Genomic DNA, 59020 nt, shown 5'->3' on the forward strand with positions numbered 1-59020 from the left:
TGACTTAAGATAATAGCCCATAACGAACAGCATATTTTTCTCAGGGGAGAGAAGTGTCTACCCAAGACTCTTCTTCTGATAAGAGGACAGTTTGCCCTGTCTTAAAACTACCATAAAAATCTACAAAACATAAGTTCTAAATAAATCTGGTAAACACACACCAAGATGAATAAATTTTCTTCGGGGTCCTTGTCATATTATTTAACCTTGTTTTAATTATAAATTTTCATACCTAGGGGTTTCATTTAGACATTTACAAGTAAAACATATGCAGTAAGGCTTTAAAAATCTGATACAATCCATCTGTCATCAAGAACTAGGAGATGTACTCTGTCAGACCCTCTGAGAAATACCCCTTAACACAAATAAAAGCTGGGACACAAATAAGTGAGTTGTCATTCCCCTCTTTGTCCCTTGAGGATGCTTCCTACCTTCTTTATTTTTCTAGTAAACTTTCTCTTTCTCTTTTAATAATCTTTGCTCTATTTTTACTACATAAAATTCTCACTCAATAACTTTGTTCTAATTTCTCCTGCCTGGGACAAGGGGTTAATAGTCCTAATGGCTTAACTGCTTTATTACTTCTATGTGCTTTGATCTACTTCTTAAAACCATCATGAGAACCTTGTGAAATAGGTATTATTCTCTCACCGTTTTAGAAAAGGAAAACTAAGGTTAACAGAGATTAATTTACCCTAACTAAATTGTAAATTCCCATCAAGCCTGGGACCCTGTCTGTAATGTTTCTTGGTAAGCCTTGGTGCCTAACAAAGAGACTGAAACACAGAAAATACTTCAAAACTAAATAAATATTTAATCATTTTCCGAGAACCTTGGCAGAGCTGGGATAGGAGCCTAGGAATATGTAGCTCCAAAGTCCACACTGTCCACTGTGATATGATATACACATTGAAACTTGATCGATTTTCTTTGCTATGCTTGAGTTTGAACCCCAGGCCTCACCCATGCTAGGCAAGTGCTCTTCCACTGAATTACAGAGGCTTCATTGTAGTTGTGTTGTAGGACAGAGCCCTATGTACAGGCAATATTTAAAAACCAATATGTTTCTTAAACATTACAAAAATACAAATGTCCTTAAGAAAAGAGTCTCCTGTAAACATCTAAACCTGGAGTGGAAATAGCCCTAGCATTGTGTCTGGGCTACAAATCTCTCCTTTTAGGAAGGACTTCACAGGAATGACAGGTATGTATTCAGACATAGCTATGGGCTACTCATTTCTCCATGTATTTTCAATACTCAGACTCTAAGGGGAATACAGTTTCTTTGGAATCGTTTACTAACTGACCTAGAGCTAATAAAGATTTCTTCATCTTTACACAAGTAAGCAACTATTGCATAAAGCCAATAGTGAAAGAAGTGTCCAGGCTGAAGTTCACCTCAATACACTCAGGTCTGACATCACCCTCCCACCCTGAAGAAGACTTTTTTTGTTTAGCACCAACTTTCATTTACATTCCACAGAATCTGGCATATATGAAGACCCCACCACCACTACCCCATAAAGAGCTCCTGAAAGTAGATTCTTAGACAGAAACTTACAATCAATGCTAAACCCAGTTTGAAAATCTGTCCTCAAACCACTTCCTTCCCTCCCACACTGTGGAAGCTCATCATCTGAGACTTTCACACAAGTTGAATCATTCAAGGGTTCTTTCTTCCACTGACGGGATATAGCTTTAAATTCTACCCACTGGCAGCAGTGGGCAGCAGACCTGCCTTCTGGTACCAGAAAGAGTAAATTAAGCCTCTTCCACATGGCCATCCTTGTGTGTTTGAAGACAGCTGTTCTGTCCTCCCTAAGTGCTCCCATCTCTGGCTTCTCTAAGGCTCCATATTCAACTTCTATTGCTAACCCCACCTCATGAGCACAAGGTCGCTGGCTCTTCTCATAACATCTGTGTACCAGCTCTGGTTCCTTGGTCAATGCTCCGATTGAAGGGAGCCTGTCAGAAGAGGATGCAGGATTCCAGTGGGATCGGTGCAGTGCAGAGCAGGGTGAGCTGACACCATCACATCCCTTGTCCTGAGGAGAGTAGGGTCTATGAAGACCCAGGCTATGGCAGGCCACTGCTGTGCCCCCAGTGCCCAGTACAGAGGCATCATTGTAGTTGTAATGTAGGACACATGAGGCTGGCACTGAGGAATTATCAGGAAGCAGGTTTATTGGCTGCAGCCAGGTCTACATGGGGTGTGGGGTGCCGAATAAGCATCTAGACTTATTCCAGTTGTTTCTTCAGACTCTAAGTATCTACAGACACAGCCTAGACTTGTCTCATCTTTGCTGAGTGCCACATCACAGCTGATTCATGGTGAGGTTTCTGTCAACTGAAAGTTGACAGAAAGTTTTCCTTATATGTGTGGTTGATTTCCCTTTTCATAATCTTGTCTTGTGCTATAGATTTTTCTGGATCAATGTAATATCTCAATTCAGTTTCCCTTAAAATTCACCTTGTGAATCATGTGACCCTTTTGCCATGTGACACCCTATACTACCTTTGGGCTCTGAGAGGGTCTCTCTCAGCAAGGAAGTCCCCAAGACCTGCCCCTCCTTGGAAGGACTCCCAGCCTCAGAAGCATGAGCTGCGCAGGCCTCAATTGCTTGTGAAACACTTGGCATTCTGCCTCGGCCACAGAAATGGACCATCCCAGACCCAGAGAACCCCAAGAAGGGCATGTGACCCTGTCAGCTCTTCAACGTAACCCAGAGAGATCCACGCCAGACTTCTGTCCTCCAGAACTGTAAGATAGGAAACCCTGTGTTGTTTTGGGACACCAGGTGGCTGGTGATTTTTCACAATAGCCATTGAAAAAACTCGTACAAGAACCTATATCCCTGGTTGAGAAGAAATGTGTAGAACTTGGGGTGTAGCTCAGTGGTAGAGCACTTTCTTAGAATGCTCCAGGCCTTGAGTTCCATCCGAACACAACCAAACAACAACAACAAAAAAAGAAAAACAGAAAATCCACCAACCACAGCCATAATTTTGAGTACTGATCTTCCATGCAGGTTTTATATGAATTCTATGTCAGTGCCACATTCTTTATACCTAAGAAAATCCAAACCCCAGGTGAGGTAGACCGTTTGAAAAATATTCATATATTTGAACTTCATATATTTGAAGCTAATCTTTGCCCCCTTCCTAAATATCATTCTATTTGGAAGTATGAGAAAAGAAAGTTCCCGTAGAAACCTGAAGAAACCTACATTTCCTGGGCTTGGAAAGATCAGCTAACAGAATAACATCACATCTGAAATATGAACTGAACTGAAAGGCTCTTAATTTCCTTTCTCTGAGGAAGAAGTGGCAAAATATTTTTATGTTTTATATTGTTCGCCTACATATTGATCAGTCTCTCGTTATCTGTTCAAAAATACATTTAAATTCTCACCCCAGTGTAAAGGATAGCATAATTCTACATATACCTTATCAGTAACAGGTTACTTTCACCCAACTACAAACTATTAAATACATAGATAAGTCTGAATTCAATTTTTTAAGAACAAATAAAGTGTTTTAAAAACAAAAAGACTGTATTTGTTTATTTATATATGTAGTCCCTGGGTAACCAATGCTCAATCCTCTTAATCATTAGAGAAGTGCAATTTGAAATACCAATGTTTGGACATATTTAATTATCTTTGCTCAAAGATGATATCATGATATAACTAGTAACCCACAAATAAAAAGCTGAAAAAGATGGCCTAACAGTTTTAGGCTCTTTGAGAACAGCTTGGTGAAGTCTTTCCCCAAGCTTGGCATTTTAGAAGTCTTACATACATGGGGAACATAAATATGTTCAACATACAAAGAAGACAGTAAAAATTAGCATCACAACTACCGAAGTCATATGTGTGTGTGTGTGTGTGTGTGTATATATATATATATATATATATATATATATATATATATATATATAAAATGCACATATATTTTCCTTTTGAGATGAAATTCAGAATCTATTGTTCTTTAGAATAACTATAATCTCATGGATCAGCATATAAGAGATTTACATTTTTTATGTTTTTAAAAATTGTTATATATGACAGCAGAATGTATTACAATTCATATTACACATATAGAGCACAAAGTAGAGTCATACCATTTGTGTCTTCATACATGTATTTAGGGTAATGATGTCCATCTCATTCCACTGTCTTTCCTACCCCTTTGTCCCCTCCCTTCCCCTGCCTCCCCTCTGCCCTATTTAGAGTTCATTTAATCCTTCCATGCTTCCCACCCCCAACCCCATTATGAATCAACCTCCTTAAATCAGAGAAAACATTCAGCATCCAGTTTCTTGGGATTGGCTAACTTCATTTAGCATTACATTATCCAACTCCATCCTTTCATCTGCAAATGCCATGATTTTGTTCTCTCTAATGCTGAATAATATTCCATTTGTGTATATGCCACATTTTCTTTATCCATTCATCTACCGAAGGGCCTCTAGATTGGTTCTACAGTTTAGCTACTGTGAATTGTGCTGCTATAACCATTGATGTGGCTGTGTCACTGTAGTATGCTGTTTTAAAATCCTTTGGGTATAGACCGAGGAGTGGGATAGCTGGGGGCACTGGTCATTTCTTATGGTAGTTACCCCTCTACTTCTGGGACCTGCAAATCCTGCACTGGCAGAGAAGCTAAACCCTGTCAGCCTCTCCTTGTTGGTGTGAGCAGGATTGCTTTCCTTTTATCTGTAAGATCATTAGTGCAAACTCTTACATTTATTATTATGCAGAGGATGCTTTACTATGTCCTATTTTGCCCTTAAGGCATTTATCTAACTTATGTTTTTAAATTTCATTTTTCTTATTGACATTATGTGTTGTATTTCAAGGTTAGAGTTCAGGTAAATTTGTTTTGATTCTTCTTTTGATGAACAGAAATAGAAAGCAACCGTTGATGCCCAATTGTTGATTCTTGGTGGGATTTGTAGAAAGGGCCGTGGTGTTTTCTCATATGTCACCTGCAATCATTGGCTTCCGGCTTCTATATGCTATTTACTATAGATGCTGAGCTTCTTCCTGATTCAAAGCTTAAACTACAATTTTCTAATGTGTGTAAAGCAGCAGCTAACCTTTGTGAGCCTACTGCAGAACAAACAAAACTGAACTTTCAAAGAAATTGCTCTATAGTTTTTGTTCCTTATAGCTTCTAGATTAATCTTGATTTCTGACAGAGTCCGTTCTAAAGTACAACTGTCTATATTCGAGTTGAAGCAACCCATCCATGTCTGGTGAAACCAGCCAGCTTTTTGTCTAAGATGTTGCCATATGACCAGTGCATGAGAGAAAATTTCAAAGAGCCACCCAGAAGTGAGTCTGTTTGCAATTCCTGTTCTAGAGTGTGTGTTAAATTGAGAGTAGCAAGGAGCATAGTGGATCTATGTCATGCTGTCCCTACTAATTTTTTAAGTGCTTTATTTAGAGAATGGCAATTTATTTATTTTTTTAAAATAATTTTTTATTTATATATGACAGAATGCATTACAATTTTTATTCCACTATAGAGCACAATTTTTCATATCTCTGGTTGTATGCAAAGTATATTCACACCAATTCATGTCTTTATAAAAGTACTTTGGATAATAATGTCCGTCACATTCCACCATCATTTCTAACCCCATACACCCTCCTTTTCCCTCCCACCTCTCCCTTTCTAAAGTATCTCAATTCCGCTCATGCTCTCCCTTCCTACCCCACCATGAATCAGCCAGCTTCCTTAATAAGACTCCTTGGCACAGGAATTAAAATCAAGATGAGATGGGCCCAAACTAAAAAGTTTCTTCTCAGGAAAAGAATCTGTGAGGTGAATAGAGAGCCTACATCTTGGGAGCAAATATTTACCATTCGCACATCAGATAGAGCACTACTCTCTATGATATATAAAGAACTCAAAAAGCTAAGCACCAAAAAACCAAATAACCCAATCAATAAATGGGCCAAGGACCTGAAAAGACACTTCTGAGAAGATGATATACAATCAATCAACAAATGTTCATCATTGCTAGCAATTAGAGAAATGCAAACCAAAACTATTCTAAGATTTCATCTCACTCCAGTCAGAATGGCAGCTATTATGAAGACAAACAACAATAAGTTTTGGCAAGGATGTGGGGGAAAAGGTACACTCATACTCTGCTGGTGGGGCTGCAAATTGGTGCAGATTAGGGCCTATTTTTTCTTCTATTAAACGCAAGGTCTCTGGTTTTATTCCTAGATCCTTGATCCATTTTGAGTTGAGTTTTGTGCATGGTGAGAGATAGGGGTTTAATTTAATTTTGTTTCATAAGGATTTCCAGTTTTCCCAGCACCATTTGTTGAATAGGATATCTTTTCTCCAATACTTTGTTTTTTGGAGAAAAAAAAAGCAACAAGAGTTGCTTTTTTTTAATCTAATATAAGATAATTGCAATTTTGTGGGTTAGTCTCTGTGTCCTCTAGTCTGTACCATTGTCTACTAATCTGTTTTGGTGCCAGTACTATGCTGTTTTTGTCACTGTTGCTCTGTAGTATAGTTTAAGGTCTGGTATAGTGATGTCACCTGCTTCACTCTTTCTGCTAAGGATTGTTTTAGCTAGAGAATGGCAATTTAGAAGGAAAAGATATACTTGTTTTGCCTTTTGACCCTGACCAACAGAAGTTCCCAGGAGTGGCAACTAAAGCCATTCTCCAGGAGTTTGGTAGGGTAAGTAGCAATTTATATTTATACAGCATTAACAGCATCACTGTGTCTGGCTTTGAAATAACCAGAAAGGATATTTTGAATTTATGGTGATCTTGGGGACATGGGATCTATGATCTGAGGTCAGGCCTATGAGTTGAGCTAATCATTGAGTTTTTTGTCTTTAGGTAATTAATACTTTTCACACTTTAACAATTACTAATTGTTCCCTATAAAACTAAAGGTAAAAATTCACTGCTATTTTTTTATGACATATATTAGTTTCCATTAAAAGTCACATAAAATGGGAGTACCATAGTTGAATTCTGGTTATTTTATTATGTTTCTATAATTACCTTCTAAAACTATACCATTGCTTCCTTGAGTTTTTTTTTCAAGTTAATTATATAAACAATAAGACTAGTAATTCCATCCATAGAGCAACCCAAAAGCACTTTTTTTTTTCTGATTTTATTTTACTAGATTGATGTTCAACAATGCTGAAAAATCACAGCACCCTTTGATTGTGGATAGCAACTTGGATGTGTTCAAGGAGCTAATTGAGCTTTACTACTTAGAAACAGTGTCCTTGACAAAGTGTGTTATACCTCACATGATTGTGAGGAAACAAGGAAAGATAGTTACTGTGAATAGCCTTTTGGATATTGTACCTTCATCAGCCTGCAGTGGATATTGTGCCAGCAAGCATGCTCTCTGGGTATCATTCCTTGAAATCAACTCCAATAGAACTAACTCAAATGTGTATGTGGGGAATGTGGCCATCATTAGAACTGGACAGTAACATGGGGAAATAGAAATAGAACTTTAGTATAGAATATCCCCAGTTGATGATATAAGACATACTTGTTTTGCCTTGATATAAAAGACTTGAGCCACACATATTTCAAACCTATCCAGCATATGTATATTGAGTACCTTCCTGTGCTTTCCAATGCAACCTATAAAGATAGGATTTGTGTTTTTTTTTTAATTTTTTATTTTTTAGTTGTTGGTGGACACAACATCTTTATTTGTATGTGGTGCTGAGGATCGAACCTGGGCCGCACGCATGCCAGGCGAGCGCGCTACCGCTGGAGCCACATCCCCAGCCCGTGATTTGTGTTTTTATGAAGTGTAAAAGTCTAGGGGCTGGGGTTGTGGCTCAGAGGTAGAGTACTCACCTAGCATGTGCGAGGCACTGGGTTCGATCCTCAGATCCACATAAAAATAAATAAATAAAATAAAGGTATTATGTCCAAGAAGTATAAAAGTCTACTCAGCATGTCACTCTTTACCTTATCCCCATTCCTGTCCATCCTCTAGAAAACTGGGGATCCTCCTCTCCTTTCTTCTATACAGACTTCAGGATGTGTTTTCTTCCTGCCTTTTCTGTGGCTTCTTTTCCTTCCCTTTTTTTACTTGCTGTCTATTTTACGTGGTCTCATTATATATCCCATCTGGATAATTAGTCCTGGGCCTGATATCCCTCTTTAAAAACCTTGATTCTGTTCGTTCTAGTTTGATTGGAAGAAGACCTAGTTAAGGCAGAGGCTGGGAGAAGAGCTTGATTTTGAGTTTCATGAATTATGAGGTATAAATATGGGAATTGATTTAAATTTTAATGATGACTTTAGAGTGCATAGAACTCATTAGATGAACTCATTAGGCCAGTAGGAGAATAAATAAACGAGATGAAAATTTATGCTTGATACTTCTAAAGGTCAGTTTGAGTCAATGTTTCACCTTTGGAATAGTGAGATGCAATAGTTGCACGGTTGTCTTACTCTCACGAGCTTTGGTTCTTTAGGATATCTTCTCTCTGCTCTGAAAAACAGACAGTTGAAGTGATGAAGATGAAGAATGAAGCACTGATTTCCTACTATTTAGAGATGGGTTGTCAGTCACTTCCTGTAGAGCAGCTGGGCAAACCTCAAGTGGGCAGATGTGGGAGGGTGGCCACCCGTCTGTTGGCACCAAGCGTCTCATAAGATTTGCGGGATGCTCTCCATAAAACATCTGGCCTGCCTCCAAGGCTCTCTGTTTATTTACTGGATTTGATCTTCTGATATGATGTGGTAGGTTATGATGCTAGTTAGTTATAAGGGTAGTTGAACATTGAGGAGAGGAAGCTCTTTGTGAAGAACACACTGTGTCTCAGATTCCCAGCAAGTCACAGAATGAACTTGTTTCACTGAAAGGTTTACATGTTGTAGTTGATGGTATTTCCAATAAGTTGTTTGAACCATCTTAAGAGAGAGGTCTCAGTGTTTGATGAGTGGCTCGCTTGATGTCTTTTCTGCTTTTGCTATTGAGAGGTAGAATTTAAAGGTTTGAGAGCTCTTCATTTGTTTACAAAGCATCCATTTCTCACAGGCACTCTGTCAGTCTCAGATGGCAGGAACCCTCCTAACCCTCATGAGGCCCAGGATTAATCATGCAGCTTATGGCACCTCATAATTTGTTAGGGGGTCAGCATTTGAGGGCTGGTAACTGAATTATGATGTTGGATCATATGTGAGTGTTTAGGTTTTTACTTTTGTTTTGGTACTGGGGGATTGAACTCAGGGGCACTTGGCCACTGAGCCACATGCCTATCCCTATTTTGTATTTTATTTAGAGACAGGGTCTAACTAAGTTGCTTAGCTCATCACTTTTGCTGAGTTTGGCTTTGAATTCATGATCCTCCTGCCTCAGCCTCTGGAGCTGCTAGGATTACAGGCATGCGCCACTGCACCTGGCAGGTGTTTAGGCTTTTTAATAGTTAACCTGGCTTCATAACAATGTTGTCTTGGAAAATTCCTAATTTAGGATCAGAAATGAAGAGAAGTAGATTTCTGTTGACTCCCTGTTGATCAGTATGCTTAAGTCTAGAAGGTCTAGCTTGTTTCTACAAATGTCATCCAGTAGGTGATCATATTAAAATTTTAAGTGGCCAGGTATATGTCTGCTGAAATGAAATCTTCCTGTTAATATAGTAATGTAATTTGAAAAGGTTGAATTCTTTCTCTGTGATGAATTTCTGTGCAGCATTCATCTCTCTGTATTTCCTATAGCCCCAAACACTGGCATTTTAGATGACTCTGAGGAATAAAGAGAAAGCTCACCCTAGTGATTTCTGGAGAACATGCACTTGTTTTGGAGCAGAGAGATGAGGATTGCTATGAGGAGGGTGTATCAGAACCTTCTGTGATAGTTTCTTGCTGGTTCACGGTTTGCCAACCATAAAATTCATTGATGGCAAGAGCCACTACAAACAAGGTGGCTAACTGCTTATATCTGGCAAGAGCTGAGAATGTCTTTCATGGATCACCCCTGGACTCATAGTGGAAAATGCCTAACAAGTTTGCATGACTATACTACCTGTCCTTTGCTCAGGTATTTCAAAGCATATTTTGATAAATCACAAGATATGAGTGTGTATTTTATTTTGTTTCTTTTTTTCCCTTTGTTTTTCTCATTTTTTTTCCTTTTGTATCTGTTAGGGATTTTTTTAATAGTCTTTGACCTGAACTTACCAAATATGCAAGCATAACAGTTTCTAACATTTGGCCAGGATCTGTCCAGACAAATATTATGAAGAATGCCCTAGCTGAAGAAGTCACAGAAGTAAAAATTTCTAGTTTGGAAATAATTGGAATGCTTTATTAGTTATATCTTAGTGCTGTATTACTTCGTTTCAGGGTTTTTAATATCAGAACTGCTTTTATGTCAGAAAATTTAACTCATAGAATTATGAAAATTGCTAAAGTTAGCTAAAAGTGCGGCTCACGGCACCTCATAATTTGTTTTGATTGGGATTGCATTCTATTCACCTCGCTGATTGTTTCCTGGCATCCAGTTTAAATTAAGGCTAATGAAATTAATCAAATACCACTAATAAGTAGTCTGCCATTATGTATCCACTATTGTGTAACAGGGTTTTTTCCCTGTTAATAAATGTGCTTTGTCTTTTATCCCCATGTTTCCATGATTCATTGAATTTCATTTGCCAAATATATGTCACAATAATGTTCTTTTAATTCTGATTTGTTAATGATGACAGATTGCAATTCATTTCATATTACACATATAGAGCACAATTTTTCAAGATACTGGTTGTACACAAAGTATTTTCACACAATTCGTGCCTTATACATGGACTTAGGGTAATGATGTCAAACTCATTACACTATCATTCCTAACCCCTTGCCCCCTTCCTTTCCCTCCCTCCCCTTTGCCCTATCTGAAGTTCCTCCATTCCTCCCATGTTCTCCACCAATAGCCATTATGCATCTGCATCCTCTTATCAAAGAAAACATTCAGCCTTTGTTTTTTTGGGGTTGGCTTGCTTCACTTAGCATTATAATCTCCAACTTCATCCATTTACCTGCAAATGCCATGATTTTATTCTCTTTTAATACTGAGTAATGTTCCATTGTGTATATATAGCACAGTTTCCCTATCTATTCATCTACTGAAAGACATCTAGGTTGGCTCCATAATTTAGCTATTGTGAATTGTGCTGCTATAAACATTGATGTGGCTGTGTCCCTGTGGTATGCTGTTTTCAAGTCCTTTGGGTATAAACCAAGGAGTGGGATAGCTGGGTCAAATGGTGGTTCCATTCCCAGTTTTCCAAGGAATCTCCATACTGCTTTCCAGCTTGGTTGTACCAATTTACAGTTCCACCAGCAATGCATGAGTGTTCCCTTTTCCTTATATCCTTGCCAACACTTATTGTTGTTTGATACTTGATAGCTGCCATTCTGACTGGAGTGAGATGAAATCTTAGAGTAATTTTCATTTGCATTTTTCTAATTGCTAGAGATGTGGAACATTTTTTCATATATTTCTTGATTGATTGTATATCTTATTGTGAGAAGTGTCTGTTTGGTTCCTTGGCCTATTTATTGATTGGGTTATTTGGTTTTTGGTGTCAAGTTTTTTGAGTTCTTTATATATCCTAGAGATTAGTGCTCTATCTTATGTGCTCTATTTGTTCCCAAAATGTAAGCTGTCTATTCACCTCACTGATTGTTTCTTTTGCTGATAAGAAGCTTTTTAGTTTGAATTAATTCCATTTATTGATTCATGATTTTAATTCTTGCCCTACAGGAGTTTTATTTAAGAAAGTTGGGGCCTAATCCGACATGATGGAGATTTGGACCTACTTTTTCTTCCATTAGGTGCAAGGCCTCTGATCTAATTCTTAGTCCTTGATCAACTTTGAGTTGAGTTTTGTGCACAGTGAGAGATAGAGGTTTAATTTCATTTTGTTACATGTGGATTTCCAGTTTTCCCAGTACCATTTGTTGAAGAGGCTATCTTTTCTCCAATATAAGTTTTTGGTGCCTTTGTCTAATATAAGATAACTGAAGTTATCTGGGTTAGACTTTGTGTCCTCTATTGTGTACCATTGGTCTACAGGTTTATTTTGGTGCCAATACCATGCTGTTTTACTTACTATTGCTCTGTAGTATAGTTTTAGATCTGGAATAGTAATTCCACCAGCTTCATTGTTCTTGCTAAGGATTGCTTTGGCTATTCTGGGTCTCTTATCTTTCCAGATGAATTTCTTTATTTTTTTTATAAGCATTTTATTTTTTATTTTATTTTATTTTTTTATTGGTTGTTCAAAACATTACAAAGCTCTTGACATATCATATTTCATACATTAGATTCAAGTGGGTTATGAACTCCCATTTTTACCCCCAATACAGATTGCAGAATCACATCAGTTACACATCCACATTTTTACATAATGCCATATTAGTAACTGTTGTATTCTGCTACCTTTCCTATCCTCTATTATCCCCCCTCCCCTCCCCTCCCATCTTCTCTCTCTACCCCATCTACTGTAATTCATTTTTCTCCTTGTTTTTTTTCCCATTCCCCTCATAACCTCTTATATGTAACTTTGTATAACAATGAGGGTCTCCTTCCATTTCCATGCAATTTCCCTTTTCTCTACCTTTCCCTCCCACCTCATGTCTCTGTTTAATGTTAATCTTTTCCTCCTGCTCTTCCTCCCTGCTCTGTTCTTAGTTGCTCTCGTTATATCAAAGAAGACATTTGGCATTTGTTTTTTAGGGATTGGCTAGCTTCACTTAGCATAATCTGCTCTAGTGCCATCCATTTCCCTGCAAATTCCATGATTTTGTCATTTTTGAGTGCTGCGTAATACTCCATTGTGTATAAATGCCACATTTTTTTTTATCCATTCGTCTATTGAAGGGCTTCTGGGTTGGTTCCACAGTCTAGCTATTGTGAATTGTGCTGCTATGAACATCGATGTGGCAGTATCCCTGTAGTATGCTCTTTTAAGGTCTTCAGGGAATAGTCCAAGAAGGGCAATATCTGGGTCAAATGGTGGTTCCATTCCCAGCTTTCCCAGGAATCTCCATACTGCTTTCCAAATTGGCCGCACCAATTTGCAGTCCCACCAGCAATGTACAAGAGTACCCTTTTCCCCACATCCTCGCCAGCACTTGTTGTTGTTTGACTTCATAATGGCTGCCAATCTTACTGGAGTGAGATGGTATCTTAGGGTGGTTTTGATTTGCATTTCTCTGACTGCTAGAGATGGTGAGCACTTTTTCATGTACTTGCTGATTGATTGTATGACCTCCTCTGAGAAGTGTCTATTCAGGTACTTGGCCCATTTGTTGATTGGGTTATTTGTTATCTTATTGTTTAATTTTTTGAGTTCTTTGTATACTCTGGATATTAGGGCTCTGTCTGAAGTGTGAGGAGTAAAAATTTGTTCCCATGATGTAGGCTCCCTATTTACCTCTCTTATTGTTTCTCTTGCTGAGAAAAAAACTTTTTAGTTTAAGTAAGTCCCATTTGTTGATTCTTGTTATTAACTCTTGTGCTATGGGTGTCCTATTAAGGAATTTGGAGCCCTACCCCACAATATGTAGATCGGAGCCAACTTTTTCTTCTATCAGATGCAGAGTCTCTGATTTGATATCAAGCCCCTTGATCCATTTTGAGTTAACTTTTGTGCATGGCGAGAGGAGGGGATTCAGTTTCATTTTGTTGCATATGGATTTCCAGTTTTCCCAGCACCATTTGTTGAAGATGCTATCCTTCCTCCATTGCATGCTTTTAGCCCCTTTATCAAATATAAGATAGTTGTAGCTTTGTGGATTAGTCTCTGTGTCCTCTATTCTGTACCATTGGTCCACCCGCCTGTTTTGGTACCAGTACCATGCTGTTTTTGTTACTATTGCTCTGTAATATAGTTTGAAATCTGGTATTGCTATACTGCCTGATTCACACTTCCTGCTTAGAGTTGCTTTTGCTATTCTGGGTCTTTTATTTTTCCATATGAATTTCATAATTGCTTTATCTATTTCTACAAGAAATGCCGTTGGGATTTTGATTGGCATTGCATTAAACCTATAGAGAACTTTTGGTAATATCGCCATTTTGATGATATTAGTTCTGCCTATCCATGAACAGGGTATATTTTTCCATCTTCTAAGATCTTCTTCTATTTCTCTTTAGGGTTCTGTAGTTTTCATTGTATAAATCTTTCACCTCTTTTGTTAGGTTGATTCCCAAGTATTTTATTTTTTTTTGAGGATGTTGTTAATGGGGTGTTTTTCCTCATTTCCGTTTCAGAAGTTTTGTCACTGATATACAGAAATGCCTTTGATTTATGCGTGTTGATTTTATATCCTGTCACTTTGCTGAATTCATTTATTAAACAGTTTCTTTGTAGACCCTTTTGGGTCTGTTAGATATATTATCATATCATCCGCAAATAGTGATAATTTAAGTTCTTCTTTTCCTATTTTTATGCCTTTAATTTCTTTTGTCTGTCTAATTGCTCTGGCCAGTGTTTTGAGAACTATATTGAATAGAAGTAGTGATAGAGGGCATCCCTGTCTTGTTCCAGATTTTAGAGGGAATGCCTTCAATTTTTCTCCATTCAGAATGATGCTAGCCTGAGGCTTAGCATAGATAGCTTTTACAATGTTGAGGTAAGTTCCTGTTATCCCTAGTTTTTCTAATGTTTTGAACATAAAGGGATGCTGTACTTTGTTGAAAGCTTTTTCTGCATCTATCGAGATGATCATATGGTTCTTATCTTTGAGTCTATTGATGTGGTGAATAACATTTATTGATTTCCTTATATTGAACCATCCTTGCATCCCAGGGATGAATCCTACTTGATCATGGTGCACAATTTTTTTGATGTGTTTTTGTATCTGATTCGCCAGAATTTTATTGAGGATTTTTGCATCTAAATTCATTAGAGATATTGGTCTGTAGTTTTCTTTCTTTGAGGTGTCTTTGTCTGGTTTCGGAATCAGGGTGATGTTCGCCTCATAGAATGAATTTGGCAGAGCTCCCTCTTTTTCTATTTCCTGAAATAACTTGAAAAGTATTGGTATTAATTCTTCTTTAAAGGTTTTGTAAAACTCTGCTGAATACCCATCCGGTCCTGGGCTTTTCTTGGTTGGTAGTCTTTTGATTGCTTCTTCTATTTCATCCATTGATATTGGTCTGTTCAAATTGTGTGTATCCTCCTGACTGAGTCTGGGCAAATCATATGACTTTAGAAATTTATCGATGTCTTCACTATCTTCTATTTTATTGGAATATAGGTTTTCAAAATAATTCCTAATTATCTTCTGTATTTCTGTAGTATCTGTTGTGATGTTGCCTTTTTCATCCCATATGTTAGTAATTTGAGTTCTCTCTCTTCTTCTCTTTGTTAGCATGGCTAAGGGTCTGTCAATCTTATTTATTTTTTCGAAGAACCAACCTTTAGTTTTGTCAATTTTTTCAATAGTTTCTTTTGTTTCCATTTCATTGATTTCCGCTCTGATTTTAATTATTTCTTGCCTTCTGCTACATTTGCTGTTGTTTTGCTCTTCCTTTTCTAGGGCTTTGAGATGAAGCGTGAGCTCATTTATTTGTTGGTTTTTTCTTTTTTTGAGGAATGAACTCCAGGTGATGAATTTCCCTCTTAAAACTGCTTTCATTGTGTCCCATAGATTCCGATATGTTGTGTCTGTATTTTCATTTATCTCTAAGAATTTTTTGATTTCCTCCTTTATGTCTTCTGTAACCCATTGATCATTCAGTAACATATTGTTCATTTTCCATGTGATGTAGGATTTTTCCTTCCTTCTTTTATCATTGGTTTCCAGTTTCATTCCATTATGATCAAATAAAATGCATGGTATTATCTCCACCCCTTTATATTTACTTAGGGTTGCCCTATGGCATAATATATGGTCTATTTTTGAGAAGGATCCATGTGCTGCTGAGAAAAAAGTATATCCACTTGATGATGGTTGATATATTCTATATATGTCAGTTAAGTCTAGGTTATTGATCGTAATATTGAGTTCTATAGTTTCTTTATTCAACTTTTGTTTGGAGGATCTGTCCAATGGTGAGAGAGATGTGTTGAAGTCACCCATAATTATTGTGTTGTGGTCTATTTGATTCTTGAACTTGAGGAGAATTTGTTTTATGAACGTCACAGCACCATTATTTGGTGCATAAATATTGATAATTGTTACGTCTTGTTGGTGAATGGTTCCTTTTAACAGTATATAATGTCCTTCCTTATCCCTTTTGATTAACTTAGTCTTGAAGTCGATTTTATTCGATGTGAGGATGGCCACCCCTGCTTGCTTACGAGGACCGTGTGCGTGGTATATTTTTTCCCAACCTTTCACCTTCAGCCTGTGTATGTCTTTTCCAATCAGATGTGTCTCCTGGAGGCAGCATATTGTTGGATTTGTTTTTTTAATCCATGTTACCAGCCTATGTCGCTTTATTGGAGAGTTTAGGCCATTAACATTTAGAGTTACTATTGATAGATGGTTTGTACTTCCAGCCATGTTTGATTATTTATGTTTTTTTTTTTAATTTAGTTTGTTTCTCCATGATTAGCTTTCCCCCCGCCCTCTGTCTTTACTGAGGTACTTCCCACTGATGGTTTTGGTTATTGTTTTTCATTTCTTCCTCGTGTAGTGTTTTGCTCAAGATGCTTTGCAATGCTGGTTTTCTGGCTGCAAATTCTTTTAACTTTTGTTTATCATGAAAGATTTTTATTTCGTTGTCGTACCTGAAGCTTAATTTTGCTGGATACAAAATTCTTTGTTGGCATCCATTGTCTTTCAGTGTTTGAAATACGTTGTTCCAGGATCTTCTCGCTTTCAGCGTCTGTGATGAAAAATCCGTTGTTAACCTTATTGGTTTACTCCTGAATGTAATCTGCCTCCTTTCTCTTGTAGCTTTTAATATTTTCTCTTTGTTCTGTATATTGGATATCTTCATAACAATGTGTCTTGGCGTTGGTCTACTGTGATTTTGTATGCTCGGTGTCCTGTATGCATCTACAATTTGTATATCCGTTTCCTTTTTTATTTCTGGAAAGTTTTCTATAATTATTTCATTCAGCAGTTTGCTCATTCCCTTGGTTTGAACCTCTATACCTTCCTCTATCCCGATGACTCTTAAGTTTGGTTTTTTTATGTTATCCCATATCTCTTGGATGTTTTTCTCGTGATTTTTTACCAGCCTTTCTGAGTTGGCTAGACTCTTTTCAAGATGATATATTTTGTCTTCATTATCTGATGTTCTGGCTTCTACTTGCTCCACTCTGTTAGTGATACTCTCATTTGAGTTTTTAATTTGGTTTATCATTTCCTTCATTTCTAGAATTATTGTTTGATTTTTTTTATAATCTCTGTCTCCTGATAAAGATGCTTAATTTCTTCTTTTACCTGTTTATGTAATTCATTTTTAATGTGTTCTTTCACTGTTTGAATTTGCTGTCTCATATCTTCTTTAAGGTTCCATTCCCTCTGTCTAAGGTATTTCTTGAGTTCTTTATTTGACCACTTGTCTGATGCCTCTAGGTCCTCCTGAATATTTAGGCTGTCCTGCATTGTTTGTACTCCTTTTCTTCCTTGCTGTTTCATGCTGCTCATGTTACATCTTGTTCTGATTGACTGCTGAGTTACTGTTTACTCCTATAAATTTATTTGATGCTTGGGAGGAAAGGTATTAGAAGGGAAGGGAAGAAGTCACTAAAGAGAATGAGAGTAAGCAGGTAGAATTCAAGGAAGGGGGAATAAGGAAATTGAAAAGAAATGAAAAGACAAAAGAAAAAAAATAGAAAAGAAAAAAAGAAAAAAAATTTAAAAAAAATTAAAATTAAAAAAATAATAAAAAATTTAAAAAACAACAAAAAAATGAAAATGAAAAAAAACCCGAAATTTAAAAAAAATTAATAAATGCAGTCTTAGAGTTTGATTAACTTCTCTTCCAGTAGGTATGCAGTCTTAGAGTTTGATTAACTTCTCTTCCAGTAGGTGGAGCTCTTCCCACCGGGCCAAGCTTCTCCTCTCAATATGAGGGAACCAATCACTGTGCAGCAGCTCCTTCTCCCAGACTGGGCGGGTCTCAAATCCTGAGTGCCTAGGGCCTTCTCTTGTGTCTAGTCACTTCCCCACTTTTCCTCAAGCCAGGCCCCGCTCACTGGTGATGCTCACCAGAATACTGGCTACATGCCAGGTCTGTTGCTCCCGGGAGCCCTATTTTCATGAACGACTGGGCACACTCTCCCTGTTTGCCATTCCCTCAGACCCAAAGTTTGTAGAGCTTGGGCGTGAGAACCCTCAGCGAATTTTGCTTGCCCTCCGGTAGCTACGCCCCCGGTAGCTGGTGCAAGAGACCTCAGTTGTCAGCACTGGTGGGAGCGGTAGCCGGGAGTTCCGCGCCGCGGGTCCCGCGCCACTCCTGATTCCCTTGGTCTGGCTATCGCGCTCACGGGAGAGCTGGGAGGGGCCCTTAAGGTTTCCCCGCTGTGTGGAGAGGGAAGGCTAGGGGGTTACACACCTGTTGCCGCCAGTTTCAATGGAGTTATCTCCTCCGCCACATTCTGGTGAAGTCAGTTCTCTGCCATGGTGGTATCCCATGCAAATGGCGACAGTTTGTTCCCTTTGCCGGGTGACCAATGCAACGGGTAGGTCCTGACTGGCTCTCCCAAGCCCTGTTTCAATCCTGTGGCCACTGCCTATGAAGGCTCGGTTGGCATTAACCTCCGTAGTTTCAGAAGGGCCGACCAGTTGTTTCAGTGGGATCATTTAGTGCTGAGTTACAGCAGTTTGTCTGCGAGAAGCAGGCGAACGGGAACTTGAATTCAGCTGATCCGGGCTCTGTGTGTGTTCTGAGAGGCCCAGACTGTTCGCTCCAGATCCACGTCAGCTCAGCATTGCCTAGTGATCCTGAGCAAACAGCATTTAGACGGTTTACGACTCCCTATGCCCGCACAGCTGAAGAGGTCAGAGACTTGATCTCTCTGCGCCCGCTGCCATGTTGGATCTCTTTCCAAATGAATTTCATGATTGCTTTTTCTATTTATATAAGGAATGCCATTGGGATTTTGATTGGGATTGCATTGAATCTGTATAGTGCTTTGATAGTATGGTCATTTTGACAATATTAATTCTACCTATCTAAGAATAAGGAAGATCTTTCCATCTTCTAAGATCTTCTTTCATTCTTTAGGGTGTTGTAGTTTTCATTGTAGAGGTCTTTCATCTCTTTCGTTAGGTTGATTCCCAAGTATTTTATTTTATTTTTGAGGTGGTTTTCCTAACTTTGAGTGGATTTGCACTGATGTACAGAAATGCCTTTGATTTATGGGTATTGATTTTATATCCAGCTACTTTGCTGAATTCATTTATTAGTTCTAGGAGATTTCTGGTGGAATGTTTTGGGTCTTCTAGGTGTAGAATCATATCTTCTGCAAATAGTGCTAATTTGAGTTCTTCTTTTCCTATCCATATCCTTTTAATTTCTTTCATCTGTCTGATTGCTCTGGCTAGAGTTTCAAGAACTATGTTAAATAGAAGTGGTGAGAGAGGGTATCCTTGTCTTGTTCCAGTTTTTAGAGGGAATGCTTTCAAATTTTCTCCATTTAGAATGATGTTGGCCTGGGGCTTAGCATAGATAGTCTTTACAATGTTGAGGTATGTTCCTGTTATTCCTAGTTTTTCAAGCATTTTGAACATGAAGGGATGCTGTATTTTATCAAATGCTTTCTAGATGATCATATGATTTTTATCTTTGAGTCTTTTGATGTGATGAATTACATTTATTGATTTCCATATGTTGAACCAACATGGCATTCCTGGGATGAATCCTACTTCATCAGATGCTATCTTTTTGATATGTTTTTGTATTTGATTTACCAGAATTTTATTGAGAGTTTTTGCATCTATATTCATTAGAGATATTGGTCTGAAGTTTTCTTTCTTTGATGTGTCTTTGTCTGGTTTTGGAATTAGGGTGATATTGGCCTCACAGAATAAGTTTGGTAATGTTCTCTCTTTTTTCATTTCATGAAATAGTTTGAGAAGTATTGTGCTATTTCTTCTTTAAATGTCTTGTAGAACTCAGTTGTGTATCCATCCAGTCCTGGGCTTTTCTTGGTTGGTAGAATTCTGATGGCGTCCTCTATTTCCTTTCTTGAAATTGATCTGTTTAAATTGTGTATTTCATTCTGATTTAGTTTAGGCATATCATATGCCTCTAGAAATTTGTTGATGTCTTTGATATTTTCTATTTCACTGGAGTAAAAATTTTCAAAATAATTTCAAATTGTTTCTATATTTCTTTAGTGTCCATTGTAATATTTCCTTTTTTATCACAGATGTTAGTAATTTGAGTTTTCTCTCCCCTTCTCTTCGCTAGCATGGCTAATGGTTTATCAATTTTATTTATTCTTTCAAAGAACCAACTTTTTTTTGTCAATTTTTTTCAATTGTTTCTTTTGTTCCAATTTCATTGATTTTAGCTCTAATTTTAATTATTTCCTGTATCCTACTGATTTTGGGGTTGATTTGTTTTTTTCTTTCTAGGGCTTTGAGATGTAATGTTAGGTCATTTATTTGTTGACCTTTTCTTCTTTTAAGGAATGAACTCCATGCAATAAACTTTCCTCCGAGTACTGCCTTCATAGTGTCCCAGAAATTTCTATATGTTTTATTGGTGTTCTCATTTACTTTTAAGAATTTCTTAATTTCCTCCTTGATATCTTTTGCAACCCATTGTTCATTCAATAGTGTATTATTCAGTCTCCATGTGTTGGAGTAGCTTTTATTTTTATTTTATCACTGATTTCTAAATTCATTCCATTGTGGTCTGATAGAATGCAAGGTAGTATCTCTACTTTTCTATATTTACTAAGATTTGCTTTGCAGCATATTATATGGTCTATTTTAGAGAAAGATCCATGTGCTGCTGAGAAGAAAGTGTATTTGCCCATTGATGGATAATATACTCTATATATGTCAGTTAAGTCTAAGTTATTGGTTGTATTATTGAGTTCTATAGTTTCTTTGTTTAGCTTTTGTTTGGTAGATCTATCTATTGATGAAAGAGGTGTGTTAAAGTCATCCAGAATTATTGTGTTTTGATCTATTTGACTCTTGAACTTGAGAAGACTGATGAACGTAGATGTTCCATTATTTGGGGCATATATATTTATAACTGTTATGTATTGTTGATGTATGGTTCTGTTAAGCAGTATGAAATGTCTACCTTTATCCCTTTTGACTAACTTTGGCTTGAAGTCTACTTTATTTGATATGAGGATGGAAACCTCTGCTTGCTTACATAGCCATGTGAATGGTATATTTTGTCCCAACCTTTTACCTTCAGTATGTGGACATCTTTTCCTATGGAGATGAGTCTCTTGGAGGCAGCATATTGTTGGATCTTTTTTATTTTTAATCCAATCTAACATCCTGTGTCTTTTGATTGGTGAGTTTAAGCCATTAATATTTAGGGTTATTATTGAGATATGATTTGTATTACCAGTCATTTTTATTTTTTTTTTTTGATATTTAGCTTGCCTTGGTTTCTCCTTTAGTTGACTCTTCTTTTATTGTAGGTCTTCCCTTTGTAGATTTTCATTTCCTCCTTGAGGAATATTTTGCTAAGGATGTTCTATAGTGCAAGCTTTCTTGCTATAAACTTTTTTAGCTTTTGTTTATCACGGAAAGTTTTTATTTAATTGTCAAATTTGAAGCCTAATTTTGCTGAATATAAGCTTCTTGGTTGGCATCCATTATCTTTTAGAGCTTGGTATATGTTGTTCCAGGATCACCTGGCTTTGAGAGTCAGGGTTGAAAAATCTGGTGAGATCCAAATTGGTCTTCCCTTATAAGTAACCTGATTTTTCTCTCTTGCAGCCTTTAAAATTCTATCCTTATTCGGTATGCTTGGCATTTTCATTATATTAAATTATATTTCAAAATATAATTTTCATTATATTACATTTCATTATAATGTGTCTTGGTAGATCTATTATAATTTTGTACATTTGGTGTTCTATAGGCTCTGGTATTTGGTTTTCCAATTCATCATGCTTGGGAAGTTTTCTGATATTATTTCATTGAAGAGATTGTGCATTCCTTTGGTTTGAATCTCTGAAACTTCCTCTATTCCAATAAATCTTAAATTTGGTCTTTTGATGGTATCCCACAATTCTTGGATGTTCTGTTCATGATTTCTTGCCATCTTCACTGTGAGGTCAACTATGATTGTATATTTTTGTCTTCATTGTCTGAGGTTCTGTCTTCCAAGTGGTCTAATCTGTTGGTGATGCTATCTATTGAATTTTTTAATTGGCTTATTGTTTCTTTCATTTAGAGGATTTCTGTTTGGTTTCTTTTCCGTGTCTCTATCTCTTTCTGGAAGTAATCTCTTGCAACCTGTATTTTCTCTCTTATTTCTTTGTTGTTGCAATTGATTTTTGCCTGTATCTGCTCATTTAGGTCATTCTTTAATTCCCAAATCTTTTTAATTATGTATATTCTGAACTCCTTCTCTGACATTTCACCTACTTCACTATCTCTGGATTCTATTGTTGTAGTGTGTTGGTTTGTTTGAGGCACTTTCCTCCCTTGTTTTTTCACAATGTCAATGTGTCTTCCTCTCTTGTAGTGTAGATCTGAGGTATTACAGCTTCTGCCCTTGTCTTATAAAGTGCCTACAGGTTACTAAGACCTCTCTTTTAAGGGAGAGATCAATATTATAGCACTCAATGTACCCAGTGTGCAGCCATGTATCAGTTAGCTTCCATTTCTACATTTACACTACATTTTTTTTTTTTACTATAAACAGAAATGATGAGTTCGGTTATCTTCAATCATATAATCAATAGGTTTGTGTAATGATTAACAGTTTCTGATGGTCAAAGGTGGACTGGGCTTTTGGCTGAGATGTTTATGAGGTAGAATATGAGAATATAGAAGTATTAGATTATATGACTAGTGAGAGGGATAATTATAGGAAGTTGGCTGTTAGTAGGAGAAACAAGAGATAGGCAACCCTATGCAAGACTCCCTGTTATCTCAGCAACAGGATAACCATTAGCACCTCTACTAGATAAACCTCTGGTAAAGCCAGAACACAGGGACCTTGGTGACGTCTTACTAGGTCCTTATTGTTGTCTCTTGATAGAAGCGGCAATATCCCAGTTTCATGGCAGTGGCGGCCTCAAGCCTGTATGTTTCCTGATGTTGGGCTGTGGAGCCATGCTTTGGTGAATAAGGAACTCCAGTGTGGGGTGGTTCTCAGTGTGGAACTCTGGGCCACAGTGGCATGGGATGGGCTGGTGGGCTGAGGGGATTTTTAAGGGGAATATGACCTTCCAAAAGGATGTGACTAGTTGGCCTTTGGGTTTTTCTAGCTTAAACATTGCATGGAAAAGCTTGGAAAATATCCAGCATTCATGTAATTTTAAACTTTTCTTAGATTGCAGACCACGATGGAATTTGGTGGCATGGCATGGCCACTAGTCATTGTGTATGGCTGATGTTAATTGCCATGGGCAATGATTTAAAAGAAGTTTGGATTGCAGAACATCTTATTTTGTTGGTGACATGTTTGTGGCAATATATACCAACATTGTTCTGGTAGATGACCAGCAAGTTATGGAAGGAAAAGATTGTGGTAAGAACAATTTAAATATTTCTTAATATCAGGTATCAAACTTATAGGAAAGTATGAAATCCTATAGTGAATAAAACATTCTTGCTACCTCTCCACTTATTTCATGATATTAAAATGAAAAGTATAACAAGTATTCCATCCTCGAACTTATCTGAATGTTCACTGTATATTTTGACTAGTCTTGGAGAAATGAGTTTTCTATAAGGTAAAATCAAACCAAAGGTTGCCATGTTTTTTCTACACTTACTGTTTGACCATTTTATGTGTACAAGTGCTCTTTTCAGACTGTCTCTCCACAGTAAGTCCTACCCTTCCTACGAGTCTCTTGGGTAAGGGGTCACCTCTTTGAAGTGATCCCTGGCTTTCCCTCCCACCTCTCCCCAGGACTAGGTACACAGGAGGGCCTGTGCTTCCTTCTGTCAAAGCACCCACTGCATTGCTATGACAGGTCCATGTACACTCTGCAGGACATGCTCCTGTTACCTCATTCCTGACTTACTCTGCATGTGTAACATGTGCCTGTGTACACATCTATGAAAAAAGCCGGTTGCTCCTTTTAGCCCTCATTGCTATAACGATTAGTGGAGTGACTCATTAACTGGTTATACAATTGTGACCATCAGAAGATTTTAATATACTGATTAAAATTTAATATACTGATTACACAGCAAATGTAATGAGTAACAGAGGACAATGCCCCAAAGTGATGACAAAACAGACAGGAAATCACATAACTCTTTCCTGACTCCACCTCTAACCTGTCCCCTATCTACTGTCCCCATATAAACACTAAAATGCCAAACCAAGGGGTGACTGTGTCTCCCTCTGAAGAGGGCCTGCATTCTTCCTGGAATGTACATGTCTTGCTTCACCCCAAAAGGTGTCTCATTTTTGAGACAGCCAGATTTCTCCCTGGAATTTGTATCTGCTTCCCTAAATAAATCCTAAATGAATCTGTGCCTCTACCCACAAGTTCTCAAACTAATTTCTTTGATGTTTGTCTTGAGTTCATGTGCCCCACCCTCAGGGAATTCCCTTGGACCCTTTCCAGTGTCACAGCCTCCAACAATCCTAAAACTAAGAATGCTATACTATCTATAGCCTATATAAGAGATTTTCCCAGTTGGGAAGAGGGTGCCTACATAATACTAATGTAATTTATAAATATATTGATTTATAACTTTCTTTCTCCTGTGACTATTAAAGTTCATGTAATCTTTTTCACAGTGAAGCATATCATTTGGGTAACTTAAATCTGTTCCTAGGCCATGGTCACTGGTATTTAGCTCAGAATAAACTATTTCTATGTCATTTAAAGCAGACTTGTAATTTTTCATCACAGGGTTTAGGCAGGTTCAAGTTAGAATGTTTGTCTCTTTCCAAGGCAGAATCAGAATCATTGGAATTGGAGGGCCTTGAAGAAAAGTACTTGCCCTCAAAACACCTGTTAAAAAACAGACTATTATTTTTCTCTCACATGTTTGTGATTATGTCAAGGTGTATCTTGATGTTGTATCATAACCAAAATAATTTTTTAATTTATTTTTTATTTGTATTTGGACACAATACCTTTATTTATTTATTTTTACTTTTTTATACCTTTATTTATTTATTTATTTTTACGTGGTGCTGAAGATTGAACCCAGGGCCTCTCACGTGCTAGGCAAGCGGTCTACTGCTGAGCCACAATCCCAGGCCCTAAATTTTTTTTTTTTTAAACTGTCTAAAAATACAATGAATCAAAGATGGTAATCCAAGATTTTTGGCACTACCATGAATAGAACGTAAGTTATGTAAGATTATCTTGATTGTAACAATAGAATGAATGATATTTCTGAAATAAAAGTCAAGAAAAAATGTGGAGAATTAAAATTAAAAAAAACAAAAACAAAACCCAAACTCTTTCTTATTATCCACAAATCCTGTTGACTACTATACCAGCAGTAATATCACTAATTAAGGCATTTGGGACTTTTGTCTTTATTGAACCTTCATCACAAGCAAGCCGAACAGCATCAATGGTAGTGGCCAGTTTGAGGGTAGCATCTAACACCTCAGCTCTCTGTGACCCTGGGGCAAGCCAGGGCCGCTCCTCTTTCCTGCCTGTTCTCTGGGTGGAGCCAGGAGATAAAAGCAAAAAGTCATTTAGGGCTCAGGTTCTTTAGAGTTGAAGCATTGCTTGGGGCCAGGGCAGTCTTCTGCTAGCAGAACTACACTGAAAGGCAATGAGCTGGAGTTTGCTGCTGGCACTGTGTGCACTGCTCCTGCTTCTTTTGAAGCTGCTGTGCTTCCTGTGTGTTGATGGTGACCTGACTCTGATGTGGTCAGAGTGGCTGGGGCGACGACCAGGTGAGGACCTTCCAAGGCCACCAACCCCGAGACTGGGCTAGTGAGCAGTGGAAGTCCATCCAGGTCTCCACTGGCTCCATATTCTTTCTGGGTGACTTCTGATTGCATGGAGCCTCTGAGTCTCAGGGTGGTTCCTTTCCCAGGAAACGTGGCGAGGGAAGTAATAAGCAAGGGTAAGGAGGCAATCCACTCTTTGGTCCTCTCTCCTGGTCCAAGAAGTCAATGATTTGCTTCCAGCCTAAGAAACCTCTCCAGGGTTGCCAAACTACAGAATACTGGAATTGGAGGATGCCCTCAGGACTCTTATTTCTCAGCTAGGATCCCAGGGATTCCAGTGCAGTGTCAGGGGAGGATACTTTCAGAAACAAGGAGCATCCCCCATCATTGTAAGAACATCAGTCTCTTAGTAAAGAGTCTCTGTGTGTCTTCCTCAAGTCATTTATCCTCGATTTCTCACTGTTCTGTAGTTTTAGAATCAAATTTGAGGTAATGAAGTCTTCCACCTGCCTACTCAACCAGGAAAGAAGTGTAACACTACAAAGAGCTGAATTGGCATTGTGCCTGGGGAGAGAGAATTTTTGGCACACTAAGGGGCATTCTGCCTACCTTTCTTTTGTCTCTTCCTTGCTTCCTATTTGATGATTCTCTAATTGTGTGTGTGTGTGTGTGTGTATTCATGAACACAGTGTGTACTAGATAGGCAGTGTGCTCAGCACTTTACAGGCATAACGTTTGACTTCACAAAACTGGCACAAAGTAGGCGTTACTCTTGTTTTCTACATAGAATAATTGATGTTCAGACAAATGAAACGATCTGCCCAAAGCTGGAGTTTCCCTGGACCAAGTTTCCTGTATGTAAATACCTGAAGCATGAGGTGAAGTTGGCTTGGAAGTAAAATAGTAGGTCAGAAGATAGACTTGGAAGTGAAATAGCAGAGGATATACTTGGAAGTATATCAGAGGAAATAAAATAGTAAGTCAGAAGAAGATGTTTTCTGAAAGGCTTAGGTGTGGAGGTAAAAATTGGTTCTTGGGCACTGGAAAAAATTCTGACGGTACAGTGTTTTGTGCCTCTCCAAAGCTCAACCCTATCGGATGAAATCTTATTTTGTGATATTTAATTTCTCTAGTTTGATTTTCTTGAGTAAATGCATAGGGCGCTACTGTGGCTGGTCTGACTACGGCTATGTTGGTGTTCTCTCCGTGAGTTGTTTGTTTTATGGCCTAGGAAAGGGCTACACCTCCAGTCCATCTTTGTTTTTATTTGTAGTTGGACACAATACCTTTATTTATTTAGGGAATCAGAAATTCCCATACAATGCAGTTTTATTAGCTGTAGGACTTTATCTTGATTTATGGCTTCATTTCAACAGGTGGAATATTCCTGCCCATTTATTGTCATTAACTGCCTTGTGGATGCTTGTGTTTGGTCTTTAATGTTTTGTGTTCATTTGGACTTGGAGAAAGAAATAAAATTCGTTTCTTTTTTATTACATAATTTTACAAGTCATTTAATTCATCAAACTATGTCTGAAAAGTTAAAATGTTGACAGTATCTGAATGAATACCCAGAAGCTAACATATTAAGTAAAAGTTAAAAGTTAAGGTCTCTAATACTAACGTTTAAGAAATTCAATTGTGGGCTGAGGATGTGGCTCAAGCGGTAGCGCAATCGCCTGGCATGTGTGCAGCCAGGGTTCGATCCTCAGCACCACATACAAACAAAGATGTTGTGTCCAACGAAAAACTAAAAAAAAAAAAGTAAATAAATATTTTAAAAAATTCAACTGTTTTACTCTTCCTTGAAAAAAGGTTTTAAAAGATTTTATTTAAATATTTATTTTTCAGCAGACAACAACATCTTTGTTTGTATGTGGTGCTGAGGATTGAACCCGGGCCGCACGCATGCCCCAAGGATTTTAAATATAATTACAATTATGTAGTTGTATGTTACAAATTTACATATTAATAATGTTACCACTTAATAAAAGGATTTTGAACAGAAATAGTTAAAGTCCTAATAGTTTTAAAATTTTAATTTAAAAGTTTAACCATTCTTATTCTGCATTGACAAAAAGTAAGCTTATATGACTTCTTTTTTTAGTGCTCCTTTAATGTATAGAGTAAATGCAAAAATACATGCAGTATATAAAAATATTGAATATTCATGAAATTATGATGTTATTAGGGGACACTAGAGGGGAAAGATATCTAAGAAGATTCTGGTGGGGTGGAAGAATAAAGAAAAAAATTTTTTTAAATATCGAAATCAACTCAGATACTCCAAAGAGCTAAGGCCATAAAGATGAAGAGATCTCCTTGGCTATTCTGTAGATAAATTTTTTTCATCTTAAAAATTAGACATCACACTCATCTAATATAAAACTTAAAACTACGAAAGGGTATCTAAAAATAAGTAAACTTTGATCTACTCTTGTGCCCCATCCTTCCAATATGCTTCTCTGGAGGCGACCAATATTTTCTGCCTCTTTTGTGTCCTTCTAGAGAATTCGTGGCATTTCCAAGCATGCGAAAGTTAAAAGTAAAATTTTAAGGCAACAACATGGATACTGTTTGATCCAGGAAACTTTACAGCACAAATCCAGCGCATGAAAAGGGACAACAGCAGCACATGCAAACAGAACTCAGGTTTTAGCTGAGAGAAAACTTCAGTGTGAGTCAGCTGTGAAGTGGCTTTCAGCAAAGCTGAGGTGGGTCTGGGCTACATCTGCAGACATTTAGTGTCTAAAGAAACAACTGCCAATGATGCCTCTGTGGTGGGCACTGGGGATGCAGCAGGGACCTGACATAATCTGGTCATAGATGGAACCTTCTGCAGGACAAGGGAAGTAATGGAGTCAGCTCATCCTGCTCTGCATTGCCCCGACCCCACTGGAATCCTGCATCCTTCTCTGGCCAGCTCCCTTCAACAGGAGCATTGAACAAGCAATGGGAGCTTGTGCAGGGGGTTTGAGCAGAGCTCAGGACCTGATGCTCAGGACACATGAGGAAAGCAGCAGAAGTTGAATATGTTTATTTAGAGAAGCCAGAGATGGGAGCACTTAGGGAGGACAGAACAGCTGTCTTCAAGCACATGAGGATGGCCATGTGGAAGAGGCTTGGTTTACTCTTTCTGGTACCAGAAGGCAGGTCTGCTGCCCACTGCTGCCAGTGGGTAGAAGTTAAAGCTGTATCCCGTCAGTGGAAGAAAGAGCCCTTGAATGATTAGACTTGTGTGAAAGTCCCAGATGACGAGCTTCCACAGCCTGTAAGGGAAGGAAGTGGAGACTAGTCAATGGTTTGAGGAGAGAATTGTCAAACTGGGTTTAGCATTGATCATAAGTTTCTAAGAATCTACTTTCAGGAGCTCTTTATGGGGTGGTTGGGGGGTCTTCATATATGCCAGATTCTGTGAAATGTAAATGAAAGTTGGTGCTAAACAAAAAAAGTCTTCTTCAGGGTGGGAGGGTGATGTCAGACCTGAGTGTATTGAGGTGAATTTGAGCCTGGACACTTTGAATATTGGCTTTATGCAATAGTTGCTTTCGTGTGTAAAGATGAAGAAATCTTTTTTAGCTCTAAGTCAGTTAGTAAACAATTCCAAAGAAACTATATTCCCCTTAGAGTCTGAGTATTGAAAATACTTGGAAAAATGAATAGTCAATAGCTAATAAAGGTTTGTCTGAATACACACCTATCATTCCTGTGAAGTCTTTCTGGCTCAGTTGAGCCTTTCCGCAAATGTACATCACCTAAAAGGAGAGATTTGTAGCCCAGACACAATGCTAGGGCTATTTCCACTCTAGGCTTAGATGTTTAAAGAAGACTCTTTTCCTAAAGACATGTATTTTTGGAATGTTTAAGAAACACATTGTTTTTATCCAAGTATGGTGGCACACAACTGTAATCCCAGTGGCTCAGGAGGCTGAGGCAGGAGGATGGTGAGTTCAAAGCCAGCCCCAGCAAAGGTGAGGTGCTCAGTGAGACCTTGTGTCCAAATAAATTACAAAATAGGGCTGGGGATATTGCTCAGTGGTCAAGTGCCCCTGAGTTCAATTCCTGATACCCAAAAGAAAAAGAAAGAAGGGAAAAGAAAGAAACATATTAGTTTTAAAATATTGACTATAACTTAGGGCTAGTGGTGGAAGGGCTTACCTAGCATGGATGAGGCCTGGGTTTAAACCCTAGCACAGCAAAGAAAATTGATCATGTTTCAATTTGTGTACCAGAAAGAAGAGTTGGAAATACCTAGGCTCATATCCCAGCTCTGCCAAGGTTCTTTGGTATTGATTAGTCATTCAGTTTTGGAGTCCTTTCTATGTTTCAGTCTCATTGTTAGGCACCGGGGCTTATAAAGAAACAAGATAGGGTCCCAACCTTGATGGAATTTATAATCTAGTTGGGATAAATTAATCTCTGTTAACCTCAGTTTCATTTTTCAAAACAGTGAGATAATAATACTATTTCATAAGGTTCTTGTGAGGGTTTTAATAAGGTAGAAGTGAAGCACATAGATGTCATTAAAAATGGTAAGTAATTCAGACTAATAACTCTTTTGCCCTAGGCAGGAGAAATTTAAAGAAATTATTGGGAGGGTAGTCTATATTTTCTGCTCTAAAGTCCATCTGTTAAAAATTTTTGTGATAACTATAATTGACATTTATTTAGTACTAGTTACATGCAAGATGTTTCTGTGAGTGATTTATATATTTTAACTCATCTTTCTTGATATCAATAATCCTGTGAGAGAGTTAATTACTAATCACTTTTCTAGTTCTGGACAATTAAGGCACTTTACTCATGGGATATGCTCACAGCTGTGTGGTGGAGCTGGAATTTGAACCTTGGCAGTCACCAGAACTGGTACTTAACAAGACTGAATTTAAAAAGTGCTTAATTAAACAGTATACTAGGTTCTTGATTTCAAGTATCCTGATGTAAAATCAGAAATGTAAAATTAAGTAACAACTTTTTTGCTATTTTAAATCTATAATACATACTTCAATAAATAAAGCACAAAGGAAGTAAACCACGGTGACTCTACAGGTTCAGATAGACAGTGGCTATCATCCCCTGTAGCACAAATAAACTATTCATCAGCTTAGTACTGTACCATTTTCACAGTGTTTAATAGAATGTAACTGTGAAGAAAAAAACAATCTTGGGTGAACTACTAGATTCTGCTCAGATGACAGCTCAGACATTTCATTCTGTTTTTGCAAGGGAAGATTTCAAGTAAGACAAGATGTAGTAGAAATATAACAAAGTTTATTGGAATAGGAAAAGATAGTTTATTAGAAGAGAAAGAAGGTAAGAAGCATAAGAGAAAGGGGGCGGGGAGAGAGAGGCCTGGGTAGTGGGTCATCTCTGAGAGGGGAATGACAACTCCCTTTTTGGTGTCTCAGCTTTAAGAGGTATTATTGCATAGATATTATTGCATAGATCTCATTCATGTATCTAAGTGAATGCAACAAGTATGAAAACTTACAACAAGACTAAATAATATACCAAGGACCCAAAGACAACTATTTATGTTGGTGTGTGCGGATTGGTTTTGTCTGGAAATTGTTTTTAGAGATTTTATGGTAGTTTTAGACCAGGGCAATCTGTCCTTACATATCAGAGGAGGAGTCTTGGGTAGTAACTTCTCTCCCCTTGTAAGGGTAAAAGAAATTGAAGTTAAAGCGTAAAAGTTAAAGAGTAAAAGACCGGGTGTTGTAAAGTTTCTAAGCTGCAAGGTCTGAGTTAAATTTCTGTAGCTGTTAAGACAATGCTTGGAACTGCCCAGTAATAAGGGCTCTGTGTGGTCGCACATAGGCATTGCAGGGCCTGGACCAATCAGTTTAAATGTAACCCCCTCCTTAGGAATGACCTATCACTCCAGCCTGACCTGTTCCTGCCAATGAATGAACCACTCATGTTTAGGAGTTGTTGTTCAATTTTCCCGTGCCTAATGATGATTTGTTCTGATGTATAGAAAGCCCTCCGCCCTCCCCAAAAAGTGTACTTAAGCAGTGCTCAGCCCCTGCTCGGGGCTCTGGCTGCTTTTCCTTCTTGAGTGGGCACGGAGCCCCAGCATGCTGGTTCAATAAATCCCCCTTCTGCCAATTGCATGAGTGGTCACTTGGTGGTCTCTTTCTCCGACGTTTCGCGGGACCCTTACACCCTGAGAATAACATGTTGTTTGGGCTATTATCTTATGTCAGAACAGTGCCAGGATGACTTTCTGTAAGTTGCTCCTTTGAAATACATATTGAGTTATAGTGCATAGGCTCAGGCTATGGAAATAACTCCTCATTTTCTATGTTCCCACCTCTCATGTTCACTGTTCTTTATCACTATTACAAAAGGACATTAGCTGGCAGAAATCCAATATGATTGGCAAATGCAGAAAATATTACTTTAAACATGCAGGATGATTACATCTTATAGAACTGCACTTGGAATATTGGCATTCCTTATCAATAACATAATTTCAAAAAATTGAAAGAACTGAACTGAAAACAGACTGGAAACCTTAGGGATCACCTCATCTGAGCCCACCATGAATGTTGAAAGTGAGTCTGGGCAATGACTTTCTGTTCATTTAGCTTTACTATTCTTTATCACACATGTGGGTAATATAACCTTGGAATAAATTATGGAATTACAATGTTTACCTGAAAATAAAGTTGGAAAAATTCACCAAGATACTGAAATGCATAAACTACTGTGTAGATAAGTTATTAATGTGATGTGTTTTCATGTCTTTGAAATATTAGATATCAAGAATTTTCTTAGAAAATTTAAATATTTAAGCTCCATGTTTATTAGGTCTTAATATTTTAGTGGTATTGTTTAAAGTTTATTTTTTTTCCAGTCTTTGTTATGGGTATAATCCATCACTTATTTTCTGCCTTCCAACCCTATCCTTCCTCAATAGAACAGGAGCTGACGGGACTGGTGGTGTGGGTGACTGGAGCATCCAGTGGGATTGGCGAGGAGCTGGCTTACCAGCTGTCCAAACTGGGAGTTTCTCTTGTGTTGTCAGCCAGAAGAGTGCATGAGCTGGAAAGGGTGAAAAGAAAATGCCTAGGTAAGTGAACCTAAAACAGCAGCTGTGCTTCCTAGACTTGAGGCAGACTGCAAACTCAAGTGCAGCCTGGGAATTGCAGAGGGGAGATGGGCTTCTCCTGCCAGTGCACCCTGGCTCCAATGCTCCAAGTGCCTGGCCCCTGGCCCTTTTCTCCTGTCTCATCTTAGTTGGCTTCCCTTCACCTTTCCTGCCTCATTTTGTCAGCTTTCTACTCCTTTTTGCACTGACTCTTGACATTAGGAAGTGACTGTCTATTCTGTCCAGTGCTGGTGACTTTTTAGTGACAACGTGACTTATATTTTGTCTTCCGGAAAGAACAGTTTGTTTGTTTGTTTGTTTCTTTTTTTTTTTAATAACAGTTTGTTTCTTATCCATGACATTCATGTATGTAACCACTGAAAGTGGGTAGGATGGATCCTTACTCATTCTGCTAAAATATTAGATATTATTTCCACAAGGGAGCATGTAATATTCTATTGTGTGTGCATATTATATATATATATATATATATATATATATATCGAAGTTTCTTATCCATTCATCTACTAAAGGACACCTAGGTTGGTTTTGAAGTTTTGCTATTGTGAATTGTGCTGCAATAAGCATTGATGTAGCTGTGTCCCTGTAGTATGCTGTATTTAAGTCCTTTGGATATAGACTGAGGAATGGGATAGCTGGGTCAAATGGTAGTTCCATTCCCATTTTTCCAAGCAATTTCCACACTGCTTTCCAGATTGGCTATACGAATTTGCAGTCCCACCAGCAATGTATGAATGTGCCTTTTTCCCCACATCCTCTGATAAACCCAGCCTAATTCCCTCTTAAGATTGAGAGCCATTTCATCACAAAGGCATGAAAAGTTAATTTCGGCTTTATTATAAATTACTGCGATTTCTAAACTTGCTTGGAATGGCTGCTCATGCCTTGAACTCATCCATGCCTGGCTTTCCCTGACTAGATAACAACCCTGTCTGAAACCTTAGCGGTGCCTCAAAAATTCTGGTGTTGGGATCTAAATTTACTCCCTAACTTGAAATTTTGAACCATTTAGATAATTAACCTACTATCTGCCTTTTTATTATGCTTGTCAAAATCCTGTTACCTGTAAGTTTTCAAGACACCCCCCTTTTGCAACTTTTTGTGCTATAAAACCATGCTTCTAGAGAGCTGGGGTACTGTCCTCTAACCCAAGGATTTTGGGAGAGACAGTCCCAGCCAGTTGGAATTACACCTTGCTTTAATTTGATTTAAAATTGGAGTCAGTGATCTTTGCGTCATGGTTTAACATAAGCCACCTGAGAAAGTAAAGTCTAGAATAATTAGTGAAGAACAAAAGACAATGTCAGAGTTAGTTCTAAAGGGATGGAGCACCTGATAGGTCAACTCCACACAGGAGCTAGTGCTAGACAATTAGAAAATGGCCCCTTTGGTTTATTTAAGGGGGCACATTAAAGGCAAGGATAAGGTTTGGGGGAGGAATCTTGCTTTGTGATTTCTTGAAGTCAGCAGGCTGATTGGCATCTTGGCAGGTCACACCCATGTCAGAGGAGCTGTGCTTCTACAGCACGTCACCCCATCTCTGGTGCTGCATGGGACCTTTGACAGAGCTGAAAAAGGCTCACAATGTGTCTGGGCAGTCAGCCAGAGGAAATGTCTACTGGAAATTCCCAGACACCAAATTCTCCTATTCATTAGGCTTCCATGTTCAATGTGGTCCACACTCAGCACACAGATGGTTCTCGCCACCAGGGTGTGTGCTAAACTGAGAGTAGCAAGGAGCATAGTGGATCTATGCCATGCTATCCCCACTAATTTTTAAATGTCTCTATTTAGGCAATGGCAATTTAAAAGAAAAAGATATATTCATTTTGCCCTTTGACCTGGCTAACAGAAGTTCCCATGAGGTGGCAACTAAAGCTGTTCTCCAGGAGTTTGGTAGGGTAAGTAGCAATTTATATTCACAAAGCATTAACAACATTGCTCTGTCTGGCTTTGAAATAACCAGAAAGGAAGGATATTTCCATCGATGGTGCTTTCATTGTAAGAACTTTAGGCACATGAGGTGAGATCAGGCCTATGAGTTGGGCCAGTTAATCACTGAGTTTATGAATTTAGGTAATTAATAATTTTTACATGATATCAATTACTAATTGCTCCCTGTAGACAGAAAGAAGGTGCTATTATAATTTTTTGACATTTATTATTTTCTATAAAAATTCACATAAAATGGGAGTACCATAGTTGCATTGTGATTACTTTATTCTATTATGATTTTGTTATGTTTTTACTACTAAATTCTATAAATATAAAACTGTTTCATTGGTTTTTCATGTTAATGACATAAGCAACCATGACAAGGAATTCTTTCAATCCATCCATAGGATAACCTTAAGCATCTCTTTTCTGGTTTTATTTTATTAGATTGATGTTCTGGTCAACAATGCTGGAAAAACACACTCTTCTTTGATTGTGGATACCAAGATGGATTTCTTCAAGGAGCTAATGGAGCTTAACTACTTAGGAACAGTGTCCTTGACAAAATGTGTTCTACCTCACATGATTGAGAGGAAACAAGGAAAGATAGTTATTGTGAATAGCCTTGTGAGCTCTGTACCTATACCAATAGCCAGTGGATATTGTGCCAGCAAGCATGCTCTTCAGGTAAGCCTGCTAAAACTCAACTTTGATAAAAATTGACCCAAATGAGGAATATGACTATCCATGGAACTAGGCAATAATGTGGGGAAACAGAAATAGGAGAACTTTGGTAAAAGATATCCCCAGTACATGATTAAAAAAAATAAAAATAAAAGACTTGAATCACAGGTGCTACAAACTGTCCAACAAGTATATATTGAACACTGATACTGTGCCATACACTGAAGCAGATCCTGGGAATATAAAAATGATTTTGCTCTTAAAAAGCATATATAATCTAGTCAGCATGTCATCCTTCACCTTATCCCTATTTCTACCTCATCCTCATGGTAGATTGTGAGTCCTCTGCTCCATTCTTCTACACAGATTTCAGGATGTGCTTTTTTCTCCCATTACTGTGACTTCTTTTCCTTTCCCTTTTTACTTGCTTTCATGAAAGTGAAAAAAGATACTGCCAGCTGGTTGCTTAGTCCTGGGCCTCATATCCCTACTGGGAAAAATCCAGATTCTGTCCACATGGGTTCTATTGAAAAAAGAAATCTTAGCAAAGGCAAAGGCCAGAAAAAGAGCTTCATTTGAGTTTCCTAACTAATGCGGTGTAAGTGTGGATATAAAGAACATAGAAGGCAAATCGGAGGAGAATGATTAAAGCAGACCCAGAATATAAAAGTAATACTGTTGAAGGTCAGTTTGAATCAAATGTTTCACTGTTGGAATAATAAAAGGCAATAGCTGCATGGTCACCTCACTCTCATGAGAACATGAGACTTTGGTTCATTAGGACATTTGTCTTTTCATTAGAGATCAGAAATTTTCAGTGGGTGATGATATGGAATGCAGTACTTATGATTTTCTCCTGTTCAGCAATGGGCTGTCAAATCATCTCTTAGAGAAACTTGGGCAAACCTCAGGTGGGCAGATGTGGCCAGTGCCAGTAGTCTCATAAGATGTGCAGGATGCTCCCAGTAAACCACAGATGAACTGTCTGGCCTGCCTCCAAGACTCTCTGTTAATACTAGATTTGATCTTCTGATATGATGTGGTAGGTTGAGACTCTGGTTAGTATTACCATTAGTTGAACACTACTTTCTTTGTGAAGAGCTCAATTTCTTCTAAGATTTCCAGCAGGTCATGAAGTGAACATGTTTCACTGAAAAGTTTACATGTTATAGTAGATGGTATTTCCAACAAGAGGTTTGTACCATCTTAAGAGACATGTCTCAGTGTTTGATGAGTGGCTCGCTTGATGTCTTTTCTGCTTTTACTATTGAGAGGCAGAATTTAAAGGTTTGAGAGCTCTTCATTTATTTACAAAGCATTCATTTCTCACAGGCACTGTGTCAGTCTCAGATGGCAGGAACCCTCCGAATGCTCATGAGGCCCAGGATTAATCATGCATCTCATAGTTTGTTAGGGGTTATTAGCATTTAAGAACTGGTAACTGAATAATGATTTTGGATCATATGTGAGTGTACCATGGTCAACAATAGTTAACCTGGCTTTATAACAATGTAGTCTTTGAAAACTCCTAATTTATCAACAGAGATGAAGAGAAACAGATTTCTGTTGATTCCCTGTTGGTTTAGAAATGACCAGTTTGTTTAAGTCTAGAAGGTTTAACTTGTTTCTACAAATGTCATTCAGTAGATGATCATATTACAATTTTAAGTGGCTAGGTACATGTTTGCTGAAACTAAATCATCCTGTTAAGGTAGTAATATCAATTGGAAGATTGGATTCTTTCTCCATGATGAATTTCTGTGCAGCATTGATCCCTCCGTACTCCCTATTGCCCCAAACACTGGTACTTTAGATGACTCTAGTGAATAAAGAGAAAGCTCACTCTGGTGATTTCTGGAGAACATACACTTGTTTTGGAGCAGGGAGATGAGGATTGCTATGAGGAGGGTGTATCAGAACCTACTGGGTTAGTTTCTTGCTAACTATAAAAACCGTTGATGGCAAGAGCCACTATTATCAGGGTAGCAAACTGCTAATACCTAGCAAAAATTGAGAATGTCTTTCCTGGATCAACCCTGGACTCACAGTGAAAAATGCCTAACAAGTTTGCATGATTACACTACTTGTCCTTTACTCAGGCATTTCAAAGCATATTTTGAGAAATCATGAGATATAAGATTATAATTAATATTATTTGCCTTTTTGATTATCTTGTCATTTTTTTTCTTTTTTTCTTTTTCCCTTTGTGTCTATTAGGGTTTCATACATAGCCTCCAAATTGAACTTATCAAACATCCAGGCATAATAGCTTCTAACATTTGTCCAGGACTTGTCCATTCAAATATTAGAAAGAATATGCTAACTGAAGAAGTCACAAAGGTAAAAATTTCTAGTAGTTTAATAATTTTAATGATTTACTAGTTATATGCTGGTGTTATATTATTATTCTTTAGTATTTTTATGTCAGAAACATTTTTCTTTGGTGGTACCTGGGATTAGAACCCAGGGCCTTGAGACTCTGGTTAGTATAGTTGGTAGATGCAAGACAAGCATTCTACCAACTGAGCTGTGTCCCCAGCCCATCAGAAACTTTTTTATGGCCCCAAACTTAACTGGCATGATGAAAATTGTTAGTTAGCTGGAATTGTTAAAGATAGCATTGGTATCAGTTTCAATAAGGCTAAAGAAATTGCTAAGATAATATTCATAAGTAGGTTGCCATTGTTTGTTTGCTATTATGTAATAGGATTTTTAAAAACCTATTTAGAAACACCATTTATCTTCTTTAATTTTATCTGCATGGCATCAATTTTTTCCACATTAGTTGTACATAATTTTGGGATTTGTTGTTACACGTTCATACATGCACGCAATATAATAATGTAATTTGACTAGTATTAATCCCTAGCATTTCCCCTCATGGTCTAAATTTTTATGTGATTTCATTTGCTATATATATACCACAATAAGTTTATTTTTATTACTAAGGTGATAATTATATCATCCCTCTAAGATTAAGTAATTTTAATTAAAAGAGAAGAAACTTATCTTTTAACCAGCCCATATACTCTTATCTGATAAAACATATGATTCCTATTAATATTTTTGAAATATTACAAAAATAGGACAGGATGTGGCTCAGTGAATGAGTTAGCATGCAAAAGACCACAAGTTTGATGCCCAACATCAAATAAAACTTAAATATGAAATATTGCAAAAGTTTAAAACTACTATTAGAGTCTATGGGGACTTCTAAGGGAAATGAGACCTCACTAAAGGATAAACACAAACTTGTTGTTCTCTTGTTTTTTCTAACTTAAATATTTTATGAAATAGCTTGGGAAACTATCCAGCATTCACTTAATTTTAAATTTTTTATTAGACTGTCGGCCATAATACGACTCAGGTGCACAAAATGGCTACTAGTCGTTGTGTACGGCTGATATTAGTTGCCATGGCTAACAATTTGAAAGAAGTTTGGATTGGAGAACAACCTTACTTGTTGGTGGCATATTTGTGGCAATATGTGCCAACGTTGGCCTGGTGGATAATCCACAAGTTCTGGGAGAAAAGGATTGATCTCTTTAAGAGTGGTGTGATAAGAGCAACTTAAATATTTCTTAATAAAATGTACCTAATTTATAGGAAAGTATGAAATCCTACAGTGAATAAAACTTTCTTGCTACCTTTCCACCTATTTCATGATATTAACATGAAGTGTATAAAGAAGTACTTGAATTGGAGACTATCGCATTAAGTAAGCCAATCTCCCAAACCCCAAGGCCAAATGTTCTCTTTGATAGGCGGATGCTGACTCACAATAGGGGTGGGCGTGTTCACAAGATTGGACAAGGCGGGGTGGGGCGTGGAGGGGAGGGGAAATGGGAATGGGAGATAGTAGAATGAATCAGACATAACTTTCCCTTGTTTATGTATGAATACACGACCAGTAGCTCCACATACTCCTTAAATATATAATGCTTCAAAATACATTTTACTTTCATATATAACTAAAAAGAACAAATAAAAAAATTTAAAAAGTATTCCATCCCCAAACATATCTGAATGTTTACTGTAAATTTTGGCTAGTCTTAGATAAATGACTTTTGTACCATTTGGTAAAATCAAACCAAAGTTTGCCATTTTTTCTTCTACACTTACTGTTTGATCAATATATGTGTCCAAGTGCTTTTTCCCCACTGGCTTTCCCCAGCAAGTCCTACCCATTCTACCAGTTTCTCAGGTCAGGGGTCACCTTCTTCTTTTTTAAAAAATATTTTTTTTTTTAGTTGTAGTTGGACACAATACCTTTTATTTATTTATTTTTATGAGATGCTGAGGATCGAACCCAGGGCCTTGCATGTGTTAGGTGAGTGCTCTACCATTGACCCACAACCCCAGCCCAGGGGTCACCTTCTTGAAGTGATCCCTTGCCCTTCCCTCCCACCTCTCTTCAGGACTAGGTGCACCCCAGGCCCTGTGTTCTCTTCTGTCAAAGCACTGATTGCACTTGACAGGTCCATGCACACTATGTTGGACATGCTCCTTTTACCTAGTTACTGGAGTACTCTGCACATCTAACATGTGCCTATTGTTACCGCTGTTGGCCGGTGACGAGTCCTTGCTTCCCCAATGTTGAAGAATAACACCAAAGAAGCACGCCGAGGCAAGGTCAGAGTAGAAATTAGAAGTTTATTAAAGGACATAAAGGACAGCAGAAAAGACTTCTCCCGGAGGAAGTAGGGGACCCAAGAGGTGGAGTCCGTGGAAGTGCGGTTGTCTCTCCATTTTATAGTTTCTTTCAGTGATGGAATGTAGGTGGGAAGGCCCGAGGGGTGGGACACAGGTGGGCCAAAGAAGTAGTCTGAGCAGGAAGGACTTCATTAACACTTCTTTGGGATGGACTTTGGCCTAGGGCCTTTTCAGGACTTCATTAACATTCCATGAGTTGTCCTGCGTTTCCTGGAATCATTCTCAGCATGGCCTCCATTTTAGATTTCACTCGGTATTAGACCCGATTTATCTAACTACACTGACTACCTAACTTTAAATCTGGCTTCACTATGGCCACATCGTTGGAAAAAGCTGATTACTCTCTTTAGACCTCTTTGCTATAGCAATTTGTGGAGTGATTCATTAACTGATTGATAACAATTGTGACCATCAGAAGAGTTTAATGTATCATTTGAACAGCAAATGTAAGGAGTCAATCTCAAAATTAAAGATTATAATTGTGCAAAGAAAGGTAAATGTTTTAGATGTATTTTATTGTTTGTTATTTCTTTTTGATATTTTATTACCTTGATTTAGAACTCAGTGAATACAGATTGACATAAAAAAGCAGAATTATCAAGTAGGATCATACTCTATATGTCACTATATAATCTGCCACTATTTCAAGCAATCTACTGAAACACCTAATCCACTTGTTACACATTTAATTTGTTCCAACGTTTTGCAGGCCATAAAAATGAATTACTGGGGAAAACACCAAAATTTGACAAAATGCTTAGGGATTGTTATGAAATAGTTTCATAATGCACAAAAATCCTAGAGTTTAAAAAGTCATTAAAGGAGTTTTTCACTGTCTACTGCTTTGTAACATGGTGCAGTTTGATCAGGGCCAAATAACTTAAAACTGTTTTGGCAGTGCTGGGACTCAGTAGTACAGGATGGTTCCTTGGTGGGGGCCCGCGGCGGGACAGAGCTTCCAATCACTCCTGCAAGGTAGGCGGGCCTGCGACCCACCGGCAGAAGAGGAGCAGCAGCCTGCTGAGAGGCTGAGCCGCCCCCTCCCCCTGCACCGGCAAGGTAGAGGGAACTGTGACCACGCACAGAGCAGGCCCAGCGGCCTGCTGAGGGGCAGAGCCACCCCCCACCCCCCGCGCCTGCCAGGTGACCACTGACAGAAAAGGCCCAGGGGCCCGCGGTGGGACAGAGCTTCCAATCACTCCTGCAAGGTAGGCGGGCCTGCGACCCACCGGCAGAAGAGGAGCAGCGTCCTGCTGAGAGGCTGAGCAGCCCCCTCCCCCTGCGCCGGCAAAGTAGAGGGAACTGTGACCACGCACAGAGCAGGCCCAGCGGCCTGCTGAGGGGCAGAGCTGCCCCCCACCCCCCGCGCCTGCCAGGTAGGTGGAACTGTGACCACGGACAGAAAAGGCCCAGGGGCCCGCGGCGGGACAGAGCTTCCAATCACTCCTGCAAGGTAGGCGGGCCTGCGACCCACCGGCAGAAGAGGAGCAGCGACCTGCTGAGAGGCAGAGCCGCCCCCTCCCCCTGCACCGGCAAGGTAGAGGGAACTGTGACCACGCACAGAGCAGGCCCAGCGGCCTGCTGAGGGGCAGAGCTGCCCCCCACCCCCCGCGCCTGCCAGGTAGGTGGAACTGTGACCACGGACAGAAAAGTCCCAGGGGCCCGCGGCGGGACAGAGCTTCCAATTACTCCTGCAAGGTAGGCGGGCCTGCGACCCACCGGCAGAAGAGGAGCAGCGACCTGCTGAGAGGCAGAGCCGCCCCCTCTCCCCAGCGCCTGCAAGGTAGACGGAACTGTGACCACCATCAGAACAGGCCAGACCTGCAACCGAGAGACAGAACAGGCCCAGTGGCCTGAGGAAGGGTAGAGCCGCCCCCCCCCCCCCCCCCCCCCCCCGCGCCTGCAAGGTAGGCGCACCTGCGACCCACTGGCAGTACAGCCCCAGAGGCCTGCAGAGGGGCAGTGCCGCTGCCTGCGCCTGCAAAGTAGACAGAACTGTGACCACCGACAGAACAAGCCTAGCGGCCCACAGAGGGACAGAACCGCCACCCACGCCTGCGAGGGAGACTTTGCAACTATACAAGACCAATATAAATATATAGGGGGAAAATTCAATAGCACAACAGTTTCACCAAGTAGAAAGGAACGCGAACAGTATGAAGAGACAAGGAAAGAAAGGACCACAAGCATTGCAGGTCAACTCAACGTTAGAAGAGGTAATAGCTGCAGCAGATGGAATGTCAGATAAAGAATTCAGGATATACATGCTTCAGATGATCTGGAGTCTCAAGGAAGACATCAGACAGCAAAATCAGACAATGAAAGATCACTTCAACAATGAATTACATAAACAAATCCAGGATGGTTCCTTGGTAGAGCTTGATCAAAATTATACCTAAGATTTCAATTTGGAGCACAGTAGATTCAATAACATTGAGCCCAGTTATAGATAAGAGTTGGGAGGGAAAGGCCACCTTTCCAGAGAGGAAGCATAACATCCTGTCTAGAGCACAGAGCCTAGTGCTGGACTACCTGGATTCAAATCCCAGCTCTACCCACCCTTGACCCTTGACCTCAGCAAGTCACTTCTCCATAGCTCAATCTCTCCATATGGGCAATGGAGATTAGTGATTAGTACCTAGTAACAATATTGTTATGGAGATTAAACAAGTTATTATACAGAACACTCTCAAGTATAGTCTGGATTGTTATAAATGTTAGCTGTTGTGATTTTCTATTCTTTTCAATTCTGATTTTTTACCATAAGATATTCCTCTCTAAGTATCAATGAATTTTTAAAATTATAACTGAAAAGTTAAAATTTTACTTATGGAAAATGTATAATGTGATGATTTGATATATGTATATATTGTAAAATAACTACCACAATTACACTAACACATCTATCTCCTCCCGTAGTTTTTAATCAGCATAATGAGAACAATTAAGACCTACTTTTTTTTTTTTTAAATCACATTTCACATATATTACAGGTGCAGTGGCACACACTTGTTATCCCAGCAAATTGGGAGGCTGATACAGGAGGATCATAAGTTCAAGTCCAGCTTGGGCTACTTAGAGAGATCCTTTCTTGAAATAAAAATAAAAAGGTCTGGGGATGTAGGTCAGTGGTAAAGTGTCTTTTGGTTCAATCCCCAGCACAAAACAAACAAACAAACAGACAAACAAACAAATAAAATATACAGTACAGTATTGTCAACTGTAGTTGCTATGTTGTATATCAGGTTAAAATTTTTAAGTTATACAAGTTATTCTCTTTTAAGTGAGAGTTTACATACTTTGATCACTATCTTCCTGTTACCTTCATCTTGCAGTCCCTGATGATCTCAGTTTTAATCCCCTGTCCTCACCACCCTGCCTTCAATTGTGACTTTTTTCATTCCAAATATACATGAGATTATACGGTGTTTTTTTCTATCTTGATTATTTCACTTAGCATAATGTCCTCCACTTCATCTTTGTTGTCAGAAATGAGAGGATTTACTTTATAATGGCTGAACAAAATTCCATTGTATATGTATGCATATTGTGTATACATATTGTATATGTATATAGGTACACATACATGTGTATATATGTATAAGTATATGAACATATACTCCAAAAATGAAAGTCCACAACTGGGGGGTGACTGTATCTGTTTGGTTCCCTCACTATAGGCTGAACATATAAGGCTATCCAGTCATGGACTTTCAGTGAGATAAAAACTGTGAGCTAAAAAACTCATTTTTCTTTCTATTGTAACTAGCTTCAGTTATTTTCTTATAACATGAGAAAGTGGACTAATACATACTGAGAAGTGGAATTTTTGAAATCTATTTTTATTTTTTGAGGAATCCTTACTCTGTTTTTCATAATCCCTGTGCCACCTTACATTATTAATGTTTTCAATAATAGGGCATAGGAAGAATATATTATAGAAGTGAATTTTTGTTTACAGAATAGCGACCTTCAAAATATAAATATCACTCTATAAATCCAGCATCTGATCACATCTAGTCTTTTCTAAAAGATAGTTTTTTGTTTCTTTATCCATCTTGACTATACTGCTTATCACAGGGTCTTATTCATTAATCATTTTTTTCAAAATGGAAAACTGGACATTCTCTCATTTCCCAACATCATTTCCTGGACAAAAGACCTCATTCTTTACCCCAAACCACAGAACAAAACTACACTGAATACTCTGTCCTATTCTTTGTATTTATTAGGGCAAGTAAGTGTAGGTAGGATATGCCAATCTAGAAAAGTATTATTAAGATAATTTGGTTTTAAGAAATGGCAAGAGCACATATTAGCCAATGGCATTTATGCTAGGTAGAGGAACTAATGATGCTAAGCATATTAGAGAGATTTATATGTAGATATGAAATTTTGGCTATGACTTTAAATTCAAATTAAAGCAATTGCCCAAGGCTTCTAAAGATTCTTTTTAAAATTTTTATTAATTCTTTTTAGTTAAATATAGCATTAGAATTCATTTGGATATAAGTATAGAATAATTTGCTCTAATTCTGTCCCTAGTACTCCCATTTTGCTCCCCTCATCCATCCCCCTGTTCCCTTCCCTGTATTGATCTTTCTGCTATTTACTTATAGTTTTAAATAATATCTTGTGGATATACATAATTGTGAGATTCACTGTGCTATATTCATATGTGTATATATATGAAAGTTAGGTCAGATTCATTCCATGTTCTTCCCTTATCTGGTTGCTCCTCCATCTTCCTCTACTCCACTGATCTTTCTTCTATCTTTTCTCCTTATTTTGGACTAGATTCTGTATATCAAGGAAACATTTGACCTTTGACTTTATTGGTCTGACTTATTTCACCATAGTCTCCAGTTCCATCTATTTACCAGCAAATGCCATATTTCATGCATATTTATGGCTGGATAATACTCAGTTGTGTAAAACACCAAATTTCTCTTCTCTATCCATTCAACTGTTGACAGGCACTTAGCTTGGTTCCACAGCTTGGCTATTGTAAATTGTGCTTCTATAAACATTGATGTGACTGCATCCCTGTATTATGCTGATTTTAGATCTTTTGGATACATGCAAAGAGAAGAACTTAATTGTCAGAACTGGGACAAATGCTGGGTGGTAGCTCAATGGCAGAATATTTGCCTAGTACACAAAAGGTCCCAGACTCCAACCCAGGAGTAGAAAACATACACATTCAATAGAAAACATACACACCTCCACACACAAACGCACACAAAACACATACATTCACACACACAAAACCCCGGAAGAGGGACTGAATCAACTGATTCATATTATTGTCATTTTTTTGCAGGATGTCTCGAAGACAAAATATAAATGAAAAGAGTGCTTGCAGTTTGAAGGACAGAAGAAAGCAAAGTGGAAAACATATAAACAGCATTTTATGCTAAGAACAAAAATTGAAGGCTAAATGTTGATTTTACTTTTGATGCAACTTTTCTTTCATCATACAATGAATAAAAAATAAAAGACTTCCATGAATCTTACAAAATAGTACTAACACATAATACGTTCTTGAATAAAAGAACATCTAAAAATACTTACGCATATATGCTTAAAATCTGGGTTATCAGAAATCTAACCAAAGAATTATAGTAATCCATTTAACAGATATCTTAGTCCATTTGTGCTTCTGTAATAACATACATAATTTATAAACAATAAAACTTATTTCTGATAGTTCTGGAGGCTGGGAAGTCTTGGATCAAGTTACTAGCAGAATTGTTGTCTGGAGAGGGCTGATGTCCATCCAAGATGGTGCCTAGTTGCTATGTCCTGCAGAGGGGACATAGAAGTGAGGGAAAGGCCATCGAAGCAGGTACCTTCATCAAGGCTTTTTATGTGGGCACCTATTCACAGTCATGACTCTGTCATCTAAAAGCCATGCTCTTACTACTATGGCATTGGGGATTAACTTTCAACACGAATGCTGGGTGAAACAAAAACATCCAAAGCATAGCAATAATTGTAAGGACTAATTCACACGAAGCAAAGTGCTGGGTAATGGGCAGATATAAAGAAGTATTTTGAATGATTCTACCTCCAAAATGCTTTACCTCTTTTAGTAGTGTGGACAGGTACAAATGACTGATTTGAAGAAGTAAACAGAACTCAGAGCAGCCATGATTCATTAAACACCTGTAATATGCCATTTGCTATAGTGGGGTGCTCAGTATTAGTTAACTCATTTATTCCTCATAACAGCCACTAAGATAGATGGTATTATTTACCTTTATAGACAAGTGCCGCAGTCTGGCTGGGCACAAATGCCGCAGTCTGGCTGGGCACACAATCACGAGCCACCACACAGCTTGTAGATTCAAACAGCAACTCTTTATTCCCGAACTCACACCAGCCGTCTACAATCACGTTCTGGGGAAATCCACGTTCTCTGCCCAAATCCACCTCCACTGGGCTTCTATCTCCAAAATATACTGTCTGAATCCCGTGAGAACTCAAGGGGAACTCAGGCAGCAGGATACGCCCTATTCCCAGCAGGAATAATCTTAAACCTTAAACCTGGAACCTAAACTGGGAACGCCCTAAACACGATTATCTTAAAACCGGGAACACCCTAATCTGCCTTGGTCCTTGAGCAAGGTCACTTACATTCAATGTCACTGCAACATGTCAGCAACATGGGGTACGCTGGCAAGGAAATTGTCATACCTACTTGGCTAATGGCTCCCAGCAGACAAGATGCACAAAGGAACTAGTTGTAACTTTCCAAGGTCATAAAGGTAGTAAAGGCTGAGATCAGGATTAGATTCAGCTCAAGAAGTCTCCATTGGCCACTCCTTACTACTATTAGAATCAATTTTACTTTTAATCTTTAGATCCTTGCAGCAGAAAACAAGCATAGGCCAGGAGTAATGGAAGAAATACTTAGTCCTTTTTTTTTTTTTAACCAGAAGTTCAAATTTGAGCTTGAGCCAAAGTAATATACATAGAATAACTCTAGAATAGTTGTTGGGCACAGTGGTGGTCAACTCAGTGCTATCTTTGTGAAAGGGGGAAGGTGAGATGTGGTAGAGTACACTATGAGAAACAACAGGTAGAAACAGTGGAATAAATGCAAACACATAAACTCTAGCATGAACTGTTCACATTCACACTGGAATATATGTTCATGGAACCCTCTGCTCATTTTGCATGAAAGTGTGAAACAGATACCCACAAGAAGAATTATAAAGATATGATGAAAGTTGCTTAGGATGGAAGGCTAATATGGATTCCCTATGGAAATAGAATATAATGAGCAAGAGAGAGGTCTTGCATAACCAGTGATGAAAATGAGTTTATGATTTATTGAGTACACCACACTTAGTGGTAATACAGAATTTCAGAATGCAGCAAAATGTATTTGTCATGTGGCATGATACATTGAGAGGATGATGTGGAAGCCCTTCATGGGAAAGGCATGTGTTTCTTTCAAAGCTGAGCCTTGAAAGAAGGGAAGTGAGACAGCTGAAGAGAAGCTTCAGATAGCATCGGTTTTGTTTTATGCATCATCGAATCCCAGTGTGTACCTGGCATCATGTCTGCTGCTGGTTAGGGTTATTTTGAGAGCTTGTAAGGTAAACATTCCTTGCCTTCAGTATGTCACGAATGACAACAAAGATTGAGTGGGATGCAGCTGAAAGGAAAAGTAATGTGATTGATTTGTTCAACTTTTCCAACCAAAGCAGCGTAGAAGAGGCACATATAAGTTAAAGTATATTTGAAAGTTCATTTGTGTAGTATTTTTCTATGGCGTGAAATAATAATAATAATAATAATAATAATAATAATAATAATAATAATAATGTGATGATTATACAATAATAGTATAAGCATAATAACTAGAAAAATGCCTTTGAAAAATACTAAACATACCCTCATTCTTCCTTAGGCTCTTTAATCAGTGGACCAAAATAGAATAGGCAGCTTTTTCTCAAAGTCATTTTAGAGGAAGAAAAGTTTATTCTGAAAACTCATGTTTTCAGAGGTTCTATTCATGATTGACTGACATCATTACTGTGGGCCCAAGTGAGACAGAGCATCATGGCAGAAAGTTGTGTTGGAGGAAAGCTGCTCACAGATTGGCAGCCAGGAAGCATAGAGAGGGTAGGATGAGCCAGGGACAAATTACATGATTCCCAAAGAACTGCCCTGTGACCCACTTCATCCAGCCATACCCTTCCTTCCTTACAGTTACCATCCAGTAATCCACTCAAATTATTAATATAAATGGATCAAACCACTGATTGAGTTACGGTTCTCATAATCTAATCATAACATCCCTGAATTAACTCAGGAAGTTTTCAGGGACAACTCATATCGGAATCACTATATGTGTGTATCTGGGGACTAGAGTAAAGGAGACCCTTGCAGAAGGGGAGCACAGTTGACTCTTTCTGCAATCAGGGAAAAAGAATTTAAACAGTCCAATATCAATATTTTTCAATACAAAGTCTTATTTGGCTATACCTCAAAGTCTAGCAGTTGCTTATTTCTAAGTGATGGCAGTGGTAATCATTTTAGTTTTCTTCATATTCTTCTTTATCTTTTAGATATTTCCTACAGAGAACATGTGTTATCATTTTAGTTGAAAATTTAATTGAGATGTCTAAAAATTTACATTGAGATCTACAAATAAAAGAGATCTGCAAATCTATTACTTTGTTTCCCCCAATGGTTCTATATTGCAAAACTGTCATATGAAGTCACAACCAGACTATGCTTCAATTGAAGCATAGATCATATTCAGATTTCTTCAGTTTTACTTGTATTCTTTCTCTGTGTGTGTATGTCTCATTCTTTGCAATCCCATTGTATCTGTAGGTTTGCATATCCTCCTCCCTGTCAAGGTACACAATAGTTCCTTTCCTATTAGAAGGATTCCCCTATTTCCTTTATATACTCATCTCTTTCCTCCCTTGTCCCACCCTCCCACTCTAGTTCCAAACTATGGAAACCACTGACTGGTCTCCATTTCTGAAACTTTATGTTAAATACATTAAGTAATTGAAAATATAGAATATTAAATAAAAGGGATAAAAAACGTCAAGATGTAAAAATATGTTAAATATTGGCATGTCTAATGTTAACATTGAAATGTTAAATAGGCAGACAGTAGGCAACCTTGCAGGATTGGCTCTTTTCCACACACAGCATAATTCCCTGGAGACCCATCAAGGTTGCTGCATGTATCAATAGTTTTTTTTCTTTTTAGTGCTGAGTTGTATCCCAATCAGCCACACACCCGTGTACTGAGCTGCTTCATTTGTACATGAAACTGTTATGAACATTGACATACAACTTGGTTGGACACAAGTTCACTTCTCTGGGATAAATGACTGAGAGAGTGCAATTCTGGGTCACTTGGTGTTTTCATGTTCAGTTGTAAAAGAAACTTCCAGTGACTACTGAGTTTCTCTGTGTTCCTCCCCAGCACTTGGTGGTGTCATTTTTCATTTTCACCATCCTGAGAGTGACATCTCTTGAGGTTCTAATTTAATTTCCCTGATAGCTGATGATGTTGAATATCTTTCCAGGTGCTTATTTCTTTTTTTCTATGAGAAGCCTGTCCACAGTGATGGCCTATTTTCTAATTGGGATGTGCATTTTTATTTAGTATTACATTTGATTTTTAATTTGGAGAATATACAGTTTGCAAATATTTTTTTTCCTGATTTGTAGATTGTCTGTTTATTCTCTCCATAGTTTTCACATTGACTTTCATGGAGGGAGACTTTTTTCTTCTTCCACCAATGGATATCTAGCTTGTTTCAAAAACTGTTGAAAGAACTTAAAATAAACTATTTTTGAAGGTGTTAGCATAAAATTTCTGGGTTTATTCAAAAGTGATTAATGTTGAATAGGGTTAAAACTCTAACCTACTACATTACATTATCTCTTCCACCAAATAGAAATTATTGGTATGTATATCAGATAAGAAACTATAAGTACAACTCTACCTCTACAGAGTTGTAAAATGACCTAGTCAATACAAAGTTAAGCTTAATAATATGCTGCAAGAGCACTGAGCAATCTTCTTTGTTCTTTGCCCAGAAAATTTCAAGAAATTCCAAAAAGAGAAGAAAACATGAATCCAAAAATCACAAATATTTGTGTACACATTTCATGAAAATAGTCATGTTAGGAAGCAGAAGAGTAGTATGCCTCTATGTGACTGAAATTGATGCTAATGTCTCAGATGATAGTTTTAAAACCAGATAGACAGCCTTCATCTTGAGACTTTCCTACCACTTCCATTGTGAATTGAGGAAACAGATAAGGGAAATAATATTTGTTCTTGTTGTCTAGCCTTTCATCTGAAGGATTCATTACTTTATAAATTTTGACCACAAACAACCCAAGCCCCAATTCTCTACTCTGTAAGTGGCCATTTACATGAGAAAGGAAAACTCACCTAAGTAATTTTATCAAGGTTTTAAATACTTTTATGACTAAGTCAGCAATTGGATATTTCTCAAGTGGTTCCTTTTCTGTTATTATTTCATATGCCCTTTGTACAGAATTGTACAACAATCCACTGATAGTGTCAGGAGCCAAGGTGTCAGGCAATATTCTTTGGGACACCAGGCCATACTTTTTTCTCCTCTACCAAGAAAAAGATTAAAAGGTGACTACCAGGTGACCCTTGAGTACTCAATGAATTACAACCAATGAAAAGAATGCAGCTTGTGAATTCATGGTTATTCAATAAACTCTGACATTTTGTAAAGGCAAAACTATTTGGTATGTTTTAATGTCATAGATCTCACACTACATTCTTCTTCTTTTTTTTTAAGACAATGGAATTTCCTTTTCCAAATTATATTTTTCAAAACTAGAAAATCATGGCATTACTTGGAATAGAAACATTTTACTCAACAAGAAGAATAGATCTGGGTGAATATCAAGACAGAGAAGATGTCCTAGTTTCCATCCATCCTTCGTTGAAATTAAGAACAAATATCCAAAATTTCATTTGAGCCATTTTGGCCACACCTATTGAGCCATAAACAAAAGTCATCCAGTAGAGGGCAATGCAGACTTTGTCATTAATGTCCTCAACAGAAAATGTGAATTTAGTATTGAAGAGGACCTCCTCCTCCTCCTCCTCCTCCTCCTCCTCCTCCCCCCCCCCTCCCCAGCCCTATTTTGTATTTTATTTAGAGACAGGGTCTCACTGAGTTGCTTAGTGCCTTGCTTTTGCTGAGGCTGGCTTTGAACTGTACTATTGCACAAAGGTCAATTTCAAAATCAATCCAGGCAAACAAGTTCAACGTCCTCCAGCCTCAGCCTCTGGAGCCTCTGGGATTAAAGTTGTGCGCCACCTCATGAGGCGTGAAGGTTTATTCTTGATGTAAATTGTTCAATACACATGATGACCAGATAATTCTTAATGTAGTAAAAACATGTTAACTCACATTTAATTGAATCACAGTTTGTGATAATTTTCTAGGGACTCATGAAACAAAAGGAAAAACATCAAACAAGCAAACCAAAAAACAAAAACAAAAACAAAAACAAAAACCCCCTGAATTGAGAGTAAGAAAGTCAGCATTCATCTTCTTTCTTTCCTCTTGACTTTGTGGTCTTCTGAAAATCATTTATTTTTTTTAAACCATAATGTTTTATTTACAACAAGTAGATGGTAGTGCAACAGCATACATTGATGTTTATGATAAATAAAATATTATATTATTCTTTCAACCTTTTGTGGCAGGCCTTTTTACTTACAGATACTTATAATGACTTTAACAAGTAAAATCAATAATAGCCATTAATGTAATTTGTATTTCAATGTGAATTTGAGCAACTAATGTAGAATAATCATTTATTTGTGAACTGGATCTATAAATCTGTAAATTAAAATAGAAAGTTAAAATTTCTCTTTTCTGTTGAGTTTGTTAACAAATATATCCCAAACACTCCAGCATCTGTAATAGGCAGTTTACTGAGCATCTCTCATAAGTGATTCATAAATATAGATATTAAATAATAACTGTCATAGCCAGATCCTAGAAGTTCAGATTTTACGAGTTTAAACTACATTAAGTATTTATGCCCAAAACCAAGAACCAAGTCCAAGATTACATTTTAAATTATGGAAGTGCCACTGGGGGGGAAATTGAGCAATGAAGTGATAAAGGATGTTAGATATTTCTCAGAGAATTACACAATTCCTCAAATTTCTACAGTTAGTGTGTTCCAAATGAATTAAAACTAAAGTGCATTGCGGGGGACTTTTCTCACTAAAATATCTGGTATGAGAACCTGGTAAAATATCCCCATTCAAAATGATCTGGATTTGGCTAGTAACTTATTCAGTAAATTCTTAAAGTTTAATTTGCTCTTAACAAACAACATTATTTTAAAAGCTGTTTTCTTGCTATTGCACAAGGTGGATTTTAAAGTCAATCCAGTCAAACAAGTTCAGAAAAAGCAGCACATTTCTCTAATCCATTTAGCAAATGTTGCAAATTAGTTTCTACTTGAACAATGAACTGGAGAAATGTCTGAAACTCTACACTTGGTGTCAGTTTTAACATGTTGATGCCAGCCATGACAGGCAGAGGTAGCCAGGTCTCAAACATATGGAAAACACAAAAAGCAGAAAACACTGTGAGGAGTTAGCAGCTCTTGGACTTCTAGAGATTAAAAACAAATTATGTTTATGAGTCATTTTGCTGTGTAGCATTCTTCTAAGTTTTATGTCTCAAACATAAAGGAGCTTGTTGCTCTCTTGGACAAATATACCAGAATTATCCCCCTTTTTATTTATTTATTTATTTATTTTAGTTTACTTTCTTGTCTCTAAGGCCAAGTAAAAAATATGAGACATTTTCATACACCACAAAGTTAATACAGCAGGTTGGAGTGACTTTAATGAAACTGGGGGTAATTTCTTTGTAAAATCACCCTCTGCCATCTTTCCTCCATGACTTGCCAATTACATCCATTACACCACTTCAAAACGTGTTGATCCTGAAAAAGGGCTCTCACAACTTGATATGGGTATGTTGCTACTACATCAAATATTTTGGGTAGTGCTGCCACAGATATGGATCCTAGTGTGCTCAATTGGGCTTGCGGTCATCTATTGATTATTGTGCTGATTGTACTTCAGCTTTAGCAATTCATATGCCATAAACTGAAGGGCACCATGTGATATTCCAAATAAATCCCTTATATAATCTACGCACACCTTCTTACTTGTGTATTTTCACAAGTGCATGAAATGTTCCTTTATATTGTCGCTGTGAGGAATTAACAACACCTTCATAGTGTAATATAAGGCGAGTTTTTGTTACCCATGATGGGTTTGCAATGCAGAGGTCACGGCTTCAGCTTCAGCAGCTGAGATGAAGTATTCTGTTGCCTCTCACATTACAGCTCTTCCTTCTGTTTTATATGATTTAATAGCATTGTAAAAGAAAAAGTAGAGTCCCCAGGATAAGCCAGCACCCCATACGTTTGGAGTTACTCCTTGATAAACTTCCCGCAGTCCATCAAGTTTCCAAATGGTAGTCCATCGATGTAAAATTCTTTTATATTTTGGTCTCAGTTCAATCCATCACTCTCTGCGAAGGGGATCTTCAGGAGGTCGAAAGATCCCGCCACTCACACCAGCTACCAGTTCTCATACAGAATGTGGCGGAGTACCGTGCTCCACGCCGGCGACCGGCAGCCCTGGCGGGTTGTAGGTTCGGGGCCCTTCGACACCATGATGCCTAGGACTGCGGAGATGGGACGAGATGCAGTGGCCGCCACCTTGGCGATTGTCGCACCCCCCCCCCCCCCCCCCCCCCCCCCGGGAGCAGGAACCCCAGAAAATCATTTGAAGTTTCTCAGCCTCGTTGTTCTTCTCTAAAATATAACACATTCCTCCTCCCCTGAAAAGGCCAACTTCTCTTTTGCTTTAAGGAAGACTTATTCTATGAAAGAATATGTTAAATAAATTGTTTTGTTGAGAGATTTCCTGAATAAATTAAAGTGGAAATTCCCAAGCCTCGAGGATGGTCAGAATCACTGCGTTAATCTCACTCCAAAGCCCTTGCAGGGTTTGTTTACCTGGAAATAAAATGGGCCAGGCTGTAAGTGGAGAGGGAAAACATACCTACCACTGGCTCTCCTGCAACTTCCACCTTTGTTCACTAAAAAAGAAGTTATATTAAGAATCAGTCAGAGTTTAAGATGGACTTGATGTACATCAGTACTTCAGATGTCAATGACGTTTACTTTCCAGTGTGATAGACATTAATGAGGATCATGTTGCTGGCTCTGCCTGGGTCATGGAAGAGTATGTCTGCATACCCCTTGCTTTCATCCTCACAAAGAACTTTTTCTGTAAGGAGCCAGATAGTAAATACAACAAGCCTTCTGTATCAGTGGGTTCTTTATCTGTGGATTCAATCAGCAGTGGATCAAAAACATATTTAAAAAATAAAAGTGTGCTTGTACTGAGCACAAATTTATTTTGTACTAAAGCATCCCAACACATACAAAATTGGAATTCAAGACAGGAGAGACAAAAAGGGTCAGAAAAAAATTGGAAGAAATAATGGTTTGAATTTCATTAAAAAAAATTAAAAAGCTCCATGAACCAAAATATTCAAGAAATTCAATGAACTCACAAAAAGATAAATGCAATAATTATCATGTCAAGACATGTTACAATCAGATTGTCAAAAGACAAGAGAAAATCTCGAAGAAGCAAGAGAGATTAATCTCCATGTATAAGAGATTAAGAGCAAAATCTTCATTAGAAATCATGGAATCCAGCACTGGGGTTGTGGCTCATTGGTAGAGTGCTCGCCTAGCATGTGTGAGGCACTAGGTTCAATCTTCAGTTCTTCATTAAAAAAAAAGAAAAAGAAAGAAAAGAAAAGAAAAGGTATTGTGTCTATCTACTATATATATATATATATATATATATATATTTTTTTTTTTTTTTTTTAAGAGGGCTAGGGTGGTGGCTCAGTGGTAGAGTGCTTGTCTAGCATGTGTGTGGCACTGGGTTCAAGTCTCAGCAATGCATATAAGTAAATAAAATAAATGGCCATTGACAACTATATATATAAAAGAAATCATGGAATCCAGAGGGACAGGGATGTTATAGTTCTCCTTTGACCCTGTGGTTTTACTTTGATGGCTTCGGTTACCTACAGTCAACAGAGGTCTAAGAATATTAAATGGAGAATTCTAAAAGTAAACAGTTTATACATTTCAGATTGCATGCCACTTTGAGTGAAGAAAATTCACACTACTGCTTTTTCTGACCTGGGATGTAAATCACCCCTCTGTCCAGTGCATCTATGTTGTATATGCTGCCTGTTCATTAGGCACTTACTAGCTGTCTTTGCTAGATTGAATGTTGCTGAATTGAGGTGCTTATATCCAAGTAACCCATATTTTACTTAATAATGTTCCCACACTGCAAGAGTATTGATACTGATAATTAGGATATGTTAAAGAGCACCCACAAAATTCTTCCTTTCAGTGAAAAGGTGAAGGTTTATCATAGGTATGAATGGTTAGAAAAACACATAGTGTATATAAAGTTCAGTACTATCTGAGGTTTCAGGCATTTGCTGGGAGTCTTGGAATCTATCTCCTACAGATAAGGGGAGACTAATATATTTTTAAAATGATGAAACAAAGAGACTATAAACCAAGAATTCTATATCTGCCAGATGAACAAGAGATGAAGGAATTTGTGCCTAGTGACATGCTCTGAGAGAAATGCCAAAGGAAGTCTTTCAGGCAGAGAGGAAAGTATGTTGGGGAGCAACTCAAAGTCATATGAAGAAGAAAAGAATTCCTGTGAATATAAAGATATATAGAAGACCTGCTGGTATGGTGGGATTTTGGTTTGAATGTGTCCCCAAAACTGTAGTGTTGGAAGCTTTTTGCTCAGTGTGGCAATGTTTGGAGGTAGAGGGACCTTTAAGAAGTGGGTTCTAGGGAAAAGTGATTAGGTTATTGGGACATGCTCTGAGAAGGAGTTAACAGAGTTCTCCTGGAACCCCAGTTAATTCCCATAAATTTGGCTGTTATAAAAGAGCATGACTGGTCCTTCCCCATTAACTAGCCTCCTGTCTCACCATGTGATGTCTTCCTCTTACATAATAGCAGGTGCTCCTACCATAATAGCACCTGGGTCATATGACACAGTCAAGGTGTCCCTCACCAGAGGCCCAATCCATAGGGCCACTTGATTCTGAACTTTCTGCCTCTAAAAATGGTGAACTTTTAGCACTTTTCTTTATTAAATCCAAGCCTTAGGGGGTTTTGTTTTGGTTTATTTTGTTGTTATTGTTAATGAACCAAGACACCCAGTATTATTGTATTTTTGCTAATTTTTTGCATATTTTTATAATGCATAAAAACATAAATCTATATTAATGGACACAGAATGTAGAAGGATGTAATTTCTGACCATCATAACGTAGAGGGAGAAATGTATCTGCTTATTACCCAGCACACTCTGCTCTGTGTGAAACATTCCATGAAGTCATGCTGCTGTTCGGTGGAAGTTTTTGTTCTATTCAACATTCATGTTGAAATTTAATCCCCCATGAGACAGTATAAGAACATGGCCTTTAGGTGACAGTCATGAAAGTGAATAGGTGCCCAAATAAAAAGCCTTGATGGAGGAATCTCCTCCTCTGGCCTTTCCCATCCACTCTTGTCTGTCCAAACAGTCAAGAGTGGATGGGAAAAGCCTTTTCCCCTTTTGTCCTTCCAGGTAAGAACACAGCAAGAAGGGCCCATCTGCCTCATCAAATGGCAGAGACATGACCTTGGCCATCCCAATCTCCAGAACTGTGAGAAATACATTTCTGTTTTTTATAAATTATGCAGTTGTAGGTTATTTTTTGTGTTCTTGTTTTGTTTTTAGCAACACACATGAACTGACTCCCACTATTTCCACTTCAATTCAACACTGTATGAGAAGTTCTGAGCACAGCAAAAGGAAAAGAAACAAGAAATAAAGATAGGGTTTTGTCCTAGGCAAGGTGGTGCATGCCTGTAATCTCAGGGGTTTGGGAGGCTGAGATAGGAGGATCGTGAATTCAAAGCCAGACTCAGATAAAGCAAGTCGCTAAGCAAACCAGTGAGACCATGTTTCTAAATAAAATATAAAATAGGGCTGGGAATGTGGCTCAATGGGTCAGTGTTTGAGTGCCCCTGAGCTCAATCCTCAGTAGCAAAAAAAAAGGGGGGGGGGTTTGTTGAAAAAAATTAGACTATCATTATATTACAGAAAATTATTAAATATGGAAAATATATATATATACACTAAATTCTAGTGAGGCCCTATGCAACTTATTGAGACCCTGTCATCTGGGGATTTAACCCAGGAGCACTTTATCACTGAGATACATCCCCAGCCCCTTTTATGTTTTATTTTTAGATGGGGTCTCACTAAGTTGCATAGGGCCTCACTAAATTGCTGAGGCTGGCTTCGAACTTGTGATCCTCCTGCCTCAGCCTCCAGAGTCTCTGGGATTACAGGCATGTGCCACTTCACCTGGCTGCTCAGTGATTTTTGATAGGAACAATTTGTAAAAATCCATTGTGTATTTATACACCAGCAACAAGTTATTAAATTATTTAAGAAAACATCAAACTTGAAATAACTTTAAAGACTCTCAGGTCATAAGAATAAATCTAATAAAAAGTGGGAAGCCATGGACATATTTAAAACTGACTCCAGAACCAAGCATTATAATTAATCCAGCTCTGTGAACCTGAATGAGAATCAAAATGAAAAGAAAGTAAAAACTAAAACATTGGTGTCAGGAAAGAAAATGATATGCATTTAATAGAAGAAAAAAATCTGTGGGTAGTCAAAAATACACAGACAAATGCTCAGTTTTATCAGTGATCAATAAAATGGAAATTAAGAATACAATGAGAAACTATTTTTCTTACATACCAGATTCATAATACCCAGTGCTGCAGAAGATGTCAGGAGAGGGTTACTTTCCTAATTTTTGAATGTTGTTTAGTCAGCTTTTCATTGCTGTGACCAAAATACCTGAAAATAACTTGGAGAAAAAAAGCTTAATTATGTGATTATGGTCAGTCAACTCCATTACCTGGAACTAAGATGAGGCAGAACATTATGGCAGAAGTGTGTGGTGAAGGAAAGCTGCTCATCTCATACAGCTGAGAAGCAGAGAAGGCAAATGACAAAATGTATTCCCCAAGGGCATGGCCCCAGTGGTCTATTTTCTCCAGTCATGCCATACCTGCTAACAGTTACCACCCAGAATCTATTTAAATTATAAATCCACCGAGTAGATTGATTCACGGGTGAGTTTACAACTGACATAATCTAATTATTTCACTTCTGAACATTTCTGCATTGTTACATGAATTTTTCTAGGTATATCTCATGTCTGAACTATAGCAAATGTCAGTTGACAATATCTGTTAAAATTGAAAGAATACATGTTTTTACATCAACCAATTTTACACTTGGGAATCTATCTCCAAAATAACAGTAGTGGCATATGAGGAATACAT

At 38.0% G+C, this 59020-nt stretch overlaps 1 protein-coding gene and 2 pseudogenes across 1 annotated transcript; 2 read left to right on the forward strand and 1 right to left on the reverse strand.

The window, feature by feature from the left end:
• The first annotated feature begins 1945 nt into the window (after positions 1–1945).
• LOC124104681 (dehydrogenase/reductase SDR family member 7-like) lies at positions 1946–23682 on the forward strand (annotated as a pseudogene).
• A 2122-nt stretch (positions 23683–25804) lies between these two features.
• On the forward strand, positions 25805–46171 carry LOC124104308 (dehydrogenase/reductase SDR family member 7). Its single transcript, XM_058584615.1, has 7 exons — positions 25805–26016; positions 32939–33091; positions 34925–35031; positions 35513–35752; positions 37967–38089; positions 39093–39307; positions 45785–46171. The coding sequence occupies exons 1-7, from the start codon at positions 25893–25895 to the stop codon at positions 45810–45812; spliced, it is 990 nt and encodes a 329-aa protein (XP_058440598.1). The 5' UTR covers positions 25805–25892; the 3' UTR covers positions 45813–46171.
• Positions 46172–53280: 7109 nt separating this feature from the next.
• LOC124104685 (mitochondrial folate transporter/carrier-like) overlaps positions 53281–59020 on the reverse strand; it is an 8079-nt pseudogene continuing 2339 nt past the window's right edge.

The sequence above is a fragment of the Marmota monax genome, unplaced genomic scaffold (assembly GCF_021218885.2).
Source record: "Marmota monax isolate L192 unplaced genomic scaffold, Marmota_monax_Labrador192_F-V1.1 WCK01_AAM20220418_F8-fsc00001, whole genome shotgun sequence".
Lineage (NCBI taxonomy): Eukaryota > Metazoa > Chordata > Mammalia > Rodentia > Sciuridae > Marmota > Marmota monax.

Coding starts and splice junctions, on each gene's coding strand:
- LOC124104308 (XM_058584615.1), top strand. CDS start 25,893: ATGAGCTGGAGTTTGCTGCTGGCACTGTGTGCACTGCTCCTGCTTCTT. Junction 33,092..34,924: donor GGTGAAAAGAAAATGCCTAG/GTAAGTGAACCT, acceptor GTCTCTATTTAG/GCAATGGCAATTTAAAAGAA. Junction 35,753..37,966: donor CCAGCAAGCATGCTCTTCAG/GTAAGCCTGCTA, acceptor TGTGTCTATTAG/GGTTTCATACATAGCCTCCA.